General features: G+C 42.7%; 1 protein-coding gene across 1 annotated transcript; it reads left to right on the top strand.

Moving 5' to 3' along the window:
* The first annotated feature begins 24,687 nt into the window (after positions 1-24,687).
* Positions 24,688-51,425, top strand: LOC138853684 (uncharacterized). Its single transcript, XM_070091791.1, has 3 exons — positions 24,688-24,762; positions 32,554-32,655; positions 50,548-51,425. The coding sequence occupies exons 1-3, from the start codon at positions 24,703-24,705 to the stop codon at positions 50,947-50,949; spliced, it is 564 nt and encodes a 187-aa protein (XP_069947892.1). The 5' UTR covers positions 24,688-24,702; the 3' UTR covers positions 50,950-51,425.
* Positions 51,426-72,089: the final 20,664 nt, after the last annotated feature.

Raw genomic sequence — 72,089 nt, 5'->3', positions numbered from 1 at the left:
TCACTACGAAAGCAAAAGACTTGGCAGACGATGCAACATCCCCCCAATGAAAAGCAGGGGTGTCACTAGCACGTTAAGAGACCATACAGTAAGTGTCAGGGGCCCGAGACTGTTCAACTGCCTCCCAGCATACATAAGGGGGATTACCAACAGACCCCTGGCAGTCTTCAAGCTGGCACTGGACAAGCACCTAAAGTCGGTTCCTGACCAGCCGGGCTGTGGCTCGTACGTTGGTCTGCGTGCAGCCAGCAGCAACAGCCTGGTTGATCAGGCTCTGATCCACCAGGAGGCCTGGTCACAGACCGGACCGCGGGGGCGTTGACCCCCGGAACTCTCTCCAGGTAAACTCCAGGCATGAACAGTGACGAGGCTGTTACTGTATGAGCAGTGACTAGGCTGTTACCGTATGAGCAGTGACTAGGCTGTTACCGTATGAGCAGTGACTAGGCTGTTACTGTATAAGTAGATACACAAATAACCCGCACATAAAAGAGAGAAGCTTACGACGACGTTTCGGTCCGACTTGGACCATTGACAAAGTCACAGTGTGACTTTGTCAATGGTCCAAGTCGGACCGAAACGTCGTCGTAAGCTCCTCTCTTCTATGTGCGGGTTATTTGTGTATCGTTCCAGTCACGGTATTGTGACTTTTTTTTGTTATTTGTTATGTATAAGTAGATACTAGACTGACACTGTATGAGCGCTGACTATGCTATTACTGAATGAGCAGTGACTAAGTTGTTACGGTATGAGCAGTTACTAAGCTCTTAGTGAATGACCAGTGACTAGGCTGTTATTATATGAGCAGTTGCTAGGCTGTTACTGCATGAGGAGTGACTAGGCTGTTACTGTATGAGCAGTGATTAGGCTGTTATTGCATGAGGAGTAACTAGTCTGTTACTGTATGAGCAGTGGCTAGACTGTTACCTATGAGCAGTGACTAAGCTGTTATTTTATGAGCAGTGAATAGGCTGTTACTGTTGCGCAGTGACTAGGCTGCTACTGTTGCGCAGTGACTAGGCTGCTACTATGTGAATAGTGACTAGACTGTTACTGTATGAGCAGTGATGGCTGCTATTGTATAAGCAGTTACTAGGCTGTTACTGTATGATCAGTGACTAGGCTGTTACAGTATGAGAAGTGATGGCTGCTGCTGTATAAACAGTTACTTGGCTATTACTGTATGAGCAGTGACTAGGGTGTTGCTGTATGAGAAGTGACTAGACTTATTGTATGACAAGTGACTAGACTTACTGTATGACAAGTGACTAGGTTGTTAATGTGTGAAAAGTAACTAGGATCTAATAGAAGTGGCTAGGCTGTTACATGAGATGTGACAAGGCTATTTTAATGTGTGAGAAATGACTACTGTATGAGCAGTGACTCGGGTGTTACTGTATGAACAGTGACTAGGCTGTGTTACTGTATGAGCAGTAATGGGCTGCTACTGTATGAGTAGGTACTAGGCTATGACTGTATGAGCAGTGACGAGGCTGTTACTGTATGAACAGTGACTAAGCTGTTACTGTATGAGCTGTTACTGAATGACCAGTGGGTAGGATGTTATTGTATGAGCAGTTGCTAGGCTGTTACTGTATGAGCAGTGACTAGGCTGTTATTGCATGAGCAGTGACTAAGCTGTTATTGCATGAGCAGTGACTAGGCTATTACTGTATGAGCAATGGCTAGGCTGTTATTCTGTGAGCAGTGACTAGGCTGTTAATGTATAAGCAGCAACTAGGCTGTTAGTGTATGAGCAATGACTAGGCTGGTACCTTATGAGCAGTGACTAGGATGTTTCTGTATGAGCAGTGACTAGTCTGTTACTGTATAAGCATTAACTAGACTGTTACTGTATGCTCAGTGACTGGGCTCTTACTGTTTGAGCAGTGACTAGGCTGTTATTGTATGAACAGTGAATAGGCTGTTACTGTTTGAGCAGTGACTAGGCTGTTATTGTATGACTAGTGACTAGGCTGCTAGTGTTACTGTATGTATGAAAAAAAATAGTTTTTATGCAAATATGGAGTTCATGAGATAACACGAAGACAAAGAACACAGACAAGTAACTGATAAACGAAGATAAAGAAGTGTAGTGATGATCATCTTGTATACAGAGTTAAACAATTATGTAACGTTAGAGAGAGCAAATGAGAGTGTGTTCTGAGCAGTCCGTGGTCAGCCAGCAGGAAGGTTGTACGAAGCCACTTGGAAAAAGCAAAGCTGGCATCCGTCGTGTATATACACAAAAGTGTATTAGCGGAAATACAATGAGGTGTGCGCCAGTTTAGAAATTTAGGGATGTGCCAAAGTATCGGTTACGGGAGCACAACACCATCGGCGGCTCCAGATAATGTGCCACTCCAACTGGCAGACCGTGACGTAGCTTCTCCCTATGAGCCCCGTGAGGGCGGAGGGTGTAAAGTAAAAGGACACAAGTGCAACTAATTTGACATTTTTATTGTGGCAACGTTTCGCTCTCCAGGAGCTTTGTCAAGCCGTTACGGCTTGACAAAGCTTTAAGAAGAGGATTGATAAAGTTCACGGAGCAGGGAGGGAATGACCTAGTAGCGACCAGTGAAGAGGCAGGGAGAGGAGCTATGACTCGACTCCTGCAACCACAATTAGATGAGCTCAATTAGGAGAGTACATACACAAACATATACACACACACATACACACACACACATACAGACACACACATAGAGAATATAGGGTTGACGAGTGTGAGAAGGTAGGTGGGACAAGCTTTTAAGGGCAACATTGTAAGACCGTGCTAGGGTCAGGTCCCAGGAGGGTTGTGTCAGGTCACAAGAAGTTGCCGCCAGCCATTACACCGCACAAGACACACTCACACACACACACACACACACACACACACACACACACACACACACACTCACACACACACACATGCACACACGCACACAGGCAGTGTTACTACCGGTAGTTATTAGCAGTAAGAATACTTAGGAAGCTAGGAAGTCCTCTCTCAATGTGAACAAGGAAAATGATAATAACCAGCAACAATTAACACGTAAATCCAGAAAGGGCAATAAGTGGAGAGTGTAGCATAATTGGGAAAGATAAATGAGACTAAATTTGTGCCTACTGGACGGATCTTTCAACCACACCCCCCCCCCTAACCATCCCTCCCTCACACACAAGCACACACACACAAGGGTAGACACTCACACACACACACACACACACACACACACACACACACACACACACACACACACACACACACACACATACACACACATACATACACACATACGTAAACACATACACACACACACACGCACACACACACACACACACACCACACACCACACACACACCACAACCACACACACAACACACACACACCACACACACCACACACACCACACACACACCACACACACACCACACACACACCACACACACACCACACACGCAAACACCACACACACACACGCACACACACACACACACACACACACGCACATACACACACACACACACACACACACACACACACACACACACACACACACACCCACACACACCCTCCACCACTTGACACAAACACTTGACACAAACACGTACCACCCCTTCCCTAACCACCTCACCTTAGCCACCTACCCCTCCCCCAAACCACCTAACCCCACCCCAAACCGTCTAACCCCCGCCCAACTACCTCCCTCCCTCCAATAACCATCCTCCCCCTCCCCCAGAACCATCCATCCCCTCTCTCCCCCAAACCCTCTAACTCCCTCCCCCAACTATCTCTACCCCTCCAATAACCATCCTCCCCCTCCCCCACAACCATCCATCCCCTCTCCTAACCATCTATTCCCCTCCCCCTAACCAGGATGAGGACAAGGGGCTCCAAGGACGAATCTGAGAGGGAGGAATGGAAGGTAGAGCTCAAAAAAAGGGAGGAAGACTGGGGAAGGAGACTTGATGAGCTGGAAAGGAAGATGGAAGAGAGGTTAGCAGCAGAATGCAGAAGGTGGAAGCAACAGGCCACAGCAGCAGAAATCAAGATAGAGAGATTAGAAGAGGAGCTGAGACATCTGTAACAGCACAGAGACAAAGATATTACAGAAGTAGCATCGGCAATGGCTACATCGAACTCAGACAACAGGTCCGAAGGAAGCATGGAAACTAAACTGTATGCAGAGGTCCTGTCAAACCCACATGGGGCCAAAACAAAGACAGGGAGCACACTAGGACATGTGCAAGGACCTTACCAGATACCTGTGGGGGCCAGGAGCAGGTGAGCAGGAAGGATAAACCAAGAAGCATAGGGGAAGGGAAGGGACTGAAGGAAGGAACACTCCATGGGAAGGAACCAAAACACATCAGAGGATGCAATGGGAGTCACAGTGGGAGGTGGAAAGGGAGAGATCCGCGTTTGTCTATGGGCTAGACGAAGCTAAAGGGGAAACTTATGATGAAAGAAAGCAGGAGAAAAAAACGATTGAAGATATCATGAAGTACAGTGCCTGCACTCTGAAGGAGGGGTGTTAATGTTGCAGTTTTAAAACTGTAGTGTAAAGCACCCTTCTGGCAAGACAGTGATGGAGTGAATGATGGTGAAAGTTTTTCTTTTTCGGGCCACCCTGCCTTGGTGGGAATCGGCCAGTGTGATAATAAAAAAAAAAAATAATAATGAAGGTGATAGGCGAGGGGGACATGACCCAGGTGGCAAATTTTCGGAGAATTGGGTGGTTCACAAAGAAAAGGAATCGGCCTCTCAAAGTAATTTTCAAGGCAGAATCAACCCGAACCACGATCCTGCAGGAGAAAGCACGGCTGAGAGGCAAGCAGGAGTTCCGGAGTGTGTACCTCGACCGAGACAGAACACAGGACGAAAGGAAGACAATGAAAGAGAGAGTTCAAAAACGAAAGGAGAAATGGGAGGAAATGAAAAAGGAGAGCAGAATAACCCAGGATCAAATGGAAGGACAAGCGCACCCCCCAGAAACACCTGCAGAAGGACTCCAGCCACGACACCCCCAAGGCAACTGAACAATCCAAACCAACCATCACACACCGATCCTTCTGTTTCCACCCCCCGCACCACAGTTACAGTATTTGAACAGAAGTTGAAGGTTTGGTACACAAATGCAGATGGATTAACGAATAAACATGATGAATGGCAAGAAAGAATCAATGAGAAGTCCACAGACATCATAGCAGTTACAGAAACAAAACTCATGGAGACAATAACAGATGCAATCTTCCCACCAGGATACCAGATCATGAGGAAAGATAGAAGGGGCAGGGGGGGAGGTGGGGTTGCTCTGCTCGTAAAAAACAGATGGAAATTCGAGAAAATGGAAGGAATAGATGAGACGGGAGAAAGAGACTACATCGCAGGTACACTTCAGTCTGGGGAACACAAAGTGGTCATTGCAGAGATGTATAATTCACCACAGAACTGCAGGAGGCCAAGAGAGGAATATGAAGAGAGCAACAGAGCAATGGTGGACACACTTGCTGAGGTGGCAAGAAGAGCTCACTCCAGCAGAGCAAAGTTGCTGGTTATGGGGGATTTCAACCACAGGGAGATTGACTGGGAAAACCTGGAGCCACATGGGGGTCCCGAAACATGGAGAGCCAGGATGTTGGACGTGGTGCTGGAAAACCTCATGCACCAACATGTTAAGGAAACTACCAGAGTGAGAGGGGAGGATGAACCAGCAAGATTGGACCTTGTGTTCACCCTGGGCAGCTCAGACATTGAGGACATCAAGTATGAGAGTCCCCTAGGAGCTAGCGACCACGTGGTTCTGTGCTTTGAATACATAGTAGAGCTGCAAGTGGAGAGAATAGCAGGAGTAGAATGGGAAAAGCCTGACTATAAAAGAGGGGACTACATAGGGTTGAAGAACTTCCTGCGGGAGGTCCAGTGGGACAGAGAACTGGCAGGAAAGCCAGTAAATGAAATGATGGAATATGTAGGAACAAAATGCAAGGAGGCAGTGGAAAGGTTCATTCCCAAGGGCAACAGTAACAACGGGAAGACCAGAACGAGCCCCTGGTTTACCCGACGGTGTAAGGAGGCAAAAACAAAGTGCAATAGAGAATGGAAAAAGTACAGAAGGCAGAGAACACACGAAAATAGGGAGATCAGTCGCAGAGCCAGGAATGAGTACGCACAGGTAAGGAGGGAGGCCCAGCGACAGTATGAAAATGACATAGCATCGAGAATCAAGACTGACCCGAAACTGTTGTATAGCCACATCAGGAGGAAGACAACAGTCAAAGACCAGGTGATCAGACTAAGGACAGAAGGTGGAGAACTCACAAGAAATGATCAGGAGGTATGTGAGGAGCTGAACAGATTTAAGGAAGTTTTTACAGTAGAGACAGGAAGGGCTCTGGGAAGACACAGCACACAAGGGAACATCAAGAGGGAATATACCAACAAGTGTTGGATGACATACGAACAACTGAGGAGGAGGTGAAGAAGCTCTTAAGTCACCTTGACACCTCAAAGGCGATGGGACCGGACAACATCTCCCCATGGGTCCTTAGAGAAGGAGCAGAGATGCTGTGTGTGCCTCTAACCACAATCTTCAACACATCCCTTGAAACTGGGCAACTACCTGGGAAATGGAAGACAGCTAATGTAGTCCCCATATTTAAGAAAGGAAACAGAAACGAGGCAATTAACTACAGACCTGTGTCTCTGACATGTATTGTGTGCAAAGTCATGGAGAAGATAATCAGGAGGAGAGTGGTCGAACACCTGGAAAGGAACAAGATTATAAATGAAAACCAGCATGGGTTCATGGAAGGCAAATCTTGTATCACAAACCTCCTGGAGTTTTATGACAAGGTAACAGAAGTAAGACACGAGAGAGAGGGGTGGGTAGATTGCGTTTTCCTAGACTGCAGGAAGGCCTTTGACACAGTTCCCCACAAGAGATTAGTGCAGAAGCTGGAGGATCAGGCACACGTAAAAGGAAGGGCACTGCAATGGATAAGGGAATACCTGACAGGGAGGCAGCAACGAGTCATGGTACGTGAAGAGGTATCACAGTGGGCGCCTGTTACGAGCGGGGTCCCACAGGGGTCAGTTCTAGGACCAGTGCTATTTTTGATATATGTGAACGACATGATGGAAGGAATAGACTCTGAAGTGTCCCTGTTCGCAGATGACGTGAAGTTGATGAGAAGAATTAAATCGGACGAGGATGAGGCAGGACTGCAAAGAGACCTGGAGAGGCTGGACATGTGGTCCAATAACTGGCTTCTCGAATTCAATCCAGCCAAATGCAAAGTCATGAAGATTGGGGAGGGGCAAAGAAGACCGCAGACAGAGTATAGGCTAGGTGGACAAAGACTACAGACCTCACTCAGGGAGAAAGACCTTGGGGTAACCATAACACCGAGCACATCACCGGAGGCACACATCAACCAAATAACCGCTGCAGCATACGGGCGCCTGGCAAACCTGAGAATAGCGTTCCGATACCTTAATAATGAATCGTTCAAGACACTGTACACTGTGTATGTTAGGCCCATACTGGAGTATGCAGCACCAGTCTGGAACCCACACCTGGTCAAGCACGTCAAGAAGTTAGAGAAAGTACAAAGGTTTGCAACAAGGCTAGTCACAGAGCTCAAGGGAATGTCGTACGAGGAAAGGTTAAGAGAAATCGGACTGACGACACTGGAGGACAGAAGGGTCAGGGGAGACATGATAACGACATACAAGATACTGCGGGGAATAGACAAGGTGGACAGAGATAGGATGTTTCAGAGAGGGGACACAGGGACAAGGGGTCACAACTGGAAGCTGAAGACTCAGACGAGTCACAGGGACGTTAGGAAGTATTTCTTCAGTCATAGAGTTGTCAGCAAGTGGAATAGCCTAGCAAGTGAAGTAGTGGAGGCAGGAACCATACATAGTTTTAAGAAGAGATATGACAAAGCTCAGGAAGCAGAGAGAGAGAGAGGATCCAGTAGCGATCAGTGAAGAGGCGGGGCCAGGAGCTGAGTATCGACCCCTGCAACCACAATTAGGTGAGTACAATTAGGTGAGTACAAATAGGTGAGTACAGGTTTGCAACAAGACTGATCCCGAAGCTAAGGGGTATGTCCGATGAGGAGAGGTTAAAGGAAATTAATTTGACGACACTGGAGGACAGGAGGGACAGGGACAGGGACAGGGACAGGGTGTTCTAGAGATGAGACTCAACAACAATGGGTCACAAATGGAAGTTGAAAACTCAGTTGAATCACAGGGATGTTAGGAAATATTTCTTCAGCCTTAGAGTTATCAGGAAGTGGAACAGTCTGGAGAGTGATGTAGTGGAGGCATGATCCATACATTGCTTTTAGAAGAGGTATGACAAAGCTCATGGAGCAGGGAGAGAGTGTACCTAGTAGCAACCAGCGAAGACGCGGAGGCAGGAACTGTGACTCGACCACTGTAACCACAAATGGGTGAGTACTCGCATACTAGATTCTCTCTCTCTCTCTCTCTCTCTCTCTCTCTCTCTCTCTCTCTCTCTCTCTCTCTCTCTCTCTCTCTCTCTCTCTCTCTCTCTCTCTCTCTCTCTCTCTCTCTCTCTCACGCACACACACACGTGTGTACTCACCTAGTTGTACTCACCTAGTTGAGGTTGCGGGGGTCGAGTCCGAGCTCCTGGCCCCGCCTCTTCACTGATCGCTACTAGGTCACTCTCCCTGAGCCGTGAGCTTTATCATACCTCTGCTTAAAGCTATGTATGGATCCTGCCTCCACTACATCGCTTCCCAAACTATTCCACTTACTGACTACTCTGTGGCTGAAGAAATACTTCCTAACATCCCTGTGATTCATCTGTGTCTTCAGCTTCCAACTGTGTGTGTGTATGTGTGTGTGTGTGTGTGTGTGTGTGTGTGTGTGTGTGTGTGTGTGTGTGTGTGTGTGTGTGTGTGTGTGTGTGTGTGTGTGTGTGTGTGTGTGTGTGTGTGTGTGTGTGCACGCACGTACGCACGTACGCACATATACACACAGAGGAATAACAGGGAAAGCACTACTATGGATCAAGACATACCTGTCAGGAAGGTAACAGCAAATGACTGTCCGTGAAGAGGTGTTGGAATGGGTGAGTCTGAAGAGCGAGGTTCATCAAGCATCAGTACTAAGACCAGTGCTGTTGCTTGTATTCCTGACGAAAGGGATAGAGTCAGAGGTATCCCTGATCGCAGATATATGAAACTAATTAGGAGATACAAGCAGACACAAACCAGAAAAAGCAACAAATGAATCTGGACACAGGTTGCAGGTCTAGTTTGACAAGTGTAAATCTTTGAAGTTTAAGAGTCAAAAAGAAAATAAACGGAGTTCAAGCTCGGGAGATAAAGGCTGCAAACCTCACTCAAGGAGGATGTTGAGCTGAGCATTGTACGGGGTATATCACCTGAGGCGCACTACAACCAAAACTTGCAGCAGGAAATGCACGTCTGGTAAATCTAAGACTAGCTTCAAGGCATTTAAGTAACGAGTCATTCACGACACGATATACCGTGTACGTCAGGTCAATATTGGAGTATACGATACCTGTATTAAAACCACAACTGGTCAAGCATGTTAAGAAATTTGAGAAGGTGCAGAGGTCTGCAACCAGACTTGTTCCTTAGCTAGGGGAAATATGCTATGAGGAGAGGCTATGGGAACTCAGCCTGATGACACTGGAAAACAGAAGAACTAGAGGTCATATGATAAAAACGTACAAAACAATGAGAGGAACTGATAGGGTGAATAATGACATTGTTCGAGAGACAGAAACATGAGGGAAGAGCGGAAGTTGAAAACCAGGAAGGAGACACAGTATAGTGCAGCTGGGAGACACAGTATAGTGTTGCTAGGAGACACAGTATAATGTAGATGGGAGGAGACACAGTACAGTGCAGCTGGGAGGAGACACAGTATAGTGCAGCTGGGAGGAGACACAGTATAGTGCAGCTGGGAGGAGACACAGTATAGTGTAGCTGGGAGGAGACACAGTATAGTGCAGCTGGGAGAAGACACAGTATAGTGTAGCTGGGAGGAGACACAGTATAGTGCAGCTGGGAGGAGACACAGTATAGTGCAGCTGGGAGGAGACACAGTATAGTGTAGCTGGGAGGAGGCAGAGTATAGTGCAGCTGGGAGGAGACACAGTATAATGCAGCTGGGAGGAGACACAGTATAGTGTAGCTGGGAGGAGACACAGTATAGTGCAGCTGGGAGGAGACACAGTATAGTGCAGCTGGGAGGAGACAGAGTATAGTGCAGCTGGGAGGAAACACAGTATAGTGCAGCTGGGAGGAGACACAGTATAGTGTAGCTGGGAGGAGACACAGTACAGTGTAGCTCGGAGGAGACACAGTATAGTGTAGCTGGGAGGAGACACAGTATAGTGAAGCTAGGAGACGCAGTATAGTGTAGCTGCGAGGAGATACAGTATAGTGTAGCTGGGAGGAGACACAGTATAGTGTATCTTGGAGAAGATACAGTATAGTGCAGTAGGGAGGAGACACAGTATAGTGTAGGTGGGAGAAGACACAGTATAGTGAAGCTGGGAGGAGATACAGTATAGTGTAGATGGGAGACACAGTATAGTGTAGCTGGGAGGAAACAGAATAGTGTAGATGGGACGAGACACAGTATAGTGTAGCTGGGAGCAGATACAGTATAGTGTAGCTGGGAGGAGACACAGTATAGTGTAGCTGGAAGAGACAGTACAGTGTAGCTTGGAGGAGACACAGTATAGAGTAGCTGGGAGGTACACAGTGTAGTGTACCTGCAAGGAGACACAGTATAGTGCAGCTGGGAGGCACAGTATAGTGTAGCTGGGAGGGTACACAGTGTAGTGTAGCTGCAAGGAGACACAGTATAGTGCAGCCGGGAGACACAGTATAGTGTAGCTGGGAGGAGACACAGTATAGTGTAGCTGGGAGAGACCTTATACTGTAGCTGGGAGACACAGTATAGCGAGACTCGGAGAAACAGTATAGTGTTGTTGGAAGACACAGTATAGTGTAGCTGGGAGACACAGTATAGTGTAGCTGGGAGACACAGTATAGTGTAGCTGGGAGACACAGCATAGTTTAGCTGGGAGGAGACACAGTATAGTGTAGCTGTGAGACACAGTATAGTGTAGCTTGGAGAAGACACAGTATAGTGTAGGTGGGAGAAGACACAGTATAGTGTAGTTTGAAGGAGACACACTGTAGTGTAGCTGAAAGGAGACACAGTATAGTGTAGGTGGGAGGAGACACGGTATAACGTATCTGGGAGGAGACCCAGTCTACTGTAGCTGGGAGGAGACTCAGTATAGTGTAGGTGGGAGGAGACACGGTATAACGTATCTGGGAGGAGACACAGTCTACTGTAGCTGGGAGGAGACTCAGTATAGTGTAGGTGGGAGGAGACACAGTATAGTGTAGCTGGCAGGAGACACAGTATATTGTAGTTGGAAGGAGACACACTATAGTGTAGCAGAGAGGAGACACAGTATAATGTAGCTTGGAGGAGACACAGTATAGTGTAGCTGGAAGGAGACACACTATAGAGAAGCAGGGAGGAGACACAGTATAGTGTAGGTGGGAGGAGAAGCAGTGTAGTCAAGCTGGGAGGAGATGCAGCATAGTGTAGGTGGGAGACACAGTATAGTGTAGCTGGGAGGAAACAGTATAGTGTAGATGGGACGAGACGCAGTATAGTGTAGCTGGGAGCAGATACAGTATAGTGTAGCTGGGAGGAGACACAGTATAGTGTAGCTGGAAGAGACAGTATAGTGTAGCTTGGAGGAGACACAGTATAGTGTAGCTGGGAGGGTACACAGTGTAGTGTAGCTCCAAGGAGACACAGTATAGTGCAGCCGGGAGACACAGTATAGTATAGCTGGGAGGAGAGACAGTATAGTGTAGCTGGGAGAGACCTTATACTGTAGCTGGGAGACACAGTATAAAGAGACTCGGAGAAACAGTATAGTGTAGCTGGGAGACACAGCATAGTTTAGCTGGGAGGAGACACAGTATAGTGTAGCTGTGAGACACAGTATAGTGTAGCTTGGAGAAGACACAGTATAGTGTAGGAGGGAGGAGACACAGTATAGTGTAGTTTGAAGGAGACACACTGTAGTGTAGCTGAAAGGAGACACAGTATAGTGTAGGTGGGAGGAGACACAGTATAATGTATCTGGGAGTAGACACAGTCTACTGTAGCTGGGAGGAGACTCAGTATAGTGTAGGTGGGAGGAGACACAGTATAGTGTAGCTGGGAGGAGACACAGTATATTGTAGTTGGAAGGAGACACACTATAGTGTAGCAGGGAGGAGACACAGTATAGTGTAGGTGGGAGGAGACACAGTATAGTCTAGCTGGGAGGAGATGCAGTATAGTGTAGGTGGGAGACACAGTATAGTGTAGCTGGGAGGAAACGCAGTATAATGTATCTGGGAGGAGACAGTCTACTGTAGGTGGGAGGAGACACAGTATAGTGTAGCTGGGAGGAGACACAGTATAGTGTAGGTGGGAGGAGACACAGTATAGTGTAGCTGGGAAGAGACACAGTATAGTGTAGCTGGAAGGAGACACACTATAGTGTAGCAGGGAGGAGACACAGTATAGTGTAGGTGGGAGGAGACACAGTATAGTCTAGCTGGGAGGAGATGCAGTATAGTGTAGGTGGGAGACACAGTATAGTGTAGCTGGGAGGAAACACAGTATAATGTATCTGGGAGGAGACACAGTCTACTGTAGCTGGGAGGAGACACAGTATAGTGTAGCTGGGAGGAAACACAGTATAGTGTAGGTGGGAGGAGACACAGTATAGTGTAGCTGGGAGGAGACACGGTATATTGCAGGTGGGAGAAGACACAGTATAGTGTAGCTAGGATGAGACACAGTATAGTGTAGAAGGGAGGAGAGACAATACAGTGTAGCCGAGAGGAGACACGGTATAGTGCAGGTGGGAGGAGACACACTATAGTGTAGCTGGGATGAGACACAGTATAGTGTAGCTGGGAGGAGACAGTATAGTGTAGCTGGGAGACACAGTATAGTGTAGCTGGGAGACACAGTATAGTGTTGCTGGGAGACACAGTATAGTGTAGCTGGGAGACACAGTATAGTGTAGCTGGGAGACACAGTATAGTGTAGCTGGGAGACACAGTATAGTGTAACTGGGATGAGACACAGTATAGTGTAGAAGGGAGGAGAGACAATATAGTGTAGCTGAGAGGAGACACGGTATAGTGTAGGTGAGAGGAGACACACTATAGTGTAGCTGGGATGAGACACAGTATAGTGTAGCTGGGAGTAGACAGTATAATGTAGCTGGGAGACACAGTATAGTGGAGCTGGGAGACACAGTATAGTGTAGCTTGGAGACACAGTATAGTGTAGCTGGGAGACACAGTATAGTGTAGTTGGGAGACACAGTATAGTGTAGCTGGGAGGAGACAGTATAGTGTACCTGGGAGACACAGTACAGTGTTGCTGGTAGACACAGTATAGTGTAGCTGGGAGACACAGTATAGTGTAGCTTGGAGAAGACACAGTATAGTGTAGGTTGGAGGAGACACAGTATAGTGTAGCTGGGAGGAGATACAGTATAGTGTAGCTGTGACACACAGTATAGTGTAGCTGGGAGGAGACACAGTATAGTGTAGCTTGAAGGAGACACACTATAGTGTAGCTGAGAGGAGACACAGTATAGTGTAGGTGCGAGGAGACACAGTATAATGTATCTGGGAGGAGACACAGCCTACTGTAGCTGGGAGGAGACTCAATATAGTGTAGGTGGGAGGAGACACAGTATAGTGTAGCTGGGAGGAGACACAGTATATTGTAGTTGGAAGGAGACACACTATAGTGTAGAAGGGAGGATTCACAGTATAATGTAGCTGGTAGGAGAAACAATATAATGTAGGTGGGAGGAGACACAGTGCAGTATAGCTGGGAGAAGACACAGTATAGTGTAGCTGGAAGGAGACACACTATAGTGTAGCAAGGAGGAGACACAGTATAGTGAAGGTGGGAGGAGACACAGAATAGTGTAGCTGGAAGGAGATGCAGTATAGTGCAGGTGGGAGGAGACACAGTATAGTGTAGCTGGAAGGAGACACACTATAGTGTAGCAAGGAGGAGACACAGTATAGTGAAGGTGGGAGGAGACACAGTATAGTGTAGCTGGAAGGAGATGCAGTATAGTGTAGGTGGTAGACACAGTATAGTGTAGCTGGGAGGAAACACAGTATAATGTATCTGGGAGGAGACACAGTCTACTGTAGTTGGGAGGAGACACAGTATAGTGTAGGTGGGAGGAGACACAGTATAGTGTAGCCGAGAGGAGACACGGTATAGTGTAGGTGGGAGGAGACACACTATAGTGTAGCTGGTATGAGACACAGTATAGTGTAGCTGGGAGGAGACAGTATAGTGTAGCTGGGAGACACAGTATAGTGTAGCTGGGAGACACAGTATAGTGTAGCTGGGAGACACAGCATAGTGTAGCTGGGAGACACAGTATAGTGTAGCTGGGAGACACAGTATAGTGTAGCTGGGAGACACAGTATAGTGTAGCTGGGAGACACAGTATAGTGCAGCTGGGAGAAGATAGTATAGTGTTGCTGGGAGACACAGTATAGTGTTGCTGGGAGACACAGTATAGTGTAGCTGGGATGAGACACAGTAGTGTAGAAGGGAGGAGAGACAATATAGTGTAGCTGGGAGACACAGCATAGTGTAGCTGGGAGACACAGTATAGTGTAGCTGGGAGACACAGTATAGTGTAGCTGGCAGACACAGTATAGTGTAGCTGGGAGACACAGTATAGTGTAGCTGGGAGACACAGTATAGTGTAGCTGGGAGACACAGCATAGTGTAGCTGGGAGACACAGTATAGTGTAGCTGGGAGACACAGTATAGTGTAGCTGGGAGACACAGTATAGTGTAGCTGGGAGACACAGTATAGTGTAGCTGGGAGACACAGTATAGTGTAGCTGGGAGGCACAGTATAGTGTAGCTGGGAGACACAGTATAGTGTAGCTGGGAGGCACAGTATAGTGTAGTTGGGAGACACAGTATAGTGTAGCTGGGAGACACAGTATAGTGTAGCTGGGAGACACAGTATAGTGTAGCTGGGAGACACAGTATAGTGTAGCTGGGAGACACAGTATAGTGTAGCTGGGAGACACAGTATAGTGTAGCTGGGAGGCACAGTATAGAGTAGCTGGGAGACACAGTACAGTGTAGTTGGGAGACACAGTATAGTGTAGCTGGGAGACACAGTATAGTGTATCTGGGAGGAGACAGTATAGTGTACCTGGGAGACACAGTATAGTGTTGCCGGTAGACACAGTATAGTGTAGCTGTTAGACACAGTATAGTGTAGCTGGAAGACACAGTATAGTGTAGCTGGGAGACACAGTATAGTGTAGCTGGGAGACACAGTGTAGTGTAGCTGGGAGACACAGTATAGTGTAGCTGGGAGACACAGTATAGTGTAGCTAGGAGACACAGTATAGTGTAGCTGAGAGACACAGTATAGTGTAGCTGGGAGACGCAGTATAGTGTAGCTGGGAGACGCGGTATAGTGTAGCTGGGAGACGCAGTATAGTGTAGCTGGGAGACGCAGTATAGTGTAGCTGGGAGACACAGCATTGTGTAGCTGGGAGACACAGTATATTGTAGCTGGGAGACACAGTATAGTGTAGCTGGGAGACACAGTATAGTGTAGCTTGGAGACACAGTATAGTGCAGCTGGGAGAAGATAGTATAGTGTAGCTGGGAGACACAGTATAGTGTTGCTGGGAGACACAGTATAGTGTAGCTGGGATGAGACACAGTAGTGTAGAAGGGAGGAGAGACAATATAGTGTAGCTGGGAGACACAGCATAGTGTTGCTGGGAGACACAGTATAGTGTAGCTGGGAGACACAGTATAGTGTAGCTGGGAGACACAGTATAGTGTAGCTGGGAGACACAGTATAGTGTAGCTGGGAGACACAGTATAGTGTAGCTGGGAGACACAGCATAGTGTAGCTGGGAGACACAGTATAGTGTAGCTGGGAGACACAGTATAGTGTAGCTGGGAGACACAGTATAGTGTAGCTGGGAGACACAGTATAGTGTAGCTGGGAGACACAGTATAGTGTAGCTGGGAGGCACAGTATAGTGTAGCTGGGAGACACAGTATAGTGTAGCTGGGAGGCACAGTATAGTGTAGTTGGGAGACACAGTATAGTGTAGCTGGGAGACACAGTATAGTGTAGCTGGGAGACACAGTATAGTGTAGCTGGGAGACACAGTATAGTGTAGCTGGGAGACACAGTATAGTGTAGCTGGGAGACACAGTATTGTGTAGCTGGGAGGCACAGTATAGAGTAGCTGGGAGACACAGTACAGTGTAGTTGGGAGACACAGTATAGTGTAGCTGGGAGACACAGTATAGTGTATCTGGGAGGAGACAGTATAGTGTACCTGGGAGACACAGTATAGTGTTGCCGGTAGACACAGTATAGTGTAGCTGGGAGACACAGTATAGTGTAGCTGGAAGACACAGTATAGTGTAGCTGGGAGACACAGTATAGTGTAGCTGGGAGACACAGTGTAGTGTAGCTGGGAGACACAGTATAGTGTAGCTGGGAGACACAGTATAGTGTAGCTAGGAGACACAGTATAGTGTAGCTGAGAGACACAGTATAGTGTAGCTGGGAGACGCAGTATAGTGTAGCTGGGAGACGCGGTATAGTGTAGCTGGGAGACGCAGTATAGTGTAGCTGGGAGACGCAGTATAGTGTAGCTGGGAGACACAGTATAGTGTAGCTGGGAGACACAGTATAGTGTAGCTGGGAGACACAGTATAGTGTAGCTGGGAGACGCGGTATAGTGTAGCTGGGAGACGCAGAGTAGTGTAGCTGGGAGACACAGTATAGTGTAGCTGGGAGACACAGTATAGTGTAGCTGGGAGACACAGTATAGTGTAGCTGGGAGACGCGGTATAGTGTAGCTGGGAGACGCGGTATAGTGTAGCTGGGAGACGCAGTATAGTGTAGCTGGGAGACGCAGTATAGTGTAGCTGGGAGACACAGTATAGTGTAGCTGGGAGACGCAGTATAGTGTAGCTGGGAGACGCAGTATAGTGTAGCTGGGAGACACAGTATAGTGTAGCTGGGAGACACAGTATAGTGTACCTGGGAGACGCAGTATAGTGTAGCTGGGAGACACAGTATAGTGTAGCTGGGAGACGCAGTATAGTGTAGCTGGGAGACGCGGTATAGTGTAGCTGGGAGACGCAGTATAGTGTAGCTGGGAGACGCAGTATAGTGTAGCTGGGAGACGCGGTATAGTGTAGCTGGGAGACGCAGTATAGTGTAGCTGGAAGACGCAGTATAGTGTAGCTGGGAGACACAGTATAGTGTAGCTGGGAGACGCGGTATAGTGTAGCTGGGAGACACAGTATAGTGTAGCTGGGAGACGCAGTATAGTGTAGCTGGGAGACGCGGTATAGTGTAGCTGGGAGACAGTATAGTGTAGCTGGGAGACGCGGTATAGTGTAGCTGGGAGACGCGGTATAGTGTAGCTGGGAGACACAGTATAGTGTAGCTGGGAGATACAGTATAGTGTAGCTGGGAGACACAGTATAGTGTAGCTGGGAGAAACAGTATAGTGTAGCTGGGAGACACAGTATAGTGTAGCTGGGAGACGCAGTATAGTGTAGCTGGGAGACACAGTATAGTGTAGCTGGGAGACAGTATAGTGTAGCTGGGAGACGCAGTATAGTGTAGCTGTTAGACGCAGTATAGTGTAGCTGGGAGACACAGTATAGTGTAGCTGGGAGACGCAGTATAGTGTAGCTGGGAGACGCGGTATAGTGTAGCTGGGAGACACAGTATAGTGTAGCTGGGAGACGCAGTATAGTGTAGCTGGGAGACGCAGTATAGTGTAGCTGGGAGACACAGTATAGTGTAGCTTGGAGACGCAGTATAGTGTAGCTGGGAGACGCGGTATAGTGTAGCTGGGAGACACAGTATAGTGTAGCTGGGAGACGCGGTATAGTGTAGCTGGGGGACGCGGTATAGTGTAGCTGGGAGACACAGTATAGTGTAGCTGGGAGATACAGTATAGTGTAGCTGGGAGACACAGTATAGTGTAGCTGGGAGACAGTATAGTGTAGCTGGGAGACGCAGTATAGTGTAGCTGGGAGACGCAGTATAGTGTAGCTGGGAGACAGTATAGTGTAGCTGGGAGACGCAGTATAGTGTAGCTGGGAGACGCGGTATAGTGTAGCTGGGAGACACAGTATAGTGTAGCTGGGAGACGCAGTATAGTGTAGCTGGGAGACGCAGTATAGTGTAGCTGGGAGACACAGTATAGTGTAGCTGGGAGACGCAGTATAGTGTAGCTGGGAGACACAGTATAGTGTAGCTGGGAGACGCAGTATAGTGTAGCTGGGAGACACAGTATAGTGTAGCTGGGAGACGCGGTATAGTGTAGCTGGGAGACGCGGTATAGTGTTGCTGGGAGACACAGTATAGTGTAGCTGGGAGATACAGTATAGTGTAGCTTGGAGACGCAGTATAGTGTAGCTGGGAGACACAGTATAGTGTAGCTGGGAGACACAGTATAGTGTAGCTGGGAGACGCAGTATAGTGTAGCTGGGAGACACAGTGTAGTGTAGCTGGGAGACACAGTATAGTGTAGCTGGGAGACGCAGTGTAGTGTAGCTGGGAGACACAGTATAGTGTAGCTGGGAGACGCAGTATAGTGTAGCTGGGAGACACAGTATAGTGTAGCTGGGAGACACAGTATAGTGTAGCTGGGAGACGCAGTATAGTGTAGCTGGGAGACGCAGTATAGTGTAGCTGGGAGACACAGTATAGTGTAGCTGGGAGACACAGTATAGTGTAGCTGGGAGACGCAGTATAGTGTAGCTGGGAGACGCAGTATAGTGTAGCTGGGAGACGCAGTATAGTGTAGCTGGGAGACGCAGTATAGTGTAGCTGGGAGACACAGTATAGTGTAGCTGGGAGACACAGTATAGTGTAGCTGGGAGACGCAGTATAGTGTAGCTGGGAGACGCAGTATAGTGTAGCTGGGAGACGCAGTATAGTGTAGCTGGGAGACGCAGTATAGTGTAGCTGGGAGACGCAGTATAGTGTAGCTGGGAGACGCAGTATAGTGTAGCTGGGAGACGCGGTATACATGGTGATGAACGTCCTTGAGTCTGAGGAAACTCTTAAAAATGTCAGTTATGTAATATTCCTCTGATCCTCTTTTATTAGTTCTCGGGAAACGATTTAATTTTTAATAACCTAAGTTATTTTATGTCTTGTTACTCTCATATAATAAAAATAAGTATAATTGGTATTTGTTACTTGGTAAAAGTTGTATTTACAATAAACAACTCTTGTTGAGTTATCTTAAGTAAGATGCACAAACACGAAAAATTTCGATTACATTTTAATATTTTGACATTCAGAGTCGGTGTGATTTGCTTTACATTGTTTAAGCCAGATATTAGAGTTGGTACAGTATCTCTTTTCCTTTCAAGAGGCTAAGTCTCCCTATAGTGTTATAGGCTTCCCCGACCCATAACACTCCCTGACTCCCGGGTTGATATTGACCTATAACACTCACTGACTCCCGGGTTGATATTGACCCATAACACTCCCTGACTCCCGGGTTGATAGTGACCCATAACACTCCCTGACTCCCGGGTTGATATTGACCCATAACACTCCCTGACTCCCGGGTTGATAGTGACCCATAACACTCCCTGACTCCCGGGTTGATATTGACCCATAACACTCCCTGACTCCCGGGTTGATATTGACCCATAACACTCCCTGACTCCCGGGTTGATATTGACCCATAACACTCCCTGACTCCCGGGTTGATATTGACCCATAACACTCCCTGACTCCCGGGTTGATATTGACCCATAACACTCCCTGACTCCCGGGTTGATATTGACCTATAACACTCCCTGACTCCCGGGTTGATATTGACCCATAACACTCCCTGACTCCCGGGTTGATATTGACCCATAACACTCCCTGACTCCCGGGTTGATATTGACCTATAACACTCCCTGACTCCCGGGTTGATATTGACCCATAACACTCCCTGACTCCCGGGTTGATATTGACCCATAACACTCCCTGACTCCCGGGTTGATATTGACCTATAACACTCCCTGACTCCCGGGTTGATATTGACCTATAACACTCCCTGACTCCCGGGTTGATATTGACCTATAACACTCCCTGACTCCCGGGTTGATATTGACCTATAACACTCCCTGACTCCCGGGTTGATATTGACCCATAACACTCCCTGACTCCCGGGTTGATATTGACCCATAACACTCCCTGACTCCCGGGTTGATATTGACCTATAACACTCCCTGACTCCCGGGTTGATATTGACCCATAACACTCCCTGACTCCCGGGTTGATATTGACCCATAACACTCCCTGACTCCCGGGTTGATATTGACCTATAACACTCCCTGACTCCCGGGTTGATATTGACCCATAACACTCCCTGACTCCCGGGTTGATATTGACCCATAACACTCCCTGACTCCCGGGTTGATATTGACCTATAACACTCCCTGACTCCCGGGTTGATATTGACCTATAACACTCCCTGACTCCCGGGTTGATATTGACCTATAACACTCCCTGACTCCCGGGTTGATATTGACCTATAACACTCCCTGACTCCCGGGTTGATATTGACCCATAACACTCCCTGACTCCCGGGTTGATATTGACCCATAACACTCCCTGACTCCCGGGTTGATATTGACCCATAACACTCCCTGACTCCCGGGTTGATATTGACCCATAACACTCCCTGACTCCCGGGTTGATATTGACCTATAACACTCCCTGACTCCCGGGTTGATATTGACCCATAACACTCCCTGACTCCCGGGTTGATATTGACCCATAACACTCCCTGACTCCCGGGTTGATATTGACCTATAACACTCCCTGACTCCCGGGTTGATATTGACCCATAACACTCCCTGACTCCCGGGTTGATATTGACCCATAACACTCCCTGACTCCCGGGTTGATATTGACCTATAACACTCCCTGACTCCCGGGTTGATATTGACCTATAACACTCCCTGACTCCCGGGTTGATATTGACCTATAACACTCCCTGACTCCCGGGTTGATATTGACCTATAACACTCCCTGACTCCCGGGTTGATATTGACCTATAACACTCCCTGACTCCCGGGTTGATATTGACCTATAACACTCCCTGACTCCCGGGTTGATATTGACCTATAACACTCCCTGACTCCCGGGTTGATATTGACCTATAACACTCCCTGACTCCCGGGTTGATATTGACCGGCAGGTGAACAACTGTAAACAGTGTACAGACACATCCACGTCTCACATTCATCTTCATGTGCTGAACGAGTCTTCATATCTGGAAAATACTAGACGTATCTAATTCACTGAAGAACTCTAAGTGACCCTTCCTCTCTTCAAACTCTAGGTGATCCTTCCTGTCTTGCAAGTCTAGGTGATCCTTCCTCTCTTCAAACTCTAGGTGATCCTTCCTGTCTTGCAAGTCTAGGTGATCCTTCCTCTCTTCAAACTCTAGGTGATCCTTCCTCTCTTCAAACTCTAGGTGATCCTTCCTGTCTTGCAAGTCTAGGTGATCCTTCCTCTCTTCAAACTCTAGGTGATCCTTCCTGTCTTGCAAGTCTAGGTGATCCTTCCTCTCTTCAAACTCTAGGTGATCCTTCCTGTCTTGCAAGTCTAGGTGATCCTTCCTCTCTTCAAACTCTAGGTGATCCTTCCTCTCTTCAAACTCTAGGTGATCCTTCCTCTCTTCAAACTCTAGGTGATCCTTCCTCTCTTCAAACTCTAGGTGATCCTTCCTGTCTTGCAAGTCTAGGTGATCCTTCCTCTCTTCAAACTCTAGGTGATCCTTCCTCTCTTCAAACTCTAGGTGATCCTTCCTGTCTTGCAAGTCTAGGTGATCCTTCCTCTCTTCAAACTCTAGGTGATCCTTCCTCTCTTCAAACTCTAGGTGATCCTTCCTCTCTTCAAACTCTAGGTGATCCTTCCTGTTTTGCAAGTCTAGGTGATCCTTCCTCTCTTCAAACTCTAGGTGATCCTTCCTCTCTTCAAACTCTAGGTGATCCTTCCTGTTTTGCAAGTCTAGGTGATCCTTCCTCTCTTCAAACTCTAGGTGATCCTTCCTGTTTTGCAAGTCTAGGTGATCCTTCCTCTCTTCAAACTCTAGGTGATCCTTCCTGTTTTGCAAGTCTAGGTGATCCTTCCTCTCTTCAAACTCTAGGTGATCCTTCCTGTTTTGCAAGTCTAGGTGATCCTTCCTCTCTTCAAACTCTAGGTGATCCTTCCTGTTTTGCAAGTCTAGGTGATCCTTCCTCTCTTCAAACTCTAGGTGATCCTTCCTGTTTTGCAAGTCTAGGTGATCCTTCCTCTCTTCAAACTCTAGGTGATCCTTCCTGTCTTGCAAGTCTAGGTGATCCTTCCTCTCTTCAAACTCTAGGTGATCCTTCCTCTCTTCAAACTCTAGGTGATCCTTCCTCTCTTCAAACTCTAGGTGATCCTTCCTGTTTTGCAAGTCTAGGTGATCCTTCCTCTCTTCAAACTCTAGGTGATCCTTCCTGTTTTGCAAGTCTAGGTGATCCTTCCTCTCTACAAACTCTAGGTGATCCTTCCTGTTTTGCAAGTCTAGGTGATTCATCCTCTCTACAAACTCTAGGTGATCGTTCCTCTCTTGCATGTCTAGGTGATTCTTTCTCTCTTAAAACTCAAGGTGATCCTTCCTTTCTTGAAACTCTAGATGATTCTTCCTTTCTTAACACTCTAGGTGATCCTTCCTCTCTTAAAACTCTAGGTGATCCTTCCTTTCTTGAAACTCTATGTGATTCTTTCTCTCTTAAAACTCTTGGTGATTCTTCCTTTCTTAACATTCTCGGTGATCCTTCCTCTCTGGAGACTCGAGGTCTAGGTAGTCCTTCCTCTAAAACCACAAAGGAGAGTATCAATGGAAAAACTGCTGATGTATTAATGAACCAATGCACTCGTACTCTTCCTTTTATATAAATAAATAAACATCTCCGGGTATAGTTTTGTAGGTAAGATACCTCTTCATAATAGCTCCCCCCGGCGTATTACTGACAAGTCACATTATCGTCATGGTTGTGAAAGTTATCAGTCCCTGTTCTCTCAGTGGCGTCCTGAGAACGTCATTCCGAGTACAAACCTGAATCAATTAGATTCTCGGTTCACAGTGGACACAAAAACGCAGTTTTCACGTAGTAATAGCCTAGTTAGTTTTATTAACCAACAAATTAGTAACTACTAACGCAGTAAGAGCCTAGTAGTCTCTTCACGCACTCACAGCCTAGTCGCTTCTCACACACTAATAATTTACTTACTTCTCACGCACTGATAATCTAATTTCTTTACACAGTAATAATTTAGTTACCTCACACAGTAATAATGTAGTTACCTCACACTAATAATATAATCTAATTCCTTCACACAGTAATAATCTAGTTAATTATCAGAGTAATAATCTAGTTAATTCTCAGAGTAATAATCAAGTTACTTCACACAGTAATAATCTAGTTACTTCACACAGTAATAATCTAGTTACTTCACACAGTAATAATCTAGTTACTTCACACTGTAATAATCTAGTTATTTCTCATACACTGTTATAGGTGAATACAAAGAGAAATCGCGTCTGTCTCGCGTCTAGGAGACGGAGGATCAAGCCTCCACCACCTCTTACGCTGAATGACCCAGATGGGTTTAGTGCTTTACTTAAATAATACTGCTAATACTACTACTACTAATAATAATAATAATAAATTCTCACACTAATAACCTGTTTACTTATTACACATTAACGACCTAGTCACTTACGAAGCAACAAGCAAGTTACTTCTCAAACATTATTAATCTCGTCACTTCTCACAATAATAACCTAGTCACTTCTCACTAATAACCTAGTCACTTCTCACTAATAACCTAGTCACTTCTCATAATAATAACTAGTCACTTCTCACAATATTAAACTAGTCACTTCTCACAATAATAAACTAGTCACTTCTCACAATAATAACCTAGTCACTTCTCACAATAATAACCTAGTCACTTCTCACAATAATAACCTAGTCACTTCTCACAATAATAAACTAGTCACTTCTCACAATAATAACCTAGTCACTTCTCACAATATTAAACTAGTCACTTCTCACAATAATAACCTAGTCATTTCTCACAATAATAACCTAGTCACTTCTCACAATAATAACCTAGTCACTTCTCATAATAATAAACTAGTCACTTCTCACAATAATAACCTAGTCATTTCTCACAATAATAACCTAGTCACTTCTCACAATAATAACCTAGTCACTTCTCACAATAATAACCTAGTCACTTCTCACAATAATAACCTAGTCACTTCTCACACAATAACAAGCAACATGTCCTTCACTAACATCCGAGACCACGTGTTGCCACCAGCCTAGAGAAAGTGATGTATGAAGGTTGTTTGTCATGTATGTTCTTAAGGGTGAAGGTTGGCTGGGAAAGTCTCAGGCGTTGTCCCGACCAGTGATTTTATCCGCAGGTTCCTCGGACTTCCACGGTAGACATTGTTTGACCTCCTCATGACATTGTCCAGAGGGTATAAATGCCCGGACAGACGCCCAGCACGCTACTTACGCCAAGACTTCCATACAACGAAGACAAGGTACGTGTGTTGCTGGTTCTACCTGACAATGCTTGGGATTAGGATACTCAAAATATAAGGGTCTTGGGTTTGATTTCCCGGCTAGTTAAGACAGTGTTTTTTGTGTCTGCTGTACCTGTTCTGAGTATTTGTATTAATAATTTTAAATTTATTTCGTAGCTGTGTCATTGGTAAATAAAAGACAGAGAAACATTTTAAAAGATTCCGTACTACATGAGTGTCTTATCTACAGTGTACTGGCATTTCATAGTTTTTGTAGTCAATTATTTCTTTTTACGTGAATCGCTACACCCGGTTGGTTTAAACAGCACCCGGGGGAGTTGTAGGCTCCATCCTCCGTCTGAAAAAAAACGCATTATTAGTCACTACAGATACCAGTCTTAGGGTAACAGACTTTTTAATTATAAAGCTGGTACAGAAAGACAAAAAAAACTGAGTGTAGAATTTTATTGATGGGAAAAATAAAAATTTGTGAGAAAATGTGAGACTACGAAGGCAAGATTTGGTGAAAATAAAGTTATAAATAGTATCAGTAATGAAGGTTAACCTGGAAATTCAAATTCAAATTCACATTCAAAGTTTATTCTCTATAAAGATTACAATGTTGAATTTACAGAATTTGGTTGTTGTGTGGTTTACATGTAGTTAAATAATAATTACAGAGTGTACCACTAGAACGCCTCGCATGGCTTGGCATTTCGGGCAGACTTAGTTTAATTCTTTATTTTAAAATATTACAAATTATGAGGTAAGTTGGTATTATGGCTAAGTGACTAAATACTAGTTTGTGAGTTTAGCAATGTGAATGCTTTTGTTTTGGCACAGTACATAGTTTCAGTATTGGAGTATCATAGGATTCATTATTTTAAGATTGAGATTAATATTTCTGTTTATGGTCAAATGGATGAGTGAGTGTAAGTGTGAACCACCAGGTGGTATTCGTGTAGTTAGTTGACGGGGTGTATCAGGGAGATAAGATGTTTTCTAATGGTAGTTTTGAAGGTGATGAATGTGCCATGGCGAAGATGAGGTCAGAATTTTGGCTTTACTTCTGGATTTTATTTTTGGTGAAAATTGTGTTAGTGTTATAGGTAATTAACTGATTTAGAAAATAGTTTAAGGGATGGTGATGTTAACATTACCTCGAAGTTTAAGTTATTGATGCTAAATTTATTGACAGTGAGGTAGACGATGTTAACTTTGAAAATGAGGATGAGAATTTTAGTCTCGATGAAGGTCAGAGTTTGAATGTGAATGTGTGAATGTTAATTTTGATGAAGATGAGGGTGCGAATGTTAATTTTAATGAAGATGAGGGAGTGTGAATGTTAATTTTGATGAAGATGAGAGTGTGAATGTTAATTTTGATGAAGATGAGGGTGTGAATGTTAATTTTGATAAAGATGAGGGAGTGTGAATGTTAATCATGATGAAGATGAAAATGTGAATATTAATTTTGATGAATGTGAGGATGTGAATGTTAATTTTGATGAAGGTGAGGGAGTGTGAATGTTAATCTTGATGAGAATGTGAATATTAATTTTGACGAAGATGAATGTGCGAATGTTAATTTTGATGAAGGCGAGGGAGTGTGAATGTAAATTTTTATGAAGATGAGGGTGTGAATGTTAATTTTGATGAAGGTGAGGGAGTGTGAATGTTAATTTTGATGAAGATGAAGGTGTGAATGTTAATTTTGGTGAAGTTGAGGAAGTGTGAATGTTAATTTTGATGAAGATGAGGGAGTGTGAATGTTAATTTTGATGAAGATGAAGCTGTGAATGTTAATTTTGATGAAGGTGAGGGAGTGTGAATGTTAATTTTGATGAAGGTGAGGGAGTGTGAATGTTAATTTTGATGAAGGTGAGGGAGTGTGAATGTTAATTTTGATGAAGGTGAGGGAGTGTGAATGTTAATTTTGATGAAGGTGAGGGAGTGTGAATGTTAATTTTGATGAAGGTGAGGGAGTGTGAATATTAATTTTGATGAAGATGAGGGAGTGTGAATGTTAATTTTGATGAAGATGAGGATGTGAATGTTAATTTTGATGAGGATGAGGGAGTGTGAATGTTAATTTTGATGAAGGTGAGGAAGTGTGAATGTTAATTTTGATGAAGATGAGGGAGTGTGAATGTTAATTTTGATGAAGATGAGGGTGTGAATGTTAATTTTGATGAAGGTGAGGGAGTGTGAATGTTAATTTTGATGAAGATGAAGGTGTGAATGTTAATTTTGATGAAGATTAGGAGGTGTGAATGTTAATTTTGATGAAGATGAGGATGTGAATGTTAATTTTGATGAGGATGAGGGAGTGTGACTGTTAATTTTGATGATAGTGAGGGAGTGTGAATGTTAATTTTGATGAAGGTGAGGATGTGAATGTTAATTTTGATGAAGGTGAGGGAGTGTGAATGTTAATTTTGATGAAGATGGTGTGAATGTTAATTTTGATGAAGATGAGGGAGTCTGAATGTTAATTTTGATGAAGATGAGGGAGTCTGAATGTTAATTTTGATGAAGATGAGGGTGTGTGAATGTTAATTTTGATGAAGATGAGGGAGTCTGAATGTTAATTTTGATGAAGATGAGGGTGTGTGAATGTTAATTTTGATGAAAGTGAGGAAGTGATTATTAATTGCTATGAAAGTGAGAGTGTGAATGTGAGTTCTGGTGAAGCTCAGAGAGTGAAATATTGACTGTGGTAAGAAGCGAAGCTTCTCCCTGACGATGTGGTGAAGACAGATATTGTGTATTTTGCTTCTACTTGCAGGAAATGTTAGTTAGATTCAAGAGAGTGAAAATGAATGTTGGCTCTGAAACCAAGTAAGAATGTGAATGATTGCTCTGGTTAGCGTTCACGTCATGATTCATCGTTCTGACGGGAAAAAAAAAGTTTTAATTAATTAATTTACAGAAGGGACGAGGCTTGTGGAAATTAATAATAAATAGTTGGAAATATTTTAAAGCTCTCAGGGAAGAGAATGATGTGGATAAAGATTCTTTGTAGAAGTGAATGTTATGGATGTTTGTTCTAGTGTGAATGTTGTGAGTGTTCAGTTTAGCAAAACAGAATGTTGTGAATGTTGTGATTTGTTCTGAAGAAAGTGAAGGTTTGTTGTAACAAAATAAATGATCGTTCTAGCGAAAGTGAATGTTCGTTTTAATGAAAGTGAATGTTCGTTTTAATGAAAGTGAATGTTCGTTTTAGTAAACGTGAATGCTGTGAATGTTCGACTGAAGTCTGAATGTTCGACTGAAGTCTGTGAATGATCGACTGGAGTCTCTGAATATTCGACTGAAGTCTGTGAATGTTCGACTGAAGTCTCTGAATGTTAGACTGAGGTCTGTGAATGTTCGACTGAAGTCTGTGAATGTTCGACTGAAGTCTGTGAATGTTCGACTGAAGTCTGTGAATGTTCGACTGAAGTCTGTGAATGTTCGACTGAAGTCTGTGAATGTCCGACTGAAGTCTGTGAATGTTCGACTGAAGTCTGTGAATGTTCGACTGATGTCTCTGAATGTTAGACTGAGGTCTGTGAATGTTAGACTGAGGTCTGTGAATGTTCGACTGAAGTCTGTGAATGTTCGACTGAAGTCTCTGAATGTCAGACTGAGGTCTGTGAATGTTCGACTGAAGTCTGTGAATGTTCGACTGAAGTCTCTGAATGTTAGACTGAGGTCTGTGAATGTTCGACTGAAGTCTGTGAATGTTCGACTGAAGTCTCTGAATGTTAGACTGAGGTCTGTGAATGTTCGACTGAAGTCTGTGAATGTTCGACTGAAGTCTCTGAATGTTAGACTGAGGTCTGTGAATGTTCGACTGAAGTCTGTGAATGTTCGACTGAAGTCTGTGAATGTTCGACTGAAGTCTCTGAATGTTAGACTGAGGTCTGTGAATGTTAGACTGAGGTCTGTGAATGTTCGACTGAAGTCTGTGAATGTTCGACTGAAGTCTGTGAATGTTCGACTGAAGTCTGTGAATGTTCGACTGAAGTCTGTGAATGTTCGACTGAAGTCTGTGAATGTTCGACTGAAGTCTGTGAATGTTAGACTGAGGTCTGTGAATGTTCGACTGAAGTCTGTGAATGTTCGACTGAAGTCTGTGAATGTTCGACTGAAGTCTCTGAATGTTAGACTGAGGTCTGTGAATGTTAGACTGAGGTCTGTGAATGTTCGACTAAAGTCTGTGAATGTTCGACTAAAGTCTGTGAATGTTCGACTAAAGTCTGTGAATGTTCGACTAAAGTCTGTGAATGTTCGACTAAAGTCTGTGAATGTTCGACTAAAGTCTGTGAATGTTCGACTAAAGTCTGTGAATGTTCGTTGTGATGAACAACCCAACTTGTAAATATCAAAATATTGCCTATGTTTCTTACCATCCAAGTTTTTACCGTTAGTTTTGATGAACCACTTTTCTGACCATGACTTGAATTTGTCTAAATCCTCCTGAAGTTCAGTAACATCTTCCTCATCAATTATAATACCTATCTTCATGTCATCTTGCAAGCAGTTGACACCCAGGTCCTGCAGCAGTTGATACCCAGGTCCTGCAGCAGTTGATACCCAGGTCCTGCAAGCAGTTGATACCCAGGTCCTGCAAGCAACTGATACCCAGGTCCTGCAGCAGTTGATACCCAGGTCCTGCAGCAGCTGATACCCAGGTCCTGCAAGCAGTTGATACCCAGGTCCTGCAAGCAACTGATACCCAGGTCCTGCAGCAGTTGATACCCAGGTCCTGCAAGCAGTTGACACCCAGGTCCTGCAGCAGCTGATACCCAGGTCCTGCAAGCAGTTGATACCCAGGTCCTGCAAGCAACTGATACCCAGGTCCTGCAGCAGTTGATACCCAGGTCCTGCAAGCAGTTGATACCCAGATCCTGCAAGCAACTGATACCCAGGTCCTGCAAGCAGAAACCCAGGTCCTGCAAGCAGATGATACCAGGTTCTGCAAGCAGTTGATACTCAGGTCGTGAAAGCAGATATTCAGGTCCTGCAAGCAGTTGATACCCAGGTCCTACAAGCAGTTGATACCAGGTCCTGCAAGCAGTTGATACCCAGGTCCTGCAAGCAGTTGATACCCAGGTCCTACAAGCAGTTGATACCAGGCCCTGCAAGCAGTTGATACCCAGGTCCTGCAAGCAGTTGATACCCAGGTCCTACAAGCAGTTGATACCAGGTCCTGCAAGCAGTTGATACCCAGGTCCTACAAGCAGTTGATACCAGGTCCTGCAAGCAGTTGATACCCAGGTCCTACAAGCAGTTGATACTAGGTCCTGCAAGCAGTTGATACCCAGGTCCTACAAGCAGTTGATACCAGGTCCTGCAAGCAGTTGATACCCAGGTCCTGCAAGCAGTTGATACCCAGGTCCTGCAAGCAGTTGATACCCAGGTCCTGCAAGCAGTTGATACCCAGGTCCTGCAAGCAGTTGATACCAAGGTCCTGCAAGCGGTTGATACCCAGTTCCTGCAAGCAGTTGATACCCAGGTCCTGCAAACAGTTGATACCCAGGTCCTGTAAGCAGTTGATACCCAGGTCCTGCAAGCAGTTGATACCCAGGTCCGGTAAGCAGTTGATACCCAGGTCCTGTAAGCAGTTGATACCCAGGTCCTGCAAGCAGTTGATACCCAGGTCCTGCAAGCAGTTGATACCCAGGTCCTGCAAGCAGTTGATACCCAGGTCCTGCAAGCAGTTGATACCCAGGTCCTATAAGCAGTTGATTCCCAGGTCCTGCAAGCAGTTGATACCCAGGTCCTGCAAGCAGTTGATACCCAGGTCCTGCAAGCAGTTGATACCCAGGTCCTGCAAGCAGTTGATACCCAGGTCCTGCAAGCACTTGATACCCTGGTCCTCAATAAGTTCCCAGGCAAAAATGACAACCAATCAATATAATATATGCAGCGTGAGGTGTATATCTCTTAATGTATATTATATTATACTCTGAGATTTAAATACCTTTTTAGGATTAAATAATTCTTGACTGATAGTGAACAGATTACATGCAGCCTTAATGACTCTAGTGTAAACTGTAAGTCAAATTAACCAACAAATCGCACTTTGTATATATTCCGATAAACATATCACTCTTCATGTATATGCGCTGTGGCAACTGTTTGTGTACACGTGGTTAGTTGAATAGGTTTGAAGCCTAATGACATTATGTACGCTACCAGTCAAGAATACAGTATGCTGGGAGTTCAGACACATGTGCAACATCTGGATATCTTTATTGTAGACGTTTCGCCATCCAGTGGCTTTATCAGTACAGATTCTAGGACATAATTAGAAGACAGTGGAACTATATACAAAAGATGGGGTAATCAGTCCCTCAGCCTTGGAGTTAGTGTTGACAGCATCGTGGTAGTATAGGGAGTGATTACCTCATCTTTTGTATATAGTTCTACTGTCTTTTAATTATGTCCTAGAATCTGTATTGATAAAGCCACTGGATGGCGAAACGTCTACAATAAAGATATCCAGATGTTGCACATGTGTCTGAACTTCCATCTTGTCGGTATTGTATACCTTTCTTGCACAAGAATACATACTACAAAAATTAAGTACATTCTCAGTGAATATACATGTATATATATACACCTCCTGATGTATATACCTACGGTCTTGTTTTATATAGTATACTGTAACTGGTTTGTTAGCTTTAAAATCTATGGACTGAACGAGGGTCTTCAAGGATGCACTTCACCTCCACACTAATCAAGTATATTTTAACCATAAAATATACGTATATTAAATGAGTGAAATATACATACTCGCCTTCATGTGTATTTCACTCATTTAAGTTATATTTTATGGTTAAAATATTCGTGATTAGTGTGCAGGTGAAATGCAGCCTTGAAGACCCTCGTTCAGCCCATAGACTTTAAACCTAACAAACTGTTAGGGTATATGTTGTGTACGAAATGGTATATAATACCGACAAGATGAGAGTAAGACACATGTGCAACATCTGGGTATCTTTATTGTAGACGTTTCGCCATCCAGTGGCTTTATCAATACAAATTCTAGGACATAACTTGAAGACAGTAGAACCATGTACAGAAGATGAGGTAATCAGTCCCTCAACCTAGGAGTAGGTGCAAAGAGCACCATAGTCGTGGAGATTCTCCACGACTATGGTGCTGTTCGCACCTACTCCTAGGTTGAGGGACTGATTACCTCATCTTCTGTACATGGTTCTACTGTCTTCAAGTTATGTCCTAGAATTTGTATTGATAAAGCCACTGGATGGCGAAACGTCTACAATAAAGATACCCAGATGTTGCACATGTGTCTTACTCTCATCATGTTAGGGTATATATAAAATAAGATCAGTAGATACATTGAGAGACATATACACTGATAGTGTACTTGAATTTTTATGTTATATGAATTCGTGACTGGTAGTGTACGTATTGTAATTCGGCTTTAAACCTAGTCAGTAACCAATGGTGTTGCGATGTGTTTTATACACATAACAAATTTCCTGTCCCAATTTTTCAACAAGACACATTAGTACGGGTTCCTATTACAAATTCAGGTCGAAACGCCCCAATATAGCCTCGATAACGGATTATTAGCTAAATTTTCCACCACAACCAGTGCTCGCAAATTACAAATGGCGTCCCCCTCCCCTGTACCACTCCGCGGCCGCTGCACACCCTCCTTCACACAAAATTTCTCGAAGGGTCAAATCAGCATCATTTTAATACACAATTATTATATTATTCAAATTTACACATGATGAATTTGGGAAAATTCAAAAATTTTCAGTGCTAATTAATTATTTTGTTACAGATGCGCGTGGGTATTGTTGCTCTGGTGTTGGTCCTGGCCTGCTGGACCACAGTCAAGAGTGTGCCCTTCGGAGGACCCTTAGTGGGACTTATCGCTCTCAAGGTAGACTTCACTCAGTAAAGGGTGCAGTAGCATACGCCGAAGTGCAGCATCACAAAGCGTTATAAAGCATGACAATACAACGTAGAGCCACACATTATAGAATAAAACACTAAAATGTATGTTAAGACACACGTGCAACAACTGGGTATCTTTATTGTTGGAACGTTTCGCCTACGCGGTTGGTTTCTTCATTCAAATAAAGAGAATGGATTTTATGCAGCAGAAGTGACGAAGTAAAGACGATGTTATCAGCACATTAACCATGGAGAAACATTATGAGGTGGTCAGTCCCTCAGCCTGGAGAAGAGTTCAGAAAACTGATGGATTGATTACATCAGCTTTATCACCTACAATACATTCTCTGCATTTGACTGAAGATTCCTACAGCGTAGGCGAAACGTTTCAACAATAAAGATACCCAACTGTTGCACATGTACCTCACTCATCAACTTCTCGGTATTTTGTACTATTTTCAACACTACGATATACTGAAGATTGAGACACTTATGCAGCATATGGAAATCTTTATTCAGGAAACGTTTCGCCACACAGTGGCTTCATCAGTCCAATACAAAGAGGAAGGCGTAAGGAGAGGAGGAGAATGAGGTAATCAGTCCCTCAACCTGGAGTCGATGTGTTCAGTCCATCAATCTTGTAGAATGTACAGCATAGGGCCGTAGACGTGGCTTAAATACTGTAGTGAGGTGAGGTGAAGCAGGAGGATGCGGGGTCATAGTGGTACCATCCACTAGTCGAAGTAGGTCTTCGTCCAAAGGTTGAACAAGTGTTGAAGAATTCTTTGTAACAAGATCCCATGATGCTGCAGTGTCTGACAGTTGTGATGAATGGTTTGAAAAACCGACAAGTTGAAGAATGAGACACTTATGGACTGATGAAGCCACTGTGTGGCGAAACGTTTCCTGAATAAAGATTTCCATATGCTGCATAAGTGTCTCAATCTTCAACTTGTCGGTTTTTCAAACCATTCATCACTACGATATACGGACAGAAATGTTATAAAGTTTAGCTTAGACACAAATGCAGTATAATGCGATCCTTTATTGACAACGTCACAAGTGTATTAACACGTTGTATTTGCCGCTTTATCCACTCCACAGTGTATACCTGAGCAGTACAATTCAGTACATTATCAGTCTTGCTACAGCAGTACGATAAAACATAAGAACATAAGAACATAAGAATGTAGGAACACTGCAGAAGGCCTACTGGCCCATACGAGGCAGGTCCTTATCAAAACGACATCTACCTAAAGCTACCCAAGAAATAACTCCCGTACCCCATGACACCAATCAAACCCAGCCCCTCCCACTCATGTATTTGTCCAGTCTCTTCTTAAAGCTACCCAAGGTCCTAGCCTCTATCACCCCACTGGGAAGACTGTTCCACGCATCTACAACTCTGTTAGAAAACCAGTACTTACCTATGTCCTTTCTAAATCTAAATTTATCCAACTTAAATCCATTATTCCTCAATGTACCTCACCTGTCAGTGTATTTACACTGATAGCTGATAGATGCGTATCATTGTATGTACAGTGAGGAGTGTGTATCAGTGTGTGTACAGTGAGAAGTGTGTATCAGAATTTATAATACACCGAGAGTTGTGAATGTATAATACACTGGAAGGTGTGTATCAGAGGTATGTATCAGTATATTATAATACTCTGAAGCGTGCATCAGTATATATATAATATACTGAGAGGTATGTATCAATATATATAATACACTGAGGTGTGTATCGGTATATTTATATATATATATATATATATATATATATATATATATATATATATATATATATATATATATATATATATATATATATATATATATATATATATATATATATATATTATTATTTTTTTATTATCACACTGGCCGATTCCCACCAAGGCAGGGTGGCCCGAAAAAGAAAAACTTTCACCATCATTCACTCCATCACTGTCTTGCCAGAAGGGTGCTTTACACTACAGTTTTTAAACTGCAACATTAACACCCCTCCTTCAGAGTGCAGGCACTGTACTTCCCATCTCCAGGACTCAAGTCCGGCCTGCCGGTTTCCCTGAACCCCTTCATAAATGTTACTTTGCTCACACTCCAACAGCACGTCAAGTATTAAAAACCATTTGTCTCCATTCACTCCTATCAAACACGCTCACGCATGCCTGCTGGAAGTCCAAGCCCCTCGCACACAAAACCTCCTTTACCCCCTCCCTCCAACCTTTCCTAGTAAAGTTGGTAGAATTACCGACAATATGTAAAGTAAAAGGACACAAGTGCAACTAATGTGACATTTATTGTGGCAACGTTTCGCTCTCCAGGAGCTTTATCAAGCCGTTACGTAATGGCTTGATAAAGCTCCTGGAGAGCGAAACGTCTGCAGTGTTCCTACATTCTTATGTTCTTATGTTCTTAACCTTTCCTAGGCCGACCCCTACCCCGCCTTCCTTCCACTACAGACTGATACACTCTTGAAGTCACTCTGTTTCGCTCCATTCTCTCTACATGTCCGAACCACCTCACCAACCCTTCCTCAGCCCTCTGGACAGCAGTTTTGGTAATCCCGCACCTCCTCCTAACTTCCAAACTACGAATTCTCTGCATTATATTCACACCACACATTGCCCTCAGACATGACATCTCCACTGCCTCCAGCCTTCTCCTCGCTGCAACATTCATCACCCATGCTTCATAAGAACATAAGAACATAAGAAAGGAGGAACACTGCAGCAGGCCTGTTGGCCCATACTAGGCAGGTCCTTTACAATTCATCCCACTAACAACATTTGACCATATGTAAAGTAAAAGGACACAAGTGCAACTAATGTGACATTTATTGTGGCAACGTTTCGCTCTCCAGGAGCTTTATCAAGCCATTGATAAAGCTTGATAAAGCTCCTGGAGAGCGAAACGTTGCCACAATAAATGTCACATTAGTTGCACTTGTGTCCTTTTACTTTACATATTGTCGGTAATTCTACCAACTTTATTACAACATTTGACCAACCCAATTTTCAATGCCACCCAAGAAACAAGCTCCGATGTGCAAGTCCCTCTCAAATCCAACCCCTCCCACTCATGTACTTATCCAACCTAAATTTGAAACTACCCAAAGTCCCAGCCTCAATAACCCAACTAGGTAGACTGTTCCACTCATCAACTACCCTATTTCCAAACCAATACTTTCCTATGTCCTTTCTAAATCTAAACTTATCTAATTTAAATCCATTACTGCGGGTTCTCTCTTGGAGAGATATCCTCAAGACCTTGTTAATATCCCCTTTATTAATACCTATCTTCCACTTGTACACTTCGATCAGGTCTCCCCTCATTCTTCGTCTAACAAGTGAATGTAACTTATGAATCTTCAATCTTTCTTCATAAGGAAGATTTCTAATGCTATGTATTAATTTAGTCATCCTACGCTGAATATTTTCTAACGAATTTATGTCCATTCTGTAATATGGAGACCAGAATTGAGCTGCATAATCTAGGTGAGGCCTTACTAATGATGTATAAAGCTGCAGTATGACCTCTGGACTTCTGTTGCTTACACTTCTTGATATAAATCCCAGTAATCTATTTGCCTTATTACGTACGCTTAGGCATTGCTGTCTTGGTTTAAGGTTGCTGCTTACCATAACCCCCAAGTCCTTTTCGCAATCTGTATGGCTAAGTTCTACATTATTTAACTTATAAGTGCTAGGGTTATGGACACTCCCGAACTTCAGAACCTTGCATTTATCTACATTGAACTGCATCTGCCACTTTTCTGACCAAGAGTAGAGTTTGTCTAAATCCTCCTGAAGTTCCCTAACATCTACATTTGAATCAATTATCCTACCTATCTTCGTGTCATCGGCGAATTTGCTCATATCACTAGTAATTCCTTCATCAAGATCATTGATATATATTATAAACAACAACGGGCCCAAGACTGATCCCTGTGGAACGCCACTTGTTACTGATCCCCACTCGGATTTAACCCCATTTATGGACACTCTCTGCTTCCTGTCTGTGAGCCATGATTCGATCCACGAGAGCACCCTTCCCCCAATGCCATGAGCTGCTACTTTCTTCAACAGTCTTTGGTGCGGAACTCTATCAAATGCCTTACTAAAATCTAAGTAAACAATATCAAATTCTTTATCGTGGTCAACAACCTCAAAAGCTTTACTGAAGAAAGTTAATAAATTAGTTAGACAAGACCGGCCTCTTGTGAATCCATGCTGAGTATCCTTAATCAAGCTATGCTTATCGAGATGGCTTCTTATAATCTCAGCTATAATTGACTCTAGTAATTTGCCTACAATTGAGGTCAGGCTTATTGGGCGGTAATTTGACGGTAACGACTTGTCCCCTGTTTTAAAAATAGGAATTACATTAGCCATCTTCCACATATCAGACACTACACCTGTTTGAAGAGATAAATTAAAAATATTAGTTAATGGTTCACAGTCTTCCATTTTGCATTCCTTAAGAACCCTTGAAAAAACCTCATCAGGACCCGGTGACTTATTTTGCTTCAGTCGGTCTATCTGCTTCACAACCATTTCACTAGTGACTGTGATGTTACATAATTTATCTTCTTCTGATCCGCTATAAAAATCAATTACCGGAATATTATTAGTGTCTTCCTGTGTAAAAACCGAGAGAAAATAATTATTTAAAATCGAGCACATTTCATTCTCTTTGTCAGTAAGATGCCCATAGCTATTTTTAAGGGGACCTATCTTATCTCTGACTTTTGTTCTATATACCTGGAAAAAACTTTTTGGGTTAGTTTTAGAATCCCTAGCAACTTTAATTTCATAGTCCCTTTTAGCTTTTCTTATCCCCTTTTTAATGTCCCTCTTAATGTCAATATACTGATTCATAAGATGACCCTCGCCTCTTTTGATACGTCTATAAATTCCTTTCTTATGCCCTAGTAGATATTTCAGCCTATTATTCATCCATTTTGGGTCATTTCTATTTGATCTAATTTCTTTATAAGGGATAAACGTTCTTTGAGCAGCATGTATTGTGTTCAGAAAACTGTCATATTGATAGCTCTCTTCGTTACCCCAATCAACAGATGATAAGTGTTCTCTAAGCCCATCGTAATCTGCTAAGCGAAAATCTGGGACTGTTACTGAGTTATCCCTACTATCATACTTCCATTCAATTCTAAATGTAATTGATTTGTGGTCGCTAGCACCCAGTTCCTCTGAAACTTCTAAATTATTAACAAGGGATTCATTGTTTGCCAGAACTAAGTCAAGCAGGTTATTACCCCTTGTAGGTTCTGTCACAAACTGCTTCAAAAAACAATCCTGAACTACTTCTAAGAAATCGTATGATTCTAAATTCCCAGTCAAGAAATTCCAATCAATATGACTAAAGTTAAAGTCTCCTAGAATTACTACATTATCGTGCCTTGTGGCCCTAACAATTTCCTCCCATAGTAGTCTCCCCTGGTCCCTATCTAAATTTGGGGGACGGTATATCACACCTGAAATTAATTTTTCATGCCCCTCTGAAAATTCTATCCAAACAGACTCTGTATGTGTTACTTCAGACTTAATACCCGTTTTTATGCAACAGTTCAAGCGATCTCGGACATACAATGCCACCCCACCCCCCTTCCTGATACTTCTATCTACTTGGAACAATTTAAAACCCTGAATGTGACATTCTCCAGGCATGTCCCGACTTTTTGAATTAAACCACGTCTCAGTAATGGCAAATACATCTATGTTACCTGCACTAGCAACTATTCTCAACTCGTCCATCTTATTCCTAGCACTGCGACTATTTGTGTAATAAATATTTAATGACCCTCCTCTCTCTTTACCCTTCCTGCTCCTTTCTGTTATTCCACTAAACCTATTACTGTCCTTGTCAATTAGTGCCACTGGCTTTCCAATATCCACCTCATTTTGCCTATTACTAGTACTCCTAGTACTAGTAATAGGCAAAACCCATACCACTAACTATTCCTAGTTTAAAGACCTAACAGCTCCCTCCACTGCGTTGGCCAGTGCTCCCACCCCACACCTAGATAAGTGAACCCCATCCCTGGCATACATGTCATTTCTGCCATAGAAGAGGTCCCAGTTGTCAATGAATGTTACCGCATTTTCCTTACAGTATTTGTCCAGCCAGCAATTGACACCAATTGCTCTGGACAACCATTCATTTCCAACTCCTCTCCTTGGCAAAATGCCACATATGACAGGTTTCCCACCCTTCCTCCTAATTATCTCTATTGCTGACCTATACCTGCTAATCAGGTCCTCACTCCTATGTCTGCCAACATCGTTGCCTCCAGCACTGAGACAGATAATAGGATTGCTCCCATTACCTCTCATGATGTCATCGAGACGGCTAACAATATCCTTCATCCCAGCCCCAGGAAAACACACTCTCTGCCTCCTACTCCTATCCTTCAAGCAGAATGCCCTATCCAGGTACCTAATCTGGCTATCCCCAACAACAACAATGTTTTTACCTTCCTTGGCGTCGTCCGTCGTGATGCTCCGAGTAGTCGACTCACATTCGCCAGGTAGCATTACACCACTTGTAGAATTCGTCAAGACGTTCTCGATGGTCTTCGTTGGGGTTTCTAGGGATGTCTTACTCACGTCTGCCAATGCTTCTTTGGTGCTCGTTGTGGCATTCCCAGTAGAACACTCACATTCGTCAGGTAGCACCGAGAATGAGTTGGAAGTTTCCACGGTAGTCTTCTGGTTTCTCGTTGTTTCTGCCTCTCCAACCGTTTTCTTGATCTTCAGCTTGGTTCCATGTTGCCCGGCCACTGACCAAGCTCCCCTCTTAACCTGGGGACTCACAACAGAAGGACTACTACGAATCCTCTTGTTCTCCTCCGTTAATCGCCGTATCTCCATCTTAGCAACTCTGAGCTCTTCTCTCAGCTGCTGGTAAAGTTGCTCAAGAGAGGGCATCCTGGTACAGATTCACAGAGAGCACACAAACAGGTCTTCACAGAGCTAAGTACACGTCACCACTGAGCTAAGTACACGACACACCCATATAAGAGCGTTGGTAAAACTATACTCTCATACATTTCCCTCTTTGCCTCCAAGGACAAAGTTCTTTGTCTCCACAGACTCCTAAGTGCACCACTCACCCTTTTTCCCTCATCAATTCTATGATTCACCTCATCTTTCATAGACCCATCCGCTGACACGTCCACTCCCAAACATCTGAATACATTCACCTCCTCCATACTCTCTCCCTCCAATCTGATATCCAATCTTTCATCACCTAATCTTTTTGTTATCCTCATAACCGTACTCTTTCCTGTATTCACTTTTAATTTTCTTCTTTTGCACACCCTACCAAATTCATCCACCAATCTCTGCAACTTCTCTTCAGAATCTCCCAAGAGCACAGTGTCATCAGCAAAGAGCAACTGTGACAACTCCCACTTTATGTGTGATTCTTTATCTTTTAACTCCACGCCTCTTGCCAAGACCCTGGCATTTACTTCTCTTACAACCCCATCTATAAATATATTAAACAACCACGGTGACATCACACATCCTTGTCTAAGGCCTACTTTTACTGGGAAATAATTTCCCTCTTTCCTACATACTCTAACTTGAGCCTCACTATCCTCGTAAAAACTCTTCACTGCTTTCAGTAACCTACCTCCTACACCATACACCTGCAACATCTGCCACATTGCCCCCCTATCCACCCTGTCATACGCCTTTTCCAAATCCATAAATGCCACAAAGACCTCTTTAGCCTTATCTAAATACTGTTCACTTATATGTTTCACTGTAAACACCTGGTCCACACACCCCCTACCTTTCCTAAAGCCTCCTTGTTCATCTGCTATCCTATTCTCCGTCTTACTCTTAATTCTTTCAATAATAACTCTACCATACATTTTACCAGGTATACTCAACAGACTTATCCCCCTATAATTTTTGCACTCTCTTTTGTCCCCTTTGCCTTTATACAAAGGAACTATGCATGCTCTCTGCCAATCCCTAGGTACCTTACCCTCTTCCATACATTTATTAAATAATTGCATCAACCACTCCAAAACTATATCCCCACCTGCTTTTAACATTTCTATCCTTATCCCATCAATCCCAGCTGCCTTACCCCCTTTCATTCTACCCACTGCCACACGAATTTCTCCCACACTCACAACCGGCTCTTCCTCACTCCTACAAGAAATCACAGCTTCCCTATCTTCATCAACATTTAACAATTCTTCAAAATATTCCCTCCATCTTCCCGATACCTCTAACTCTCCATTTAATAACTCTCCTCTCCTATTTTTAACTGACAAATCCATTTGTTCTCTAGGCTTCCTTAACTTGTTAATCTCACTCCAAAACTTTTTCTTATTTTCAACAAAATTTGTTGATAACATCTCACCCACTCTCTCATTTGCTGTCTTTTTACATTGCTTCACCAGTCTCTTAACCTCTCTCTTTTTCTCCATATACTCTTCCCTCCTTGCATCGCTTCTACTTTGTAAAAACTTCTCATATGCTAACTTTTTCTCCCTTACTACTCTCTTTACATCATCATTCCACCAATCGCTCCTCTTCCCTCCCGCACCCACTTTCCTGTAACCACAAACTTCTGCTGAACACTCTAACACTACATTTTTAAACCTACCCCATACCTCTTCGACCCCATTGCCTATGCTCTCATTAGCCCATCTATCCTCCAATAGCTGTTTATATCTTACCCTAACTGCTTCCTCTTTTAGTTTATAAACCTTCACCTCTCTCTTCCCTGATGCTTCTATTCTCCTTGTATCCCATCTTCCTTTTACTCTCAGTGTAGCTACAACTAGAAAGTGATCTGATATATCTGTGGCCCCTCTATAAACATGTACATCCTGAAGTCTACTCAACAGTCTTTTATCTACCAATACATAATCCAACAAACTACTGTCATTTCACCCTACATCATATCTTGTACACTTATTTATCCTCTTTTTCTTAAAATATGTATTACCTATAACTAAACCCCTTTCTATACAAAGTTTAATCAAAGGGCTCCCATTATCATTTACACCTGGCACCCCAAACTTACCTACCACACCCTTTCTAAAAGTTTCTCCTACTTTAGCATTCAGGTCCCCTACCACAATTACTCTCTCACTTGGTTCAAAGGCTCCTATACATTCACTTAACATCTCCCAAAATCTCTCTGTCTCCTCTGCATTCCTCTCTTCTCCAGGTGCATACACGCTTATTATGACCCACTTTTCGCATCCAACCTTTACTTTAATCCTGGAGTTTACCTGGAGAGAGATCCGGGGGTCAACGCCCCCGCGGCCCGGTCTGTGACCAGGCCTCCTGGTGGATCAGAGCCTGATCAACCAGGCTGTTGCTGCTGGCTGCACGCAAACCAACGTACGAGCCACAGCCCGGCTGATCAGGAACTGACTTTAGGTGCTTGTCCAGTGCCAGCTTGAAGACTGCCAGGGGTCTGTTGGTAATCCCCCTTATGTGTGCTGGGAGGCAGTTGAAAAGTCTCGGGCCCCTGACACTTATTGTATGGTCTCTTAACGTGCTAGTGACACCCCTGCTTTTCATTGGGGGGATGGTGCATCGTCTGCCAAGTCTTTTGCTTTCGTAGTGAGTGATTTTCGTGTGCAAGTTCGGTACTAGTCCCTCTAGGATTTTCCAGGTGTATATAATCATGTATCTCTCCCTCCTGCGTTCCAGGGAATACAGGTTTAGGAACCTCAAGCGCTCCCAATAATTGAGGTGTTTTATCTCCGTTATGCGCGCCGTGAAAGTTCTCTGTACATTTTCTAGGTCGGCAATTTCACCTGCCTTGAAAGGTGCTGTTAGTGTGCAGCAATATTCCAGCCTAGATAGAACAAGTGACCTGAAGAGTGTCATCATGGGCTTGGCCTCCCTAGTTTTGAAGGTTCTCATTATCCATCCTGTCATTTTTCTAGCAGATGCGATTGATACAATGTTATGGTCCTTGAAGGTGAGATCCTCCGACATGATCACTCCCAGGTCTTTGACGTTGGTGTTTCGCTCTATTTTGTGGCCAGAATTTGTTTTGTACTCTGATGAAGATTTAATTTCCTCATGTTTACCATATCTGAGTAATTGAAATTTCTCATCGTTGAACTTCATATTGTTTTCTGCAGCCCACTGAAAGATTTGGTTGATGTCCGCCTGGAGCTTTGCAGTGTCTGCAATGGAAGACACTGTCATGCAGATTCGGGTGTCATCTGCAAAGGAAGACACGGTGCTGTGGCTGACATCCTTGTCTATGTGGAAAAAGACACTTATGTACAGTTCAGGACATTTATTAAAGGAAACGTTTCGCCACGAGTGGCTTCTTCAGTCCTAATACAGAGAAAACTAAGAAAACACACATATATATAGTGGCGGGAGTCAGGTGAGGTGATGCGTGGGTAGAGGTGGTAGTAGTAGTAGTAGTAGTAGTAGTAGTAGCAGTAGTAGTAATGGAACTAAGGAGGTGAGGCTAGAGAGGGACCTGCTGGCATCAAGTAACACCAGTTTCCAGGATGGGTAATATCCTCTTGCTTAGTAATTTTGAAATACTGTAACTACCGGGGATATTACCCATCCTGGAAACTGGTGTTACTTGATGCCAGCAGGTCCCTCTCTAGCCTCACCTCCTTAGTTCCATTACTACTACTACTACTACTACTACTACTACTACTACTACTACTACTACTACTACTACCACCTCTACCCACGCATCACCTCACCTGACTCCCGCCACTATATATATGTGTGTTTTCTTAGTTTTCTCTGTATTAGGACTGAAGAAGCCACTCGTGGCGAAACGTTTCCTTTAATAAATGTCCTGAACTGTACATAAGTGTCTTTTTCCACATCTTGTCGGTATCACCATACCATTTCCTCATCCTTGTCTATGTCGGATATGAGGATGAGGAACAAGATGGGAGCGAGTACTGTGCCTTGTGGAACAGCGCTTTTCACCGTAGCTGCCTCGGACTTTACTCTGTTGATGACTACTCTCTGTGTTCTGTTAGTGAGGAAATTATAGATCCCTCGACCGACTTTTCCTGTTATTCCTTTAGCACGCATTTTGTGCGCTATTACGCCATGGTCACACTTGTCGAAGGCTTTTGCAAAGTCTGTATATATTACATCTGCATTCTTTTTGTCTTCTAGTGCATTTAGGACCTTGTCGTAGTGATCCAATAGTTGAGACAGACAGGAGCGACCTGTTCTAAACCCATGTTGCCCTGGGTTGTGTAACTGATGGGTTTCTAGATGGGTGGTGATCTTGCTTCTTAGGACCCTTTCAAAGATTTTTATGATATGGGATGTTAGTGCTATTGGTCTGTAGTTCTTTGCTGTTGCTTTACTGCCCCCTTTGTGGAGTGGGGCTATGTCTGTTGTTTTTAGTAACTGTGGGACGACCCCCGTGTCCATGCTCCCTCTCCATAGGATGGAAAAGGCTCGTGATAGGGGCTTCTTGCAGTTCTTGATGAACACAGAGTTCCATGAGTCTGGCCCTGGGGCAGAGTGCATGGGCATGTCATTTATCGCCTGTTCGAAGTCATTTGGCGTCAGGATAACATCGGATAGGCTTGTGTTAATCAAATTTTGTGGCTCTCTCATAAAAAATTCATTTTGATCTTCGACTCTCAGTCTGGTTAGCGGCTTGCTAAAAACTAAGTCATATTGGGACTTGAGTAGCTCACTCATTTCCTTGCTGTCATCTGTGTAGGACCCATCTTGTTTAAGTAGGGGCCCAATACTGGACGTTGTTCTCGATTTTGATTTGGCATAGGAGAAGAAATACTTTGGGTTTCTTTCGATTTCATTTATGGCTTTTAGTTCTTCCCGCGATTCCTGACTCCTAAAGGATTCTTTTAGCTTAAGTTCGATGCTTGCTATTTCTCTGACCAGTGTCTCCCTACGCATTTCAGATATATTGACCTCTTTTAGCCGCTCTGTTATTCTTTTCCGTCGCCTGTAAAGGGAGCGCCTGTCTCTTTCTGTTTTACATCTACTCCTCCTTTTTCTTAGAGGAATAAGCCTTGTGCATACATCGAGTGCCACCGAATTAATCTGTTCTAGGCATAAGTTGGGGTCTGTGTTGCTTAGTATATCTTCCCAGCTTATATCGGTTAGGACTTGGTTTACTTGGTCCCACTTTATGTTTTTGTTATTGAAGTTGAATTTGGTGAATGCTCCCTCGTGACTAATCTCATTATGTCGGTCTGGGGCTCCGCGCATACATGACTGAACCTCAATTATGTTGTGATCTGAGTATATTGTTTTTGATATGGTGACATTTCTTATCAGATCATCATTGTTAGTGAAGATGAGGTCTAGTGTATTCTCCAGTCTAGTAGGCTCTATTATTTGCTGGTTTAAATTGAATTTTGTGCAGAGATTTAAAAGCTCGCGTGAGTGTGAGTTTTCATCAGAGCTGCCTCCTGGTGTTATTACTGCAACAATATTATTTGCTATATTCCTCCATTTTAGGTGCCTTAAGTTGAAATCCCCCAGGAACAAGATGTTGGGTGCAGGAGCTGGAAGGTTTTCCAGACAGTGGTCAATTTTTAACAGCTGTTCCTGGAATTGCTGGGATGTTGCATCCGGAGGCTTGTAGACTACCACAATGACTAGGTTTTGGTTCTCGACCTTTACTGCTAAAACTTCCACTACATCATTTGAGGCATTTAGCAGTTCTGTGCAAACAAGTGACTCTGCAATGTACAGGCCAACCCCTCCTCCTTTTGCCTGTTCACTCTGTCACATCTGTATAGGTTGTAACCTGGGATCCATATTTCGTTGTCCAAGTGATCCTTTATGTGGGTCTCAGTGAAAGCCGCGAACATTGCCTTTGCCTCTGCAAGCAGTCCACGGATGAAAGGTATTTTGTTGTTTGTTGCTGGCTTTAGACCCTGTATATTTGCAAAGAAGAATGTTATCGGACTGGTGGTATTGTTGGTACTGGGGGGGGGATTTTTTTCCGGCATTAGTATCTGTATCTGTTGGTTTGGAGTGGAGGCCATCGACTGTGGTTCCACTCCAGGAATGACTGGATTTGGTGTACGATTTCTGCCATTTCCTGCCAGTTTTTTTTCCTTCCTGGCACTAAAAAACCTCTCCCTCTTGAGTGGCTGTGGCTACCCAGGTTTTCCCATGGCCTGGATGTTTTGTATCTTTTTGTCCCCTTTAGATGGTATGCCTGGCAATTTAAGTTATAGCACAGTCTTTCCTGTACTGAAGAGGTACACAGTTCAGGGTGAAAAAGCTTACAGGAAGGGAGTTTGCATTTTCCTGTTGTCATATGGGCATGGCATTTTCTAGGGTGGTCATAGTTGCACGTCCCATCTGTTTTTCCAGATTTCCCATGCCAGCAGATACCGAGTGCATAGTATGTGCACAGGCTTGGTTTCCGTTTGCCTTGGGTTTCTGTGACTGTATTCCCTGTTGGTGCATGTTTCCCTGTCTTACTTCTATCCTCCCTAGCACCAACAATGGAGCTCCCACCAGTTGTTTTTGGTAATATATCCTCACTATTGCTAGTGGAGTCCTCTTGTTTGCTATTTCCTGCGGTATTTCTAGTTTGCAATATTGGTTTTATCTTATCTTTGACTACACTTGTTTCCCTACTATGGCTCCTGTCCCCTATGAGGTCATTTATATGTATTCCTTCCTGCGTATAATTCCCGACTACCTGGACAAAATCTCCAGCTTCACCATTACTGTCTCCCAGGACAGCACCTCCAGCTTCACCATTACTGTCTCCCAGGACAGCACCTCCAGCTTCACCATTACTGTCTCCCAGGACAGCACTATCAGCCCCCCATTTACTGACTACCAGGACATCATCTCCAGCCTTACAGTTTCTGACTACATGGCCAGTATCAAGGGTAGTACCATTCAGCCCAGACTTTTTATGTTCCCATCTGTTGTAGAAAGCTTCCAGGTTTTCTATGAAAGCAGCTTTGATGTTTACCTCTTTTAATACCCTTGTGATTTTAGTCCACAGATTTATCTCATTTGGGCATACCCAAAAACACTTCCCTGTTTTAATACTGCTTGTAGCTAGTTCTTGGATATCTGCACAAGGGGCGTGACACCAATTTCCACAAAAATGACAATTTATGCATGTGGAAGCCCGTTTGTTTGACTGACCACAGACTACACACAGCTTCATAATGATTTGAATGGTTGATTTACTGCAATTCTACTAGCAACCTCTTGAATATTCTATTAATAACCTGCTAGGTAGTGCACAACGAAACCGTTTGAAACCAGTTCAGGGTTCGGACCAGTCAAGGGTTCGGACCAGTCAAGGGTTCGGACCAGTCAAGGGTTCGGACCAGTCAAGGGTTCGGACCAGTCTATCTGATCTGATCAGTGGGTCACTTATTTAAACCATACTGGTCGGTGATTTGAGCTAACACATGAAGGATCTACTGGAAATTATCTACCCGAGTAATATGTGATTTGATTGATACAAAAGTATAACTTGCGTGTTGAAGAGCCGGTGACTGCTGGCACTCCTACAATGACGAACGGTCGACCTCCACCCTTGTTTATCAATCGCTGTATCTAGCTTTTCTATTTTTTTTTCCGTCTCCACCACCATAAATGCTATATTATCACTATAGTTGACTGGTGCAAATTTTGGAGGAAGGACGCTTTTTCTGTAGTAATAATTGCTTCTCGTTGTGTATATTGCGACCGCTGGTAACTACAGGTTATATGAAATTCACAGTATACGTCTGGTATTTCAAGAAAAAAGAAACTAATGAAAGTCACTCCACTCCACTAAGTACCATTATAATATTGGTTAGTTGCTACTACAACACTGTATTCTGCTATTCACTGGTATCACTAGATTATATGCGAGTACACTAGCAGGCCAGGAAGATTATTAAAAACAGCTGACCTGTGGTAAGTTTCTGGCGACTTCTGGCACCTGCCTCTATAGGCTTATCACTTCATTTACAAATTCACCTGTTTTCAAATGACACTTTAGCCTTTATCATCAATATACTAGGGAGCCACTGTAGTATACACTATACACTATGTATACTCAATGTTTTCAGGGAGACTTTCTTTCCTCTGACACAAAGTTCAATTATTATTATTTTTTCACACGGGACACAGGCCTATGATTCCTCTCTGGCAGTAAACTCTGCTAGGTAGTGCACACTAATTCTCCTTTTTTGACTCAGTATATAATGTTTTCCGCCCAAGATTGGTTCCAGGCGCTAGAGGGATGTATCGTATAGGATTGATGACACAAATTAAAGTTCTAGCACGTAAGAGCCACCGTGAAAACACCAGAAAACCCGAGCACAACGAGGCACGCTGACACTGTCACGCTACCCACACATAATTCTTGAATTTACACATTCATATTCTCATTTCTCCTTCCATAACTGATCCTTCAACATTACTGCTACCCCTTCCTTTGCTCTAACTCTCTCAGATACTCCAGATTTAATCCCATTTATTTCCCCCCACCGAAACTCCCCTACCCCCTTCAGCTTTGTTTCGCTTAGGGCGAAACATATATATATATATATATATATATGTCGTGCCGAATAGGCAGAACTTGCGATCTTGGCTTAAATAGCAACGCTTATCTTGCCATATAGGACAAGTGAAAATTTGTGTATACAATAATTTCGCCAAAATCATTCTGAACCTAACGAAAAAAATATATTTCTCTGTGTTTGTTTAGTATTAAATTATTGTAAACAAATCTAAAATATATTTAGTTGGGCTAGGTTAAAATAAATTGTTCTTGTTATAATAAGGTTAGGTAAGTTTTCTAAGATTCTTTTGCTGCAAAATTAAAAAAATTTACATTAACATTAATGAAAAAAATATATCTTTAAACGTATAAGAGAAAATTTTAGAAAGGACTTAATTTTAAATGAGTTCTTGCTAATTGACCAGTTTTACATATTCGGCACGACATACATATATATATATATATATATATATATATATATATATATATATATATATATATATATATATATATATATATATATATATATATATATATATATATATATATATTATATATATATATATATATATATATGTCGTGCCGAATAGGCAGAACTTGCGATCTTGGCTTAAATAGCAACTCTCATCTTGCCATATAGGACAAGCGAAAATTTGTGTATGCAATAATTTAGCCAAAATCATTCTGAACCTAACGAAAAAAATATATTTCTCTGTGTTTGTTTATTATTAAATTATTGTAAACAAATATAAAATATATATAGTTGGGTTAGGCTAAAATAAATTGTTCTTGTTATAATAAGGTTAGGTAAGTTTTCAAAGTTCCTTTTGGTGCAAAATTAAAATTTTTTACATCAACACAAATTAAAAAAATATATCTTTAAACGTATAAGCGAAATTTTTAGAAAGGACTTAATTTTAAATGAGTTCTTGCTAATTGACTAGTTTTACATATTCGGCACGACATATATATATATATATATATATATATATATATATATATATATATATATATATATATATATATATATATATATATATATATATATATATATATATATATATACATACATATATATGTATATATATATATGTCGTGCCGAATAGGCAGAACTTGCGATCTTGGCTTAAATAGCAACTCTCATCTTGCCATATAGGACAAGCGAAAATTTGTGTATGCAATAATTACGCCAAAATCATTCTGAACCTAACGAAAAAAATACATTTCACTGTGTTTGTTTAGTACTAAATTACTGTAAACAAATCAAAAATATATTTAGTTGGGTTAGGCTAAAATAAATTGTTCTTGTTATAATAAGGTTAGGTAAGTTTTCTAAGATTCTTTTGGAGCAAAATTAAAATTTTTTACATTAACATTAATGAAAAAATATATCTTTAAAAGTATAAGAGAATATTTTAGAAATGACTTAATTTTAAATGAGTTCTTGCTAATTGACCAGCTTTACATATTCGGCACAACATATACGTATATATATATATATATATATATATATATATATATATATATATATATATATATATATATATATATATATATATATATATATATATATATATATATATATATTATATATATATATATATATATATATATATATATATATATATATATATATATATATATATATATATATATATATATATATATATATATATATATATATATATATAATATATGCTGAAAGGTATGTATCAGTGTTTACACAATAAGAGTCACTTTCGTGGTAATTAAAGGCTTGAGGTGTGTTTTATGTTTCTGTAAATAAAATAACATAATTACTTTCTATACCAGTTTATAGATTACATTTCTGTAGCTTATTATGATGATAGTATAATATTCCAAAATCGATACCATGCCTAACCCTTCTAGGGTAGGGTAGGTGCCTGAGCCCGAGCTTACAGCTCACAAGACTGTCCCCCTTGGGGCGGGGATGACAGACCAGGCCTAGCTTGTGGCTAGGCCTGGGGACAGTTGGTCCCAAAGATGAGGAGGTACTTGTGCCTCCTCCCATGGGAGACTTAGGTCTCAGACAGCCCCTAAAGAGGGAGCCAAGGCCGGGCCACCACTTGGAAAAGGCCCGGGCCGGGAGAATTCCGGCGAATCTTTAATAATAATAAATAATAATATTCCAACACAGTATAATAAACCACTCGGAGGAAGTGAAACAGATGGTAAGTTGATTACTGTATATTTCGGCTTCACGCCGAGTCCTCTTCAATCAGCAAAAGCCGGCTTCAGTGCGAAGATGAAAGACATTTACTCACGTTTTGTTTTATTTTCTGGATGTGAAGTAGTTTTTGCCATAATATGGATTATCTAACACTGGTTTGTTACCTCACAGGCCTTGTTGGCAGTCAAGCTTGGAAGTGGACTAGTTTTCGGGAAGCGTTCAGTTGATGATCCAGCTCAGGAAGAAGAGAAAGTCTTGCTGTCCTCCGTGAGTGAAGTCGACCAAGACGGATGTATTCGTAAGATGTTGTGTCAACTGCAGACGAAGGAGGAAACATCCCGTACCCTGGAGGAGAAACTTCTAACTAAGTTATTCACCAACAGCAACGAGAAGATTACTTCTTACAACGCCGCCTTTGTCTACGCCACAGATATCGGCAAGAAGACTCGCAACGCTGCCGTCTGCAAAAAGGTCTTCAACAAGTGCACTCTGAGTGACGCGGAATTGAATGACCTCCTGCAGAAGACCTGGGGCTGTGGCTTCGACTTCCCTGAAGAATCTGTTAGTCAGTAAAGTATTATTAACACTCCTGGGAGCGTTGGTGACACTCTCAGGTGTGCCCTCGACACCTCCCTTACCTGACCACACCTGCAGCTGGTGCCACACCATCTACCCGTTAGATTTACACAGAATAATGCACATGAAAAAACGCATTCATCATTTATTGTGTGGAGAGTTGCATGTTCATTGAGCATGTTGTGGAGGGGTTGCTTAGAGCATGAGACTGTGAGATCCTCACCAAACTTAGGGATCATCCTTTAACGCTCTCCACATCCAAACTTATAGTTGTAATTTCTAGCGTTAGGGTTATAATAATTCTGTTAACTTACAAAGGCTATTAACAAGTATAGTGTGAAAATATACAATATAATAGCTGATTTCCGTAAGTAGTGAATTATTTTGTGTCATAATGGCTGAAAGTGTAAAAAAAAAGGTAGTTTGTTCTGTATTCGCCTCATGTGCCTGTCAATAAATCTTTTGAATTAAAATGTCATTTATTGACCAAATGTAACTGACTAGAAAAAGATGTTCTTACTTCGGAAACGAATAAATGAATGTAAGTTTTGTATTACGACTACACAGAGTTGTGTGATTAAACCCAGCAAGGCGAGGATCCTCCTTCATATATCACATTGAAAAGGAGTAAAAGTACATACCACTGGACAAGTGTACATATACCTCTGTGCAGGCGTGTACATACCACTAGGCAAGTACTATGTGCGTACCACTGTACAGGTGTATACATACCATTGGACAAGTGTGTATATACCACTGGACAAGTATGTACAAGCTATTGACAGGTGACAGGAATATATATACCAATGGGCAAGAGTACATACCACTGAAAAAGAGTATATAACGATTGGACAGGTGTGTACATACCACTGAACTGATGTGTACATATTGCCGGAGAGGAGTGTACTTACTATATATACAGGAATGTATATAACATTGAGAAAGGTGTTGACACTAGACTTGTGTACAAGCTGCTGGAGTGTATTATAACTCAGTTTCTGGAATCCTATATAATGAACCTGGATCCTTAGTCCAGTAATTTTCATTTTGTCTTTTATTAAACAGTGGGGAACGCAAACCATGGAAAAACCTCGGGCATATGACCAGAAGTTCCAGTTCGCAAATCCTCATATGATTAAGACTAGTGTCAGGAAAACCTTGTCATATTTCCTGACGAATATAAAGCACCTGCACCTCATATATATTAATTAGTATGTGCCTTTGTCAATATTTTTTTTTTTAAACTCAAAGAGTTCAATTAATAAATATTTAATATGATAAGTTCAGTTCATTTTAATGAAAGTTGTGCTAATTTTCATCTTGTAGAGTTCCAAACCTGATTTTCCTTAATTTTCTTATTGAATATTGTATATTGTATCATATTGTTATTTATTACTTTACGCCATTGGTGATTCATTCGTTATCTAAACAATATTAACCCTTGCTTAACTTTTTTTAGCCTTCTCAAGATATATATTTTGTCATCACGTGACTTGAGTAACTATGTCCACATTTTGCCGGTCAAATATGCCGCGTACATTCAGTAGCAATAGGCTGTGAGGACATTAACGCACATTTTAATATAATGTAGCATTATATTTTAGAACAGTAGTTACTAACCTTGATTATTTGAAACGACAGAAAGTTCAGTTGTCTCTGACCCTCCTCATTACTTGCTCTAGATAGCCTGAATTCTGAATATAACGCGTTTATACGAAGTCAAACAAGTATACATAAATTATTGACGAAGGAATTCAAGTTTAATTTTTGTGGATTCTTTCTTACATAGGCTTGCTAGGTAGAAGGACACAAGTGCAGCATCATAAAGTCGATGTCTTGATAAAATAAACAATAAACAGAGAGAGAATGTCGACTGTAATTCTGATTTCTCAAACAGAAGGTTGGAACGCACTGACAGAAAAGAACCAGAAAATGAGTTTGAAGAAACAACAGCACATGTTGAAACTAGCCGATCATACTGTCTCTGAAGACAGTATGATCAATAGCTGACAAGTATCCACTACTAGACTAATGCAAGGTTATAATTTTCTTTATCACTTCAGTTTGTTTGGAGATGCCGGGCACATTAAATGTATATTGTTTAGACAGAAGCATATACTGAACATTGTGTTAGAATGTTCAAACATTGAACTGTCTAGAAACACGTCTAAGCAAATCATACAGGAAATGTTAGTTAAATCACTCAGTGGTTAATGATAAGATATCCGAAATCTTGAGACTGTAGCCACACTGCACAGAGGTTCCAACCTAGTCAGTGAACAATGTTTTGTTGTAAAAAAAAACACATTAAGATTGCACTTACATATTGCAATGAGATGATTAGCTATAACATGAGACTGCATTTAATATATGAAATGACTAAAAACTTGATGTAAATGACTGCAAAAGGTTTACCAGCTGGCATAGCATATACTCTAGCTAACTGTGCTGACTAGTTCTGGCAAAGTGCCGCTATCTGTAACACAATGTGTGTCAAGGTTCAGTAACATTTAAGAAGTCAATAATAAATCGTCACTCAAATATTGTTACAGACACAAACTTGTGGACTGATTATCTACAATTTGTTGGCTATAGAAATTTAAGTAAAATATATGTAAGGAGAAAAAAACACGAGTTTAGGGCTGTTTGTAAATATAAAATAAATAATACTAATAAATATCAATATTAATAATAATAATTTAGAAATAAATGGTATAAAATACCGACACGATGGAAAAGTAGACACAACTGTAGCATAATGCAATCCTTTACTGACAATGTTTCGCCCACACAATGTGCTATATCAAGTCACAAACGTCTGTTTGCGTCTTGATAAAGCCCACTGTGTGTGGGCGAAACCTAGTCAGTAAAGGATCGCATTATACAGCATTTGTGTCTAGTTTTCCATCAATAAAATACAAAATCGTGTCACTGGTAGACTAAGACTAGGATATAAATATATTTGGCAGATCAGTTTATATAGCAATGTCAGTCATATATAATGTCAAATGAGTAAACACACGCGGGTCACATACTAGAACACTATGTTGTATGTTGTCCAGAGACTCAATACTGATCGATATGCTGAGCACAAAATGGGTTTAGTGAACAATGCTGCCATGCATGACTCACGAAATCTTAATAATACGATGTCAAACAAACCAGGGTACTGGTGGGGTTAGAACCCATGACAAGTGAGTCATAAAACTCCACCTGGGTGCGCAAGTCACAGTGGAGGCCCATGCTAACCTCCCTGTAGTGTAGAGATATATTTAGTTGGATGAATCTTATTGTAGCCAGCTGGCCAGTGGCTTACTAGCTAGCGGCCTGAAGTTTTACGATTCATTTGCCATGGGTTCTAACCCCATACGTACCGTAGATCATTTCCATCGACTCCTAGGTGTCATACCTATCCCTGTAATGTTCCTATAAATGTAGATTTGATATGATCTAATTTGACTTTACAAATTAGTTCAAGCAAACCAAATGGAATTTCAAACCACTTGAGGAAAAAATTAGTAATTCCGTGGCTGGAACAATTCGCCGATAAATCCGCACTTTTAGATTTTGGTGATTTCAAATCACTTAATCGCAAATTTTGACGTATGTAGAACTTAAGAGTTTCATCCACATTTGAGCAATCTACTAAACAATTAACTAAGATGTGATTAAATTCCACTTAATTAAATGATACAATGACTTCATCAGTAATGTTATCAAAAAATTTTGAGACTGCGTCCATATATTACATTTAGAATAATTAACAAACTACATGAAACTAATATGCAGATGAAGTGACTATAATGTCTAAATTACAGTTATTTAATATTTACAATAATTTAATTTTTGCAGTACGCAGTATTTATATAATTTGTTAATTATTTAGGAATATGTGGATGCAATCCCAAGATTCTAAATATAATTTCAAATTGAAGTCAAATCACATGTTTGTTAATTTCTCTAGATAAAGCTTGGATAAAAACTAGGACTAATTAGGATATAATTATAACCTTAATTTTTGAAGGGGTGGCCGGGTAAGCCAGGGAAAGGCCCCGGTCAGATGACCAAAAGCTCCAGTGGCTGGTCATCATATGACTAAGATCCTCGTCAGGAAACACTTGTCATGTTTCCTGACGAATCTTACCTAACTTCGGGTTTCAGATGTATTAAAATGTACTATCAAATAGGGTCTGACTAAGAGCTAGAGTTATCCTTTTTGGTATCACAACTCACAGGGATGATCTGCGAGTGCACAGTAAAGAAACAGCAGAGACGGCGCATACATTTTTGCGGTGCCTCTCCTGCCTTACTCATGGAGGCTTATAGACACCACACCTTTGGTGTGTCACTGAACAGTTGGCACTGACGGCGGTCACTGACGATGTAAATGTCCTCATTTTCAGTATACAGATTTATGATGATCGTCAGATAGTAATCACCCTTCACTCATCAACCTTAACACATCACGATCCATGTCTCCATGATGTTAAATCCTTCCAGTTGTTCTAAAATTCATGGAAAGGCAGCCTGTACTTTACTTCCTCGAAGGGCAAAACGGAAATCATGCAAGTTCTGGTTAAGTATATTAAAGTTACCTTCACGAATATTCTACTACACAGATCAGAAAGTCAAGCTGCCGCAGCCTGACGTCTGTACCATAAGACTACTAAGTTCTTCCTTTCCCAGGGGACACTTGGGGAACACCTGGTCGCATGTGATCTGATCACCCACCCCTCTAGCACTGCGGGATAGCTTCTCTGAGCTGCTGAAGAACAGCTGGAGAAGAAGGTTTTCCTCCAGAGAACGAGAATCTCGCTGCTTGTTGTGGAGGTAACACAGAAGCTTCAGCACACAGCCGTCAGTATCCAAATGGGTGGCTGCCGTCAACATCATCTTCTGCACTTCATCTAGCTTTTCTAGCGCGCTCTCGACGGCTCGATGGTCGCGCCGTTGAAAGAAAGGAGATTGAGGAGCTTGTTGAAAGAATGGTGTTTGAGGAGCTTGTTGAAAGAATGGTGTTTGAGGAGCTTGTTGAAAGAATGGTGTTTGAGGAGCTTGCTGAAAGAATGAAGTTTGAGGAGCTTGTTGAAAGAATGAGCTCTGAGGACCTTGTTGAAAGAATGGATTTTGAGGACCTTGTTGAGAGAATGGTATCTGAGGACCTTGCTGAGAGAGCGGTGTTTGAGGATCTTGTTGAGAAGACGGCGTTTGAGAAGGGTCTGAAGGATCGTCTGGGCCATTAACCAGATCTGTTAGGTCTTCTGACGCGCCTGTTGCATCTTTAATAAATTTTTTAAGGACTGCTATTGCTACAGCTCCCTGTAAAGCAATAGTGAAATATTGATTATAACAACACATGAGTAAATAGAAGAATGGACTGGGACCCGAACCTTGAACCGTGCACATAGCAGGTCGAACGTTCTACCCACGCAGCCACAGAGCACTTCTGTTGCATGGTTGTATCAGAGGCATCAACTGTGACACTACTGTCTTATCCTACAGTCCCAGAAGCTTTCATGGTATATTTGTACCTATTCTGCATCCATGAAAATAGATGTAGAATAGATACAGATGCAAATGTATCTAGATGTAGAATAGATTCTCAGGAGAACAAATGTGCCATGAAAGCTTCTGGGGGTGTGGGATGAGACTTTAGGGTGAATATTGGTGCGGTTGATGCAACTATGTTATATGAATGCTGGTTGTTAAATCATCATACTGTAAGCTTTGTGGCAGAGTGGTTGCGTCACTGGGCCTGCTGCTTCCATGAACCACGGTTCGAGTCCCCAGTCCATTATTCCGATTATTATCCGACAGTAGCTCATTGCGACTTTTCCTGGACATTTATGATGGTATCAATGCCAACAAATGCTAGCTAACAAAAGCAATATTTGCATTAATCAATACTTGTAAGAATCAATATTTACATTAATTAATATCTACATTTATTAATATTTACATTAATCAATATATCATTAATTAACATTAATGTTACAGCCATTTTTTACGAAGTTATTAATATTAAGCAAACATATACACTGAGAGATGTTGCAGTGTCACAGTGTAATAGACACTAGTGGATGAGTTGAGGAAACACGTATGCGGACAAAAACATTGCCTAAAAAGAGACCATATTTTGACGTTCATCAGCTGAAGAAGATCTACGGTGATCGAAATACAGTCTCTTTCTACACTGTGTTACTGTATCAATGTGGATTTCCTCAGTAAATCGAGAGCTGTTTACTTTAATCTTTATTTTAGTGACCTGAGTATTCTAGACTAGTAGTGAGCAAGTTATAGGCAGCCTTAATGATCTTCATGAGGTACATAAGCTTTAAACTCAATTACCCATACAACCAAGATAAGTATCTTTATACATTACGTGAACTCCAGTACACTATGTGTGTGTGACAGACACATATGCCTTGCCTTAGCGAGAAACCAGAAGTACGAGACGGTAATCCCTGTAGATCCACTTCCTGGAGAAACCCAACTGTCAGTGGCAGACAACAACCCCAGCAACAGACACACGGACACGCCCACACGCATCTGTAATACAAACAACGTAGGTTTTTTAGTGAAACATCTGTAACACACACAAAAAAAGGTTTTATACTGAAACATCTGTAACACACACAAAAAAAGGTTTTATACTGAAACATCTATAGCACATACAACGTAGTTTTATACTGAAACATCTCTAACACACACAACGTGGGTTTTATACTGAAACATCTGTAACACACACAATGTAGGTTTCATACTGAAACATCTGTAACACACACATTATAGATTTCATACTGAAACATCTGTAACACACACAATGTAGGTTTCATACTGAAACATCTGTAACACACACAATGTAGGTTTCATACTGAAACATCTGTAACACACACAACTTAGGTTTCATAATGAAACATCTGTAACACACACAACTTAGGTTTCATAATGAAACATCTGTACCACACACAATGTAGGTTTCATAATAAAACATCTGTAACACACACAATGTAGGTTTCATACTGAAACATCTGTAACACACACATTATAGATTTCATACTGAAACATCTGTAACACACACAATGTAGGTTTCATACTGAAACATCTGTAACACACACAATGTAGGTTTCATACTGAAACATCTGTACCATACACAACTTAGGTTTCATAATGAAACATCTGTAACATACACAACTTAGATTTCATACTGAAACATCTGTAACACACACAATGTAGGTTTCATACTGAAACATCTGTAACACACACAATGTAGATTTCATACTGAAACATCTGTAACACACACAACTTAGGTTTCATAATGAAACATCTGTAACACACACAACTTAGGTTTCATAATGAAACATCTGTACCACACACAATGTAGGTTTCATAATAAAACATCTGTAACACACACAATGTAGGTTTCATAATAAAACATCTGTAACACACACAATGTAGGTTTCATAATAAAACATCTGTAACACACACAATGTAGGTTTCATAATAAAACATCTGTACCACACACAATTTAGGTTTCATAATAAAACATCTGTAACACACACAATGTAGGTTTCATAATAAAACATCTGTAACACACACAATTTAGGTTTCATAATAAAACATCTGTAACACACACAATGTAGGTTTCATAATAAAACATCTGTAACACACACAATGTAGGTTTCATAATAAAACATCTGTAACACACACAATGTAGGTTTCATAATAAAACATCTGTAACACACACAATGTAGGTTTTATAATGAAACATCTGTAACACACAATTTAGGTTTCATAATAAAACATCTGTAACACACAATTTAGGTTTCATAATGAAACATCTGTAACACACAATTTAGGTTTCATAATGAAACATCTGTAACACACAATTTAGGTTTCATAATAAAACATCTGTAACACACAATTTAGGTTTCATAATGAAACATCTGTAACACACAATTTAGGTTTCATAATAAAACATCTGTAACACACAATTTAGGTTTCATAATGAAACATCTGTAACACACAATTTAGGTTTCATAATGAAACATCTGTAACACACAATTTAGGTTTCATAATAAAACATCTGTAACACACAATTTAGGTTTCATAATGAAACATCTGTAACACACAATTTAGGTTTCATAATAAAACATCTGTAACACACAATTTAGGTTTCATAATGAAACATCTGTAACACACAATTTAGGTTTCATAATAAAACATCTGCGACTGATAAACTGTACTTAAAGAAGAGCTGCTCATTTAACTTATTCGTTCTGAAGCACGAGATCAGTACACACAAACACACACAGGCGGGGCCAAGAGCTGTAAATCAACCTTTGCAACCACAAATAGGTGAGTACATAGACACATACAAAAAAAAATGAATTTTATTACTTGGTAACACAAATTAGAAAGGAAAGAACAAGAGGCTGAATACCGCGAGTGAAACAATGCACATAAGACACTGAAGGTTATGATGATGTTACAGTCCCACTTGAAGTATTAACTAGTTACACAGCCAGAATATGTACGAGAGGGGGGGGGGAGGGTGACGGGAGTAGTAGAACATGATGGAGTAGTATTATACTAGTACTATAATACTATTTCTCCTTGTTCTACCTCACCTATCCTCCCTCCCCTCCTCCCCTCCTCCCCCTCTTGTATGTGCTATGATTCCCTTTCCTTCGTGTTTCTTCGTGTGACTAATTAATAGTACAAGTGAGACCGAAACGTGGTGAAGTTAGAGTGTTGTACCCGCGGGTTACGCATGCATGTATGGCCTTACCATACACCAAGATGCCACAATGTTCGTGTTACACAAGACACCAGCGCCTCACACGTGAAGTGAATTAATGAGAAGCAATCAGTAGAAGTCAGTGGACCAGGTAAGGACCAGACACTGAGGAGTCACTCTTCAGCTCCTCTTCTGAAACACGGACATCCGTTCATTGTTATAAAGACAATCATATGGGTGACAGATGAATGGCCCTTAATGAAAATTTGACAATTATGTTTCCCGCGCTCAGCAGCAGTTTTCTGTTTGCGCCACTTAACTTTATATGACCTTTGTTTTATATTTATATTTTCTCTCTGGGTTATTTTTTCTATCTTAATTAAAACTTGCTTAACATAACCTAACAGAAATTTTCTGCAATTGTATACGAGAAGTCCACATAGATCCTGATGGGAGTTAAGAAGATAGATTGTGCTGCTCTCGAGGTAGGACGACTTGAATTCAGGGAGAATGTCTATCAACCATGCAAACGAAGATGCTAATAACTGTCAAATATAATCACTGTTAATGTCTGTAACTGAAAGAATACATGGTGTGGGATATATGACTTGTACCGAGAATGTTATAATTTATTCGGTAAGCAACACACAACTACTTCTTGCAATCCCTCTGTAAAAGTCAAACTGTCTATAGATTCCTCCAGTCGCCCTGATTGGCTGCCAGGTTTATACATCACCCGATTGAGTGAGAATTTGAATTCAGCTTAATTCATATTATATTTACGCCAGTGGTTGGAGTCAGTCTCTCACTAGCAGGTTGAGTACACATACTGCTCTCTCGCATGAAAACCAGTTGCAGTGAGATCACCTGCTTTACACATACACTTGTTGTTATTCTGATCTGTGTCCGTCTACATTGCTGGATTAAACCACTCTGAAAATAATGTAAATATTGGTGGTGGAATACACGAGAACTAAAAACATGCTCTTATTGCTGTTTGTTTTTCGTATTTATTTTGGTGGATTGATCGTCGCTGGGGAACCTGATATACCGTCAGGTATTATAGGCTTTTCATTTGCACTTGTGTTCGTAATAGCATATGTGCCAGCAACACACTGCAAGACAGCATGATGTGGGATATGTACCAGCAACACACTGCAAGACAACATGATGTGGGATATGTACCAGCAACACACCGCAAGACAGCATGATGTGGGATATGTGCCAGCAACACACTGCAAGGCAGCAAGATGTGGGATATGTACCAGCAACACACTGCAAGACAGCATGATGTGGGATATGTGCCAGCAACACACTGCAAGGCAGCATGATGTGGGATATGTACCAGCAACACACTGCAAGGCAGCAAGATGTGGGATATGTACCAGCAACACACTGCAAGGCAGCATGATGTGGGATATGCAAAAGCAACACACTGCAAAACAGCATGATGTGGGATATGTACCAGCAACACACTGCAAGACTGCATGATGTGGGATATGCGCCAGCAACACACTGCAAAACAGCATGATGTGGGATATGTACCGGCAACACACTGCAAGACAGCATGATGTGAGATATGCACCAGCAACACACTGCAAGACAGCATGATGTGGGATATGCGCCAGCAACACACTGCAAGACAGCATAATGTGGGATATGTACCAGTAACACACTGCAAGACAGCATGATGTGGGATATGAGCCAGCAACACACTGCAAGACAGCAAGATGTGGGATATGCACCAGCAACACACTGCAAGACAGCATGATGTGGGATATGTACCAGCAACACACTGCAAGACAGCATGATGTGGGATATGCGCCAGCAACACACTGCAATAATGTAAATATTGGTGGTGGAATACACGAGAACTAAAAAAATGCTCTTGTTGCTGTTTGTTTTTCGTGTTTATTCTGGTGGACTGATCGTCGCTGGGGAACCTGATATACCGTCAGGTATTATAGGCTTTTCATTTGCACTTGTGTTCGTAATAGCATATGTGCCAGCAACACACTGCAAGACAACATGATGTGGGATATGTACCAGCAACACACCGCAAGACAGCATGATGTGGGATATGTACCAGCAACACACTGCAAGACAACATGATGTGGGATATGTACCAGCAACACACCGCAAGACAGCATGATGTGGGATATGTGCCAGCAACACACTGCAAGGCAGCAAGATGTGGGATATGTACCAGCAACACACTGCAAGACAGCATGATGTGGGATATGTGCCAGCAACACACTGCAAGGCAGCAAGATGTGGGATATGTACCAGCAACACACTGCAAGACAGCATGATGTGGGATATGTGCCAGCAACACACTGCAAGACAACATGATGTGGGATATGTACCAGCAACACACCGCAAGACAGCATGATGTGGGATATGTGCCAGCAACACACTGCAAGACAGAATGACGTGGGATATGTACCAGCAACACACTGCAAGACAACATGATGTGGGATATGTACCAGCAACACACCGCAAGACAGCATGATGTGGGATATGTGCCAGCAACACACTGCAAGACAGCATGATGTGGGATATGTACCAGCAACACACTGCAAGACAACATGATGTGGGATATGTACCAGCAACACACCGCAAGACAGCATGATGTGGGATATGTGCCAGCAACACACTGCAAGGCAGCAAGATGTGGGATATGTACCAGCAACACACTGCAAGACAGCATGATGTTTGATATGTGCCAGCAACACACTGCAAGGCAGCATGATGTGGGATATGCAAAAGCAACACACTGCAAAACAGCATGATGTGGGATATGTACCGGCAACACAATGCAAGACAGCATGATGTGAGATATGCACTAGCAACACACTGCAAGACAGCATGATGTGGGATATGCGCCAGCAACACACTGCAAGACAGCATGATGTGGGATATGCACCAGCAACACACTGCAAGACAGCATGATGTGGGATATGCACCAGCAACACACTGCAAGACAGCATGATGTGGGATATGCGCCAGCAACACACTGCAAGACAGCATGATGTGGGATATGTACCAGTAACACACTGCAAGACAGCATGATGTGGGATATGCGCCAGCAACACACTGCAAGACAGCATGATGTGGGATATGTACCAGTAACACACTGCAAGACAGCATGATGTGGGATATGAGCCAGCAACACACTGCAAGACAGCAAGATGTGCCATATGCACCAGCAACACACTGCAAGACAGCATGATGTGGGATATGTACCAGCAACACACTGCAAGACAGCATGATGTGGGATATGCGCCAGCAACACACTGCAATAATGTAAATATTGGTGGTGGAATACACGAGAACTAAAAAAATGCTCTTGTTGCTGTTTGTTTTTCGTGTTTATTCTGGTGGACTGATCGTCGCTGGGGAACCTGATATACCGTCAGGTATTATAGGCTTTTCATTTGCACTTGTGTTCGTAATAGCATATGTGCCAGCAACACACTGCAAGACAACATGATGTGGGATATGTACCAGCAACACACCGCAAGACAGCATGATGTGGGATATGTACCAGCAACACACTGCAAGACAACATGATGTGGGATATGTACCAGCAACACACCGCAAGACAGCATGATGTGGGATATGTGCCAGCAACACACTGCAAGGCAGCAAGATGTGGGATATGTACCAGCAACACACTGCAAGACAGCGTGATGTGGGATATGTGCCAGCAACACACTGCAAGGCAGCATGATGTGGGATATGCAAAAGCAACACACTGCAAAACAGCATGATGTGGGATATGTACCAGCAACACACTGCAAGACTGCATGATGTGGGATATGCGCCAGCAACACACTGCAAAACAGCATGATGTGGGATATGTACCAGCAACACACTGCAAGACAGCACGATGTGGGATATGCGCCAGCAACACACTGCAAGACAGCATGATGTGGGATATGCACCAGCAACACACTGCAAGACAGCATGATGTGGGATATGTACCGGCAACACACTGCAAGACAGCATGATGTGAGATATGCACCAGCAACACACTGCAAGACAGCATGATGTGGGATATGCACCAGCAACACACTGCAAGACAGCATGATGTGGGATATGCGCCAGCAACACACTGCAAGACAGCATGATGTGGGATATGCGCCAGCAACACACTGCAAGACAGCATGATGTGGGATATGTACCAGTAACACACTGCAAGACAGCATGATGTGGGATATGCGCCAGCAACACACTGCAAGACAGCAAGATGTGGGATATGCACCAGCAACACACTGCAAGACAGCATGATGTGGGATATGCGCCAGCAACACACTGCAAGACAGCATGATGTGGGATATGCACCAGCAACACACTGCAAGACAGCATGATGTGGGATATGTACCAGTAACACACTGCAAGACAGCATGATGTGGGATAGGCGCCAGCAACACACTGCAAGACAGCATGATGTGGGATATATACCAGCAACACACTGCAAGACAGCATGATGTGGGATATGCGCCAGCAACACACTGCAAGACAACATGATGTGGGATATGCGCCAGCAACACACTGCAAGACAGCATGATGTGGGATATGTACCAGCAACACACTGCAAGACAGCATGATGTGGGATATGCGCCAGCAACACACTGCAAGACAGCATGATGTGGGATATGCACCAGCAACACACTGCAAGACAGCAAGATGTGGGATATGCACCAGGAACACACTGCAAGACAGCATGATGTGGGATATGCACCAGCAACACACTGCAAGACAGCATGATGTGGGATATGCACCAGCAACACACTGCAAGACAGCAAGATGTGGGATATGCACCAGCAACACACTGCAAGACAGCAAGATGTGGGATATGCACCAGCAACACACTGCAAGACAGCAAGATGTGGGATATGCACCAGCAACACACTGCAAGACAGCAAGATGTGGTATATGCACCAGCAACACACTGCAAGACAGCATGATGTGGGATATGCGCCAGCAACACACTGCAAGACAGCAAGATTTGGGATATGCGCCAGCAACACACTGCAAGACAGCATGATGTGGGATATGCGCCAGCAACACATTGCAAGACAGCAAGATGTGGGATATGCGCCAGCAACACACTGCAAGACAGCATGATGTGGGATATGCGCCAGCAACACACTGCAAGACAGCATGATGTGGGATATGCACCAGCAACACACTGCAAGACAGCATGATGTGGGATATGCGCCAGCAACACACTGCAAGACAGCATGATGTGGGATATGCACCAGCAACACACTGCAAGACAGCATGATGTGGGATATGCGCCAGCAACACACTACAAGACAGCAAGATGTGGGATATGCGCCAGCAACACACTGCAAGACAGCATGATGTGGGATATGCGCCAGGAACACACTGCAAGACAGCATGATGTGGGATATGCGCCAGCAACACACTGCAAGACAGCATGATGCGTGATATGCACTGCAAGAATCTACAAATGGTCTGTGCAGAGTAATAATGATAATAACAATGATAATAATAATAATAATAATAATAATAATAATAATAATAATAATAATAATAATAATAATAATAATAATAATAACAATAATAATAATAATAATAATAATAATGATAATAATAATAATAATAATAATAATAATAATAATAGTAATAATAATTATAATAATATTAATAATAATAATAATAATAATAATAATAATAATAATAATAATAATAAAAATAATAATAACGACAACAACAACAACAACAACAACAACAACGAGTCGTTGGGAAGAATAAATCTCAATATTAACGTTATTAAGGTTAGGTTTGGTTAGGTTAGGATTTTAAAAATAATTAATTATTACATACAATACCGTTAATAAATACAATAAATCCACACTCACATAGTGAGTGTTTCAGTCCGGTGTTACAGTCACAAATATGTGTTTAAGACACACAAACATGTTGACTGTGTTCACATGGATGAGCTGTTGTTATTATACAGTGTAATATAACTTTTATATTTTGCAACCTTCAGAGTTGTTATTAACTACGCTCCCGCAACTCCCTCAACTTCCTCAACTCCCGCAGCTCCCACAGTCTCGCAGCTCCCGCAATTCCCGCAGCTCCCGCAATTCCCGCAGCTCCCGCAATTCCCGCAGCTCCCGCAACTCCTGCAGCTCTCGCTTCTCCCGCAATTCCCGCAGCTCCCGCAACTCCCACAGCTCCCGCGGCTCCCGCAACTCCTGCAGCTCCCGTAGCTTCCGCAGCTCCCGCAACTCCCGCAGCTCCCGCAACTCCCCCAGCTCCCGCAGCTCCCGCAAATCCTCCAGGTCCCGTAACTCTCGCAACTCCTGCAGCTCCCGTAGCTTCCGCAGCTCCCGCAGCTCTCGGAATTCCCGCAGCTCCCGCAACTCACCCAGCTCCTGCAGCTCCCGCAACTCCCCCAGCTCCCGCAGCTCCCGCAACTCTCCCAAACTCCCGCAGTTCCCGCAACTCCCCCAGCTCCCGCAGCTTCTTCTCTCAGTCGTACGACAAATAAAATAGGCTTACATGACTCACCAATAAGTCATCATCAAACTCCACTGGGCAGAGATACTTACCATTAAGATATCAACGTAATTTCTCGTGTTACATCTTCATCTTATAGATAATTACCTACTCACTCTAAAGTGTAAATTCAGTCATAATATTTTATTACCACTAATCGTTGTTTACTCACAAGAACAGACTCTCACCAATAATGTCTTTCATCAAGCTGATACAAACTCAAGATTTCATGTATCTTATCAAAAACGGTGAATCGACTTACCATTTACTGCATGGATTGTTTTGACCTGCCTCTTAATGGGTGGACACCTGGACAATACAAAACATGTTCTTATCACCTAGTATGTGACACTCTGCCACGCCACACAATTTCAACTTCACGTGACAGACATCTCGATAGAAATTAAACTTCCACAGATCCTCATGTGCTTACTTTAGTCTGCTGACCTTGTAACTGTCTCGATAAACATAATGTTTTACTCGTCTCATTTCATAGTTAGCGGATCTTTTAGTTCTTGTCTCTACTGTTCTACATCTTCAAACTCGTTTGTTAGATATTTTTTAACAATAGTTTTTGAAACTTCTGAGAGAAAAGCGAAATTATATTTGACATTTTATTTACTGGTGATTTAGCCACGGCATCGACTTTACCATTTTCCAGGAAGCCTGTGTATGAGGGCATATCCAAAAGTTTAACTTTAAGCCTTTTGTTAGAAATTTGTGAGTAGTATGTCTGGCTTCATGGATAAGCATGTTATATTCAGGCTTCAAGTTATTTACAGTAAATAAATCTAACCAGGGAACGGGTGGGGCTTAACCCCTGGCAGGTGAGTCCTGAGTTTCAGGACTCGACTGTCATGGTTTAAGCCCCACACGTTCCCTGATTTGTGTGCAATTATTACGATTTCGTGAATCATAGAGGAAGTAGAGAGGGTTGAGAGTAAGAGACGGTTGTACTCACTCTTGTGTCAAATACATCTGGAGAGTTTATCTGGAGAGAGTTCCGGGGGTCAACGCCCCCGCGGCCCGGTCTGTGACCAGGCCTCCTTAGGTCAGTGTCCCAGGATGCGACCCACACCAGTCGACTAACACCCAGGTACCCATTTTACTGATGGGGAACATAGACAACAGGTGGAAAGAAACACGTCCAATGTTTCTACTCTGGCTGGGAATCGAACCCAGGCCCTCACCGTGTGAAGCGAGAGCGTTAACCACCAGGCCACCAATAATGATGTACTACAAATATATATAATTATGACATCTGTATGGCATGACAATTTTATAAGCTATGACCATTTAGCTTCATCATGCAAAGTGACTTTTGAAAGAAAAAGCCTATTTGACCGGCAAAATGGTGGGCACACCTGCTTGAGTCACGTGACTGAACACTCTCTATAACCTTACAAATTTTCCTTTGAGCAAAATACACCATTACTGAAAGCCGACCAGAAGAGTCAATTTCCTGTTATTGCACCTACTCAACTTAGACTGCACTAAACTTTTCAATGTGTTAGAGTCGCTTTTAATGTCTGCTTGAAGCCCCTTAGAAGATACATTCAAAATTGGAACTTGGAAAATCTAGCCGTAAACAATACGAACCTTCCTCTGAGTAGGTTACAGCAACGTTAAAACTTTTCAAGTTGATCAGGAGAGGTTATTGGCCGGGGATGAAAAGTATCCCACGTTTGGAGAATACCTTAAAACTGTCTCCGCCAGCGATCGTTTGTGTCTTATCTAATATTTTACGTAATGAAAAAGTTTAAACAAGGTTACTTACGGTGTGTATGAGGTGACAGCAGCGATGTTGTAGAAGAGAGATGGGCTTAACGTAACAACGTGCTAGATTACGAAAGTTGTGAGATACGACAGTAAAAGCGTATGAGAGACACAAGAATGTCAGACAGGACAGAATAAAGTCACTAGAGGACAGAAGGTTGTGAGTTGGAAGAGTAACGATGTACTAGAGGACAGAAGGCTATGATTTGCGACGGTAACAGCATACTTTAGGACAGAATATCATAAGATGCTACAATAGCAGGACACTAAAGGCACTAAAGGGTACTAAATGATGGGAAAATGTGCAAGAAGACAGAAAGCTACAAGATGTACTAGAGTAGAGAAGACTGAGATAAAACCATGAGAGTGACTTGAGACAGTAACTGTGTACTAGACACAAGACTAATATAAGACTGAGGTGTCGTACATGGAGTGAGCTTTGGTAATGGCCAGCGGAACTAAGCAGCGGTTTTGTATATATATCACTGCGCGACCTACAATACCATGTCCCGGTGAAAGCTGCTGTTTCACTCTCCTATCATACACCACAAGAGAGAGAGACAGAGAGAGAGAGAGAGAGAGAGAGAGAGAGAGAGAGAGAGAGAGAGAGAGAGAGAGAGAGAGAGAGAGAGAGAGAGAGAGAGAGAGAGAACACACTGTTGCGTAAGGAGAATTGTAGATTCGAATTTACATGCAAAAGGTTTGCAACTTTACATGCTCATGAGATTGGAAAATGAATAACAATTCCGATAGTGAAGCCAGATATTAGTTGCCCATTTCTTACTGACGTGACATTACTTTAGTACCTTCTATGGTTGTGTCTACCATCATGACTACTGTAGTACCTTCCATGATTGTGTCTACCATCATGACAGTATTGTAGTACCTTCCATTGTTGTGTCTACCATTATGACAGTACTGTAGTACCTTCCATGGTTGTGTCTACCATCTTGCCAGTGCAATAGTACCTTTCTGTGTTATGTGTACCATCATGGCAGTATTGTAGTACCTTCCCGTTTTGAGTGTACCATCATGGCAGTACTGTAGTACCTCCCTGTGTTGTGTCTACCATCATGGCATTACTGTAGTACTTTTTTGTGTTGTTTGTACCGTCATGTCAGTACTGTAGTGCCTTCCATGACTGTGTCCACCATAATGGCAGTAATGTATTACCTTCCATGGTTGTGTCTGCCATCATGGCAGTACGGTTGTACCTTCCTGTGCTGTGTCTTCGATCATGACAGTAGTGTAGTACCTTCCTTGGCTGTGTCTACCATCATGCCAGTAATGTAGTACCTTCCTGTGTTGTGTGTACCATCATTACAGTCCTGTAGTACCTTCCATGGTTGTGTCTATCATCATGGCAGCACTGTAGTACCTTCCAGGGTTGTGTCTACCATCATGACAGTACGGTAGTACCTTCCATGGTTGTGTCTACCATTATGGCAGTACTTCAGTACCTTCCCATGTTGTGTGTACCATCATGGCAATACTGTAGTACCTTCCTGTGTTGTGTGTACCGTCACGCCAGTACTGTAGTGCCTTTCATGACTGTGTCCATCATAATGGCAGTACTGTATTATGAAATTGAGACGCATGTGCAACATCTGGGTATCTTTTTTGTAGACGTTTCGCCATCCAGTGGCTTTATCAAAACAAATTCCAGGACATAACTTGAAGACAGGAGAACTATGTACAGAAGAAGAGGTAATCAGTCCCTCAACCTAGGAGTAGATGCGAAGAGCACCATAGTCGTGGAGATTCTGAAGCAGAAGCAAGGCGCCTGACGCTTGTATAGTAACGTCAGGTGGAAATGGGACGGGTAGCAGACGAGGGCATAATCACTGGTAGGCGGGATTCCCCAGTGCAAGTAGGTCCTACCCAAAGAGATGGGTAGGACCTACTTCCACTGGGGAATCCCGCCTACCCAGATGTTGCACATGTGTCTCAGTTTCATCTCGTCGGTATTGTATACCATTCTTGTACAGTACTGTATTACCTTCCATGGTTGTGTCTGCCATTTTGGCAGTACGGTAGTTCCTTCTTGTGCTGTGTCATCGATCATGACAGTAGTGTAGTACCTTCCATGGTTGTGCCTAAAATCATGGCAGTACTATAGTACCTTCTCGTGTTTTCTGTACCATCATGGCAGTACTGTAGTACCCTCCTCCGTTGTGTCCAATATCATAGCAGTACTGTAGTACCTTCCCGTGTTGTGTCTACCATCATGACAGTATTGTAGTACCTTCCATAGTTGTGTCTACCATCACGAAAGCACGGTAGTACCTTGCAGGGTTGTGTCTACCATCATGCTAGTACTGTACTACCTTCCAAAGATGTGTCTACCATCATGACAGTACTGTAGTACCTTCCATGGTGGTATCTACCATCACGACAGCATTGTTGTACCTTCCATGGTTTTGTCTACCGTCATGACAGTACTGTAGTACCTTCCAGGGTTGTGTCTACAGCCATGACATTATTGTAGTCCCTTTCATGGTTGTGTCTACCATCACGACAGTACTGTATTACCATCCTGGGTTGTGTTTACCATAATAAAAGGTTTATATTACCTTCCAGGGTTGCATCTACCACCATGACAGCACTACAGTACCTTCCAGAGTCGTGTCTACCATCATGTTAGTACTGTAGTACCTTCCAAGGATGTGTCTACCATCAGGACAATACTGTAGTACCTTCCATGGTTGTGTCCACCATCTTGGCAGTACTGTAATACCCTCCCGTGTTGTGTGTACCATCATGGCGGTACTGTAGTACCTTCCAGTGTTGTTTGTACCATCATGTCAATAATGTAGTACCTTACTGTGTTGTGTCCACTATCATAGCAGTACTGTAGTACCTTCCCGTGTTGTGTGTACTATCCTAGTTTCTTACTTGGTTGTGGTGTACCATCCTAGTACTTTCTAGGGTAGTGTCTTCCATCCTAGTAACTTCCTGGGTTGCGTCTGACATCCTAGTAGCTTCCTGGGTAGTGTCTACCATCCTAGTATCTTCCTTTGTGGTGCCTACCATCTTTGTATCTTCCTTGGTTGTGTCTACCATCCTAATTTCTTCCTTGGCTGTGTCTACCATCCTATTTTTTTCCTGGGTTGTGTCTACCATCCATGTATCTTCCTGGGTAGTGTCTACCATCCTAGTATCTTCCTGGGTAGTGTCTACTATCCTAGTATCTTCCTGGGTAGTGTCTACCATCCTAGTATCTTCCTGGGTAGTGTCTACCATCTTAGTATCTTTCTGGGTAGTGTCTACCATCCTAGTATCTTCCTGGGTAGTGTCTTCCATCCTAATATCTTCCTGGGTAGTGTCTACCATCCCAGTATCTTCCTGGGTAGTGTGTACCATCCTAGTATCTTCCTGGGTAGGGTCTACCCTCCTAGTGTCTTCCTGGGTTATGTCTACCATCCTAGTTTCTTCCTTGGTTGTGGTCTACCATCCTGGTAGTTTCTTGGGTAGTGTCTACCAACCTAGTAACTTCCAGGGTTGCGTCTGACATCCTAGTAGCTTCCTTGGTAGTGTCTACCATCCTAGTATCTTCCTTTGTGGTGTCTTCCATCCTAGTTTCTTCCTGGGTTGTGTCTCCCATCCTAGTATCTTCTTGGGTAGTGTCTACTATCCTAGCATCTTCCTGGGTAGTGTCTATCATCCTAGTGTCTTTCTGGGTAGTGTCTACCATCCTAGTATCTTCCTGGGTAGTGTGTACCATCCTAGTATCTTCCTGGGTAGGGTCTACCCTCCTAGTGTCTTCCTGGGTTATGTCTACCATCCTAGTTTCTTCCTTGGTTGTGGTCTACCATCCTGGTAGTTTCTTGGGTAGTGTCTACCAACCTAGTAACTTCCAGGGTTGCGTCTGACATCCTAGTAGCTTCCTTGGTAGTGTCTACCATCCTAGTATCTTCCTTTGTGGTGTCTTCCATCCTAGTTTCTTCCTGGGTTGTGTCTCCCATCCTAGTATCTTCTTGGGTAGTGTCTACTATCCTAGCATCTTCCTGGGTAGTGTCTATCATCCTAGTGTCTTTCTGGGTAGTGTCTACCATCCTAGTATCTTCCTGGGTAGTGTGTA

The sequence above is a fragment of the Cherax quadricarinatus genome, chromosome 3 (assembly GCF_038502225.1).
Source record: "Cherax quadricarinatus isolate ZL_2023a chromosome 3, ASM3850222v1, whole genome shotgun sequence".
NCBI lineage: Eukaryota > Metazoa > Arthropoda > Malacostraca > Decapoda > Parastacidae > Cherax > Cherax quadricarinatus.
This window is presented reverse-complemented; position numbering and strand designations above follow the sequence as displayed.

Bases quoted from the DNA above. Each gene is read 5' to 3' on its own strand.
- LOC138853684 (XM_070091791.1), top strand. From the start codon at position 24,703: ATGCCCGGACAGACGCCCAGCACGCTACTTACGCCAAGACTTCCATAC. The intron at 24,763-32,553 runs GTACGTGTGTTG...ATTTTGTTACAG, and splicing joins TTCCATACAACGAAGACAAG to ATGCGCGTGGGTATTGTTGC. The intron at 32,656-50,547 runs GTAGACTTCACT...GTTACCTCACAG, and splicing joins TGGGACTTATCGCTCTCAAG to GCCTTGTTGGCAGTCAAGCT.